Here is a 72,089-nt window from a genome sequence, read left to right on the forward strand (position 1 = left end):
TGTGGAAGACACCACAGAAACTGAGCTGACAATTGCTCAATAGTCCTAGCAGTCTTATTTGAAAGTGTTGGACATTTGTTTTCTTTAATCCACCTAGATCAAATTGAATTTTGGCAAACATATCCCAGCCATAAATCTGGCCATGGAATGCCCTATAATAAGCTGTTCACTACAGCAGCTACATTGGAATGAGTGAGCCAGATATTTTTGAATAAAATACAAGCTCAGTGGCATAAGGGAGTACCTGGAGAAGGCACTGCATCTTGCAGACATTTGGGGGGTGGTGGGGTGGGGGCAAAACACTACACCAGTTGAATCCGGTCTACAAACACCGAATCGATAACCATGTGACCTGACCGAGTTTATTTCATTACTCCGTTAACTTCACTAAAGTGTTGTCCTGTTGCAGATTATTTTGAAGTTTAGAAAACACATGGATACACGATATTGCTTTTAGATTTAGTCTTGAAGCACAAAGCATATCCATCTGGCGGGAGCATCATGATTCATAGGGTTCTGAACTGGCACAAAAATCCCCTTTTCTTGAGCTATTGTTGTTTGTGCCCTTTATCCAGCAGAGTTAATACAATTGAACATTGGTTTACAGCAGAGATGATCTTCCTTGGAGAGGTACAAAAATTGTTTCTTGACAATACATATGGCAAACATCCTCACAGAACTCGAAAGATCATTAGCGTGAGGTGATGCATTGCACAGGAAGTCTGGCACACGCAGATTAACCTCACTGTTTTTAGAGGAACTTTCTCAAAGCGCTCTCTCTCAGCATTGATTTGTCTTTCCCCGAGTGATTCTGTGCCTGTGTGGGTTAGAGTGCTTTTGTCTCTGTGTGAGAAAGAGAGAGTGGAGACAGAGACAGAGAGAAAGATGAGACACAGAGAGGGAAGAAAGTTTTGCATTCAATATTAGCTGCTGACCATAGACATTTTACTATTTTAGTTTATTATGTTAAAATGCACAAACATAACTAGGGGTGTAAGGGTACACGAAAGATGGTTTTAACCACTTCATGTACAGAAGTTATTTTGAAAACCTCATGTTTCAGATTCTGTCCATCAGGATATTCAAACAATAAATGCTGTTTTGATTCACTTAATCAAGTAAACAAATGCATTGCAAACATTTTAATTAAAAAGAATTGGCATGCAAGATTTGCATCGCACACCTCGCCCCGCAGTGGAGATCGTGTGTAGTCGCTCATTCAGTTTTTCACTGAGGAGCCGAGACGGTGTGCCTTGGCCGTACAGCAACTGTGGCGATGGAACATAACGTCTCCATTCCCTCCTTCAGGGAACAAGAGTTACATACATAACGAGACATTCCCTTTCAGTCAGTCACGTTCAATGTTACGTCAAAATTGGGATCCATATGAAAAACGGCACTATTGCTGACCCCCTCCAGTGCTCTGCGAAAGCCGGCAAATCCCCCCACACCAGTTGGGGTGGAAGATAGGACAGGGCTTAGGGAAAGGAACCTTCACTGCTGTTCTGTCCAGTGAGAATTGGATTACACATGTACCCAAGTAGGGGAACGCTATCCACATCCTGTTCATAGGAGGTAACATGTGGAAATTACACATATGTACTGGCCATAGGGCAATGCTACATATGGAAGTCCCACTGAGTAAACTCAGCCCACCTGGGGTAAGACCACCAAACAGCAGAGATGGCACGGAAAGAACAGAGTGCTTGTCAGACTCCCTCATATCTGCCAGGGTAAGCCAAAGGTGGCGTTCCTGGACCACTAAGGTGGACATCGTCTGACCCAGGGACTGTGCTGTGACTTTTGTTGCCCATAGGGCAAGGTCAGTCACAGAGTGCAGTTCCTGCATCACACCTGGGTGAGACCTACTCTTTAACACCTTGGCCTGGTAGACCTGCAGGAGGGCCATGGTGTGTAGGGCAGAGGCGGCCTGTCCAACAGCTCTGTAAGCCTTAGCTGTCAGTGCAGATGAGACTTTACAGGCCCTGGATGGGAGGTGTGGATTACCCCGCCAGGTGGCAACACTTTGAGGGCTTTGTGGGCAATAGTGCGTTCAACTGGAGGGGCTCCCCACATACCCCTTAGCCGTCCCACCACTGAGGGTAGTGAGGACAGAGGAGGCACTAGATCTGTTTCGGGCAGAACAAAAGGTGCCTTCTAGGACCTAGTGACCTCCTCATGCACTTCCGGGAAGAATGGAACCGGAGGTGGCTGCCAACGATGGGTGTGTGGCACCCCCAAGAACAAATCATCCAGCCTTGAATATTCAGGAGATGGAGGCACCTTCCATGGCAACCCAACGCTCTCGACAGCCCGGGCAAGCATAGCAATCACCCAAATCCTCATCTCCATAGCCTAGCTCGTCCCCGGGTTACAGTAATCGATATCAGGTCATCTGCTGGTGGGCCGGATGAAGTGCTGGGTAATCCTCAAATCACCCTGTCCATGAGCCGAAGTAGCCCTCCTCTTGAAGGAGGAACTAGAACAGTACAGAACCTAACATACTCCCCATTATCTGGCCTGAAGTCAATTGTTGGAAATGTGAAGTCATCCCTCCTTTGCTGTTCTGGTCTGCCTGGAAGAGGAGCCATACCTGTATACTTACCATTGTCTGGCCCGGAGCCAATTGTTGAAAACGTGACACTGTCCTCCTTCGCTGTCGTGTCTGTCTGGACTTACTTGCATACTCATTATCTGGCCTGGAGTTGCCTTTTTAATGACTTAAATGTTGAACACGTGGAGTCAACAGACACAGTCTCTATAGTGTGAGATCTAGGTGAAAGAGTCTCTATGTGCTGAGAATTAACTGACCTCTGTGACAGGAGGCAGCTAGCAGACAGTCGATTTAGACAGTCTGTCTGCTTAAGACCTGGGCCCCAGTTAGTCAAGTATAAACTCTAAGATTATTTGCCATATTTCTAGAGAGAAGAGTGGCGCCACCCCAGGAGGGATGAAAACCATCTCTTTTCAACAGGTCAGCGATGGCCGGATCAACATTCTGTCCAACGTTATATAACCAATCCATGGGTTTTTCTGCATTGATCTTTTTTTTGGCAGCTGTCAAAACCTTATTTGATCGGTGAGTGATGTAGAACGACAGGGCGCGTATGAGAGAGAGCCCCGGCTGCGCACGCACACTCACAGTCTTCAAACAACACGAGTGCTTCTTGATCTCTCTCTCCCTTGTGCATATTAATCAAAATCATTAAGATTTTTTTTCTCCATTACAGGCTGCTGGCTCCCACTGTTATTTTTTTATTTTAATTTTTTTGGAAAAACACTCTCTGTATTAGCTTAAAGCCCTCAAGTTTACATTGGTTACTGTATTCTTAAGGAATTCATGTTTTTTTTTTTTCATTCAGATATGTAAATCAAAATGTATAAATTGTTAGTAGTCAATTAATGGGGAGATAATCGAAATCGAATCGGTCTGAAAATTAATCGTTAGATTAATCGATGCATCGAAAAAAATTATCGCTAGATTAATAGTTTAAAAAATAATCGTTTATCCCAGCCCTAGTTAAAGCAGAGCACAAATTACGAAAATGGGTCACCATACTTGACTGTATGTCACGAAAACGAACACAAAAACAGCAAATGTAAAAATGGCTGTCCACTGAACCGAGACATGCAAAAGAACTCAATTAACTTTCTGTGTGTGAGTATCAAAGTGTCACACTGTGACTTTTTGGGGGCGGAACCAAAAGTGGCGAAGGTTGGTTCCGCCCGAAGATGGTTTCCGCCCGGCCCGTATATTACAAACACCGGAACTTCCGGGAAACTCCGGGAGGCAAATTGGGCTGTACGAGGCACAGGTGAGGACAATAAACGCGGCGATCGTGGATTGGACAATGGAGAGAACAGGAAGGGTATAAAAAGAGTCTCAGAAATTCAAACAGGAGTTGGAGTTGAATCGATTCAGGCTGATCTGGCGGGCAGTGTAGAGGTTTGGGCAGAGTCAGCATTGGTGAAGGCAGAGGAACTTCACGGGGTGAAGGAGACAAGGACACTAGTAACTGGGCTGAGTATACAACATTTATTGATGTTTGATGAGACCATCTGTATAAACTACTGATGTGTTGGAGTCACAGTCATAGGAAGTACTCACCGGAAGTAACGTCAAGGGTGATCTCCAGCAACGGAAAACCGATGGTGTGAAGAGGATTGGACAGCTAGAAGGAGAAGGAGACAAAGAGTGTTATCGTTCATTTGTGAGTACTTTTGGACTGTTGCATTGTACATCATTGGGGAGAGTGCATTATCCAGCGTATGTTGTGAGCATCTGGTAAATAGGCTAGCGGCCCCATTACGGAGCAGAGTTTTGGGTGAGCCGGGAAGTACGAGCACAGGAAGCCGCAAGCAGTCGTGACGGCAACGTTATTCCTCCGGCCCTTCATCTATCAACAACGCCCAACGAAATCCCAGGATAAGTCCTAGTAAACCGTGGTTCTGACCCTATTTCACATGGAGTGTGTGGAGTGCAGTGGGTGAGTCCTTGCCTTTGCTGTGAGTGTGTACACTTGAAATCTTGCAGTGGTATGCTGTGGTTGTGTTGTCAGTAGCCACCCTAAACTGGATGAGTCGTGGGGGAGACCAGTGACCGTTGAGGCTGGTGAAGCGCCATTTTCATCTAAATGCCATTTTGCGACCCCTGCATGGAGACCCAAATGTAACGTCCTGTCTAGACCCTTTCAGAATACCCTGGCTTTGTGGAAGCGGTGGCGAAGAATACACGTAAGCAAGACTGGTGTGAGTAGAAGCCAAAATTATACCTATATGCAAGGAGGAAGTTTTACTGTTGCAAATTAGCTGTGTGGATTTACTTTACCTGTTGTGGAGCCTCTTCAAAGGTTCGCCCCGGTCCAGATCCCTTAAACTGCAAATAGAAGAGAGGAGAGGGAAGCGTTCGGCCCGGTGCGACAGTGTTTAACTTTAACCCAACGCACAGGAAATCCCTGTGGAGGCCTGCGCTACGACGATTTACTACTCCAGGTCTGACAGTTCATCTACTTACTGTATCGCAGTATTTCACCGTAAGCCCACCGCCCAGGAGAAGTATTCTAGGAGAATAGAGCCCCAGTAACCTGTGGAATACTTACCTTTGTCCATTGCTGCGAATCACTAAAGTGAGAATAGAGCCCCAGTTGCCTGTGAAGTACCTACCTGTGTTGTCCCCCGCAGTTTGAGTGACCTCTCTCTTGCAGTGCCATTGGAGTTCTGTGTCGCGGGTTGGCGCTCACCTCGGAGTGTGCAGAAGGGGAGGCGCCGCCCGAGCACCCTGTACAAAGAGATCGGAGGAACAAGTCATTTATCAGCCAGTCGTATGGACCCAAGTAACAGGTAGCCACTCTCACCGGATCGATTACTCATTGTGTTTCACTCTGCCTTCAGGAGAAAAGAAGGGCGCCACGAGTCAACAAAAGCCCAAAGGGACATACTAACCCTCGCCGCATAGTCCTCTCCGGCCCCTTTCTCCTCCTGCTGAACAGAGACGATAATTTTAAGATTTACCTCCCCCTCCCTGAATTATTTTAATTTAAAGTTGTTTTAATATTACTTACGCTTGGTCGGTCTGGTCATTGGGGTGGCTTTGGGACCTCCTCGAGGTGGAAACTAGGAAGGGGCGTGACTTGCAACATCTGTGGTCCGCTCCGACCTGTGACAAAAGCATGGTTTAAAGTCGTGAATGTTTCTGGGCCATCAGGCTAGCAAAAGCTAGCCTGGTAATGCCAAACTCTGCTACTTCACTTTGCTTCATAAAAAGAGTCTGGAAGGGCATAATTGACAAGTGTTTACTTTCTTGTGGGGTGGGTTGGGGGCACTTTTCTGAAGTTTAAAATTGGTTACCTGTAAGCAAATGACATAATGCTTGGTTATGATGTGTGTTATGCGCTGGCTCAGTTTCTGGCTTACAATCGGTAACAGTTGATAAATTAAACTTTTCCCAAAACCTGTTGGGACACAACATCAACTGCATTCAAAATGTGAAACAAACACTCTGTGAATTGCATCCCGTGTCTCCATATCTGCTGTCGTTTTCGATTTCCCTAACCTAAACTATGATCTTAAATTCGGCGCTTAGCGTCTATGTCACGGCTCTCAGCCCGCCCTCTGTTCGCTATTGTTATAGCTACCAAGTCAAAAATATTTGATCTTAATGTTTCAGGCTACTATGTTTTGAGTTTAGAAGCAAGGAAGCTTAAACAAGAGATACTCATTAGCTGTACTGATCCAGGTCCTGCACTGCTGTGGATTTACGGTGATCTATACACACAAGATTATACCATAGCGACCCGCGGTTATACATCACAAATAACAAACCACACACACTGTATATGCAGGGATACTTTTGAGTAGGGTTGCATAGATGGACAACTAATCACGAACATTTTGCTAAGAAATGTAATCTTGCTTAATGTTGTGTTTAATTTCTTCCCCATTTCCTCACTCTTACATGAAGCACAAATCAAAAGAACATGAAATCGCATGATTTTCTCACAGATTTGGGTCCGGCAAATGACTGCATGGAAGAAAACAGACTGGCTGTATTATTTGAGTAGAAAATATTATTAGAGATCACTAAACTCCAGCTTGCATGTTTGCCAGTGTTTTCATCTCACCAGGGCTTTTTCTGTAATGTATAGATGGTTGCCAGTTCAGAAAGATTAAGTAAACCTCTGGGTGGAAAATCTGTAGGTTAAAGCCAAAAGGATCTGATTGGGGGATTCAAACTGTTCACATCTGGAAACCAGGAAAGCTTGTTGAGGCTTACTACCAATGCAAGATAATGCAATCAGCAAATGAAGATGAAATGCATTCAGAAGAAATAACCAGTGGGCAAAAAAAGCAGACCATTATGCTTAATAAACTTAGACAAGCTGAAATTATGATCATGTTCAAAATACAAATCATCTTCTGAGTATTGGCTCTTACCGCTCAAACTGTTTCAGAATCTACAGACACAATTCTACAATAAATGTGCATATGAATGAATGAAACATCTATTTATCTGTCTATCTGCAACTGAATTCAAACAGAATGTGGCCAATAAAAGACACCCTGAAATGCAATACATAGAAAGACATGAGGAGTGACGACTGAGAAACAGCAATTGTTGTTTTATAGACACAATTGAGGTCACAGGTGTCAAGAGACACATTTGGACAGCAGGTATTTCATTCTTCATTTCTTTGGCATGATTACTTCACTTTATGCCATCACCCAGGCAACTGTCATTATACAGCTCTAATATATGGTCTGAATGCAGTGAAAGAGGGCGGAAAATACATCTCAAGCAGAAAATGCTCACACTGATTTACACAGTATCAGGGAAAGTAAAGGTAGAAAGAGGAAAGCAGTCGCGACAGAAGTGGACAACGGTGGTTACAGCTGGTTTTTCTGTTGTTCTTTTTGCCCCACATGCTGTGAGCTGTCACTTTGAGTCAGTCTGACACGACTGAATAATGTTAGTGTGTGTCAAGGCATTTTGAGTCAAAGTGTTGGAAAAAACGAAGATGCAACAGTAAAGTCTTGATGCCAACTGACAGCTTGTCTGGTCATTATAATTCATAGGGAGGCATTACCTTTGGCTGCTTCAATCAATCACATTTAATCACAGCATCTTGCATGATTTTGCATTTTGCATGATTCCCCTATATTGGGAATAACGTTGCAAAATTGCAAAAATCTAAGATTCAGGAATCATAATCATAAGTTATCTTGAAAAATAAACAACCATGGACACCAATTAAAGTAAAAAGATAAGAAAGATTGTTACAAAGGGATAGTGCAAAGAAATCAACACCATAGGGACAGGAACACACATAAAACATGGAATAGAATCTGACCTTTAGTATGGCAATGTTTTATAAAACTTGTATATATACTGTATACTAATGCATTTCATATATATATATATATATATATATATATATATATATATATATATATATATATATATATAATGAAAAACTAAATAGAAAAGGGTTAAAAGGTTCAACATTCATTATCCATTTGAACTGTTCCAACGATTGGACACAGGTAGTGTCGATATAAAGCCATCGAATTGAGACAGAAACTGCTCTGTAAACAACCTGGAAAAAAACACAGCACATTAGTCAGCATTGTAATGAGGGGAGAACACATTACATTACATATCCCCACAGAACGGTGTAATGTGCTTGAGTGATTTTTGCCATCTGTTGACAACATTTTGTAAGCAGGTATTTTATCACTGCACACAGCAGGGCCACAAAATTAACACATTTATTTATGATCCTGTGTGAATTTGAACTGTGTAAATACCATTGGTCATATGCAAACAGTGATTCTGCCAAATAACACAACAGAGAGAGACACAAATGTAAGAGTCATTAGGGACAAATAAACCCTGGATGAATCTCTAAAGCCTCTAAATTGATTGGGAAGTGAGGTTTTTTTTTCAGAGAATAAGAGCTACACATTTCAGTTGGGCTGTGGTCAGAAAATGTAAGCACTATTGATGACATCTGTGACATGCTGTCAGTTATAACAACAACAACAACAAAAAGTTTGGCCATAAAAAAAATAAAAATAACTTTTATTCACATGAAAAATGTCCTCATCCTCAGACAATCCAATGTTAGGATGAGTTTGTTTCTTCATCAGGTTTGGAGAAATGCAGCACTGCATCAGTGTCTCATCAATGGATGCTCTGCAGTGAATGGGTGCCGTCAGAATGAGAGTCTGATAAAAACATCACAATAATCCACAGCACTCCAATCCATCAGTGAACATCTGGAGAAGACAAAACCTGAAACACATCCAGCATTAAGATGATTTTAACTACAAACCTGATTCCAAATAAGTTGGGAAACTGAACAAATTGTTCTGCCTGCATATTGCATTCAGATTACTGGAATATTCATGACACATAACATATGAACAGCTAGGTATATAAGTCAAACAGTTATCATAAAATATAAAAATTGCATGATAAAAATTTTCAATACTCTTAATTCTCTTCTTACTTAATTTTCACAAGATTTGTATTAATTTGATCATTCGTTCACTCTTCTCTTAATTCATTCATTCATTCATCCTTTCATTCATTTATTGTGTTTAAGTAACTAACAACATTTAATATTTTGGTAGAAAAGTGGAAAATATAAGTCGATGATGTTGATGAAGCAATTCCCATGCAGTCAATTTTAAAAAACATGTTGAACATCTATAGACAGAAGCAGCTGTTGTGGTTCTCCTTGGTCATATATATATATATATATATATATATATATATATATATATAAATAATAATAATAATAAAATGAAGAGCACCATATACCACAACACTGAATGTCAAAATAAAGGATAAACCCTCTAAAAATCTCCTACGGGAAAGGAGACCGAATTGCCCAGAGACTCAGCAGACACTTGGAATTTCTTCACACTTCCTAAAGTCATTGCCAAGTTACGGAATCTCACCCAAATGTTTTATTCCAGATGGAGTGATTCTCATTTGGTATGGGTAATATTTGCAAAGGTCAGGTGCAGAGCAGACACCACGGCTGAACCCCGCCGTAGATGGAGTAGGTGGAAAGAGAGCGGTCTGTGCCGTGAAGAGCAGGTTTCCACAAGAGCTAAATTAAATGAAAAGGATGGGGATGAGTGTGTTCTCTGTGTAAAGAAAGGGAGCGAGGGAAATTGTTTTTGTGAGAGGGGGTTGAGTGAAAGTATATGGTTATACGAGCACCCTCTTCTTCTCTTATCCTCCGGTTCTCTTCTCATCTCACTGTCTGAATGTGGCTCTAAAAGTCATAGAGAGCTCACATATATTCATTGTTCTGTTTTCAAAAGAAGAAGCCTTTTGCTCTCAGTCACATTAAAAAATATTCTGTTTCTGCACAGACCAATTCTTTACCTTTCATTGCGGCGTCAATGAATATTTCATCCAAAAATTTTACTTTTGTCATTATTTACACTTCATGTCATCCCAGACTGATACAACTTTCTCTATTCTGAGCTCCAGAAGCGTTGTTTAAAATCTGAATGATAATGATATTGATTCTAAAGATCAATATTTAACTTTATTCCTTGTATTTTGTCATTATTAAAATGTATATTTTCCAGACTGTCTTGCAAAGCAATGCCCCCTGTTGTTTAGCGCCACAGTAAAATAAATAATTAAAACTAAATATATAGGTGAATGCAAGTCAATGCACCAGCGTTTCAATTTTCAATCAGGTTATTGTTTTTTATTTGTATTATTACATTACACACTATGTTTCCATATTTAATACTGCAAAGCTGCTATGACACAATCTGATTTGATTATTGCTTATTCATTTACTTTTTCTTATTTTATTTCTAACTGTTTAACTATTTCAATAATGTTAGAAATCTATTCTAGCCTAACTGGTATTTTTGCTAAAAGCATAGGCAGAAGTTTGTAATAAAAGTAAGGATGCTGACTTTTGTCCATGATATTCAGCTGCAACAGAATATTTTGCAAAAAGACAAAGTATAAATATGTTTGACTCCATCTTTTAACACATTATTGAAATTTAAACTGTGAATTGTTAAGGTAAACAGAATTGGAATCATTAAAATTTAAATGATACCTAATCCTAATAACAATTTTCTTTAACAAACAGTTATTTTTAAGCCACGTCCACACAGAGAATTGATTCGTTGAATACGCATAATTCTTTTTCACGGTATAGGCGTTTCATCCTTTATAGGTGTTTTGGGAAAGTGAAACCAATATTTATTTATTTCTTAAACGTGTCCCAGAGTGGACAAATTTGAAAACATCACCCATGTGTTTTCGTCTGGACAGCGAATCCGTATATTTTCTGAAACGATGATGTCATCAGCTCTAGTTCGTCTCGTTACAGTACATAATAACAGAAACAAAAACAAACACTGAACAATTGTCTTTTTATTAACTAAAATGAACACAGATTAATAAATGTATTGTTATATTTCCATTTGTATAACGAGCGCAAGGTTTATATGTGTCACGGGGTGACGAAAGAGAAGCGGAACTAAGTCCCGCCGGAATTTTGTGTTCCCCTCGGGACGGTGTCGCGGTAACACCGGTCCACTTCCGGGTTGCGCCCGATGTCACAATAACAGCGCTAATGACAGATTGACATCTGGTGTGGGGAGTTTGATGTGGCGATCTGTGAGAGGATTATGGAGGCGGAGTAACCACATAAAAAGAGAAGTGCAGAGACCATGCAGGGGTGATTCTTTTTGGTCGTTCGTTCTCCCGGCTATTCTTCCTGGTTGGCTTGCCCCCGTGTGTGGTTCTTCTCTTTAGACGTGTTCCCCTAGGAGAGGTGAATTCCTGGGACGTTTGGGCTGGCGTGTGGAGGTATTTGAGGACTATTGTGGGGTTTCGGCTATCTGGCTGTGCAACAGATATATCAGCGATCGAGTGGAGATATTCAGGACAGAAAGAGTGTGAGTTCTGGAAAGCAAGTGAAGACTAGACCGCGCCATCGCTATCGGAGGGAAGTTAAGAGACCTGATCTGGGATTTCGATCAATTGTATACATCTGGACTGGGAGTGATAACGTTGTGAAGTGGACGGAGTCATCGTTGGGTGAGTGCTGGCTCTATTTGCACTAAGAGTGGGTGTGCCGTGTCTGAAGTGGTGTGTTTGCACAATAAATCGTTTGAAGTGAAGTTACAGAGTGTGGGGAAGATATATAGAGTTAATGCCGGACGCTCACCACCCCGAGAGCCCACCACCGTCACCGTAATCCACACCCAGGCACTCAACTGAAGCATCTCCCAGCCGTAAGCCCCATTGCTTATTCAAGAACACATACATGCTGTTGATTACTTACCCCGCTGTGTAGATCGCAGGATCCTCTGGGCCGAACGCTGCATGTGATGTCCCTATGAAAAGAGGTGGACACAAGAATTATTCCTTTTCCGGTCTTAACCGAAGCATCTCCCAGCCGTAAGCCCCACTACTTATTCAAGAACACATACTTGCTGTTGATTACTTACTCTGCTGTGCAGATCGCAGGATCCTCTGGGCCGAATGCCGCATGTGATGTCCCTATGAAAAGAGGTGGACACAAGAATTATTCCTTTCCCGGTCACAACCGAAGCCTCTCCCAGCCGTAAGCCCCACTACTTATTCAAGAACACATACTTGCTGTTGATTACTTACTCTGCTGTGCAGATCGCAGGATCCTCTGGGCCGAATGCCGCATGTGATGTCCTTATGAAAAGAGGTGGACACAAGAATTATTCCTTTCCCGGTCACAACCGAAGCCTCTCCCAGCCGTAAGCCCCACTACTTATTCAAGAACGCATACTTGCTGTTGATTACCTACTCTGCTGTGCAGATCGCAGGATCCTCTGGGCCGAATGCTGCATGTGATGTCCCTGTAGAAAGAGGTGGACACACGAATTATTCCTTTCCCGGTCTTAACCGAAGCATCTCCCAGCCGTAAGCCCCACTACTTATTCAAGAACGCATACTTGCTGTTGATTACCTACTCTGCTGTGCAGATCGCAGGATCCTCTGGGCCGAATGCTGCATGTGATGTCCCTGTAGAAAGAGGTGGACACACGAATTATTCCTTTCCCGGTCTTAACCGAAGCATCTCCCAGCCGTAAGCCCCATTACATACTCAAGGACACATACTTACTGTTGATTACTTACCCCGCTGTGCAGATCACAGGATTCTCTGGGCCGAATGCTGCATGTGATGTCCCTGTAAAAGGAGGTGGACACGAGAATTATTCCTTTTCCCGGTCTCGACCGAAACATCCACGAGCTCTACTTACCCGGATACCCCCCTCACTCCGGGACGGGTGACAGACTATCCTGGCTCTTGCTGGCCCCGTACAGGCACGAATTGCTGACGACTCCACGCCTTCCCGGCGTCCGAGGTCTGGCTCCGTTCTGGTCGGAAGACACGGAAGGAACACTGAACTTTTAAATTGCTTTTAACCAAATAAAACCTTGTTCATTTTTTTTATACTCTCGTCCGTCTGGTTCTTCTGGTACGCTCCCCGAGGTGATCCTGGGTTTCAGGGGTGGGTGCAGTCTGGCTTGGCCCCCCCGACCTGTGACAGATTTGGCGTAGTCGGCAGGGTTTCACCTCGGGTTGAGCGACCAGGGATTCTCAGATGGCCGACGACGAGGCACTGGGGGCCCCACCCCGAGTCATGCCAGTGTTCATGGGAAACCCCTGGGTCCAGAAATATGGAGGAAATGAGTCAGAGGTGCGCCTCTCCGAATGGCGGGCTCAGATCGAATATCTGGCCGGGCTACAGGGACTGAGCGCGACCCAACAGCTACAGTTTGCCCTCAACTCCCTTGACGGGGAAGCGCGGCGGGAAGTCCAAGCCGCCCCCGAAGCTGTCCGAACCACCGCCCAGTCTGTGTTCAGATTCCTGACGGAAAGGTATGGTGACGCCACTCCAACTGCGGTTCTCCGGGCCCAGTTCTTCAGCAGCAAGCAGGGCCCCCGCCAATCCGTCAGAGCTTTCGCCCTCCAACTACGGGAGCGAGTTACCAGGCTGCAGGGACGCCCAGACCATGGTCTCGGAGATAGTGAGACTCTGTTGAGGGACCAATTCCTGTTGGGGCTAAGGGAAGGCCCGGTACGCCAGGGACTTAGAGTCCAATTCAGAAGGGAGCCGGAACTCACCTTCGAAGACCTAAAGAAGGAAGCGGTGGCATTGGAGAACGATCAGGTTGAGGTGCAAAAACCCCCTGTGTGTGCGGCCGTAAGTAGCTCCGCAGTGGCTGTCCCCGACATGGCAGAGTGGAAACAGACTCTGAAGCTCGAACTCCTAAAGGATGTCCGGGAGCAGATGGCGGAGCTAACCAAGACGCTCGTGGACGAGCTGCGTTCTGAGGCTACCAGGCCAGAGGTGAGGCCCATCTCGCGGGACCGGGTGTACTCGGACGGGAACAGGGACGCAGGGAGGCGACCTAACCGGCCCAACCGGCCCCAGTTTGAATGGGACGAGCAAGGACGACCTATCTGCAACCGCTGTGGCCAACCAGGCCATTACAGCCGACAGTGTGGTCCTCGAAGAGGTTCGGAGGGGGGTTTTTAGGTCGACCGGCCACAGTGGGTCGTGTGGTCGGGACCCCCTTAGATGACCCACCCATCGGAGCAGGCTCCAAGGACAGGCTGGTCGGGCATAGCCCAGTGGTGGAGGTCCAGGTGTGTGGTGTGAAGGTGCCCTGTCTCGTCGACACCGGATCCCAGGTGACCCTATTCGCGGAGAGCCTGTCGCAAGAGCTGTTTGGAGATCAGAGGATGCATGGGACGGAGGCTCCCTGGCTCTCCCTGAAAGGAGCAAATGGTCTGGACATCCCCTACATTGGCTACAGGCTGACGGACTTGGAGATCCACGGAGTGATCGTGCCCCAGAAGGGAGTGATCATCGTAAAGGACCACTGTCTGGGGAGTCACCGGGCCTTGCTAGGTATGAATGTATTATCTGCATGTTGGGAAGAATTGTTTCGGGCAACGCCCGCTCGAGGGATCTCGCTGGCCGAACAACAGGAATGGGAACGTGTCGCCAGTGACTGCCGACGGATCCAGATGTCCCGGGCCCGGCAAGGCCGCGAAGGGACAGGTCGGGTAGCGTGCCGTTATGCCCTGTCCGTGCCAGCGAACAGCGAGGCCCTAGTATGGGTGCGAGTCCTCCAGCGGGACGTGGGAGCGGAGGAATGGGTGTTGGTGGAGCCCCACTGGGATGGCCAGCAGGTAGAAGTCGCCAGAGGTTTGGCCGTGGCACGAAGAGGACGGATCCCGGTGAGAGTTCGGAACGGGACGCCCCATGTTGTGCACCTACATAAACACCAGCGGCTGGTCAAGGTAACGCCGGTAGAATCCCATCAGGTGCGGGAGGACCAGGACGTGAGCTTTCGCCAAGTACACCCCGCGGTGGTGGAAGTGGCCCTTACCCAAGCGAGCTCGTCGCCCCAGAGTCTAGGGGAGGAGGTGCCCGGCCACTTGAAGGGAAGTTCCCTGCAAGGGGAGGAGCTGGGACCGACACAGGCCAGGAAGCTGCGAGACCTGCTGAGCAAGTGGCAACATGTCTTCTCGGCACACGAAGAGGACTACGGCTGCACCAAAGTCGTGCAACATCGGATCCCCACCGGAGATGCAGAGCCCAGTAGAGAAAGGTACCGACCCGTCCCACCTACCCTGTACACGGAGGTCCGTACACTGCTGCAGGGTATGCTCAATCGAGGGGTTGTTAGAGAGAGCAGCAGCCCGTGGGCAGCTCCCATCGTGTTGGTACAGAAGAAGACTGGCGCATGGAGGTTTTGCGTCGACTACCGCAAGCTGAACCTGGTCACTAGGAAGGACGCGTTCCCCCTACCCCGGATCGAGGACTCCCTGGCTGGCTTAACACGCTCGGCATGGTACTCCACGCTGGACTTGGCAAGTGGCTACTGGCAGGTACAAGTGGCCGAGGCCGACCGGGAGAAGACTGCCTTTACCACCCCGTTCGGTCTCTTTGAGTGGGACCGGATGCCCTTCGGCCTCTGCAACGCTCCTGCCACCTTCCAGAGGCTGATGCAGCGGTGCCTGGGAGGTCAGTTGATGGAGTCCGCCTTGGTATACCTGGACGATGTGATTGTCTATTCCCCAGATTTCGACTCCCACTTACAACACCTTGAGCAGGTCTTCGGGGCCATGGAGAAATACGGGCTGAAGCTCCAGCCGGACAAATGCCATCTGTTACGGCGGGAGGTCAAATTCTTGGGACACTGTGTGGGCGCGGCGGGAGTTTCGGTCGACCCGGAGAAGGTGTCGGCGGTGCGAGAGTGGGCTGCCCCGCAGACGGTGAAGCAGGTCCGGTCATTCCTGGGCTTCGTGGGGTACTACCGCCGCTTTATCAAGGACTTCTCCAAGATCGCAAAGCCCCTAAATCAGTTGCTGGCTGGGACAGGACGCCCCCGAGGTCGCGGATCGCCGGCTATCCTATGGAGCCCCGAGTGTGAGGCTGCGTTCCGGCGACTGAAAGACGAGTTGCTGCAGGCGCCGATTCTGGCGTATGCTGACTTCTCCAAGCCCTTTGTCCTATACACGGACGCTAGCAACCTGGGTTTGGGGGCCGTGTTGGCCCAGCAACAGGACGGTGTAGAGCGGGTCGTAGCCTACGCAAGCCGGAGCCTTCATCCAGCAGAGAGGAACGACGCCAATTACAGCTCCTTCAAGTTAGAACTGCTGGAGCTGAAATGGGCACTCAGCGAAAAGTTTAAAGATTACTTGTGGGGTGCCCAGGTGACGGTAGTAACTGACAACAACCCCCTAGTACATCTACAGACGGCGAAGTTGGGGGCAGTGGAACAGCGCTGGGTGGCCCAGTTGGCCAATTACAACTACCAGCTCCGATACCGGCCAGGACGGGAGAACACCAACGCTGACGCCCTGTCCCGACTCCCGGAAGCTCAAGGTCCGAGGGACCCACCGGAACCCACGCCAGACCCCGAAGGAGAGGAGTATATGGTGGGCATTGTGGAGGCGCCGGGGACTCAACATGAGGGGATGCCTGTGAGTTGGGGATGGGACCCCTGCCGCTGGAAAGAGCGACAGCAGGCCGACAGGGAGATCAGTGGCTTGATGCGATGGCTGGAACGGGGCCGAAAACCGACGTTGGCCGAACAACGGGCCCAAGGGGGAACAGGAAGGAAGCTGTTGGGACAATGGGCCAGACTACAGGTGAAGGAGGGAGTACTCTGTAGGTCTGTCCGAGATCCGGGGCTGGACGAGGAACTCCGACAGATCGTTGTCCCCGAAGGCCAGGTACAAGAGCTCTTGATAGCGTACCATGATCAGCTGGGCCACCAAGGGCACGAGAAAACGGTCTCTCTCTTGAGGCGACACTTCTACTGGCCCAACCTAGAAGCAACGGTACGTACCTTCGTTCAGGCCTGTCCTCGTTGCACCTTGTTCAAAGCCAGGAAGGAGGCACGAGCACCGATGGTCCCCATCCAGGCAAAGGCTCCTCTCCACATAGTCGCAATGGACTTCTTGACTTTGGGTCGGCCGGCAGATCGCTATCAGAACATCCTTGTCATTACCGACTTGTTCACCAAGTACTCCTGGGCCATTCCTACTTTGGACCAGACGGCGAACACCACCGCCACTGCTCTTTGGAGAGCTGTCTTCCAGCCGTTCGGTTGCCCCGAGTTCCTACACTCGGACCAAGGGCCAAACTTCGAGTCTCGGGTAATCAGAGAGCTGTGTAAGGTGTACGGCTGCACCAAGACCCATACCACTACTTACCACCCCCAGGGAAATGGCGGATGCGAGCGGTTCAATCAGACCCTATTGAACTTGCTCGGCACGCTAGACCAAGAACATCAGAGCGACTGGGTGAGTGCGCTACCAAATCTGGTTCAGGCCTACAATAATAGTACGCACAGTACCACGGGCTACGCCCCCACTTATTTGATGTTTGGCAGGCATGTGCGGATGCCTACCGACTTATTGCTGGGGACGGCAGCAACCGAGGAGGAGGGGAACGTAACTGAATGGGTAAGGCGCCACCACCAACGCCTCCATTTTGCATACGAGCAAGTCTCGGGACGGATCCGAGCGGCTGGGAAGAAAAACAAGAGGCTGTACGACCGGACGGCTTGGGAAGCCCCCCTTCTCCCAGGAGAAAGGGTCCTGGTAAGGGACAACCGGCGACAAGGGAAGGGGAAGCTCAGTGACCGATGGGAGAATGCACCATACGTGGTCGAGGGCCAGCAGCGGCCTGGACAGCCAGTATATACAATTCGGCCCGAAGGAAAAGCCGGGCCCGCTAGAGTGGTCCATCGGAACATGATCCGCCCCTGTCCGAACTATCCCAGCCCCGTAGAGGAGGCGCCAAAGGAGCCTGAAGCTGTAGCCCCGTGGATAGCAGGATGGGCCATGATCCCAGGAGAGCGGGGAAATGTCCCCGCAGAAATGGCCCCCAGAGATCCGATGGATATGCCTGCGGACATCGACCCTGTCTCGCCACCACGACGGTCCCAGAGGGAGAACCGAGGTCGGCCCCCGGCACGCTATGGAGAATAGGCGACTGAAAGGCGTTCTAGGGACTAGAACGGTTTGGCAGGGGGGTATGTCACGGGGTGACGAAAGAGAAGCGGAACTAAGTCCCGCCGGAATTTTGTGTTCCCCTCGGGACGGTGTCGCGGTAACACCGGTTCACTTCCGGGTTGCGCCCGATGTCACAATAACAGCGCTAATGACAGATTGACATCTGGTGTGGGGAGTTTGATGTGGCGATCTGTGAGAGGATTATGGAGGCGGAGTAACCAAATAAAAAGAGAAGTGCAGAGACCATGCAGGGGTGATTCTTTTTGGTCGTTCGTTCTCCCGGCTATTCTTCCTGGTTGGCTTGCCCCCGTGTGTGGTTCTTCTCTTTAGACGTGTTCCCCTAGGAGAGGTGAATTCCTGGGACGTTTGGGCTGGCGTGTGGAGGTATTTGAGGACTATTGTGGGGTTTCGGCTATCTGGCTGTGCAACAGATATATCAGCGATCGAGTGGAGATATTCAGGACAGAAAGAGTGTGAGTTCTGGAAAGCAAGTGAAGACTAGACCGCGCCATCGCTATCGGAGGGAAGTTAAGAGACCTGATCTGGGATTTCGATCAATTGTATACATCTGGACTGGGAGTGATAACGTTGTGAAGTGGACGGAGTCATCGTTGGGTGAGTGCTGGCTCTATTTGCACTAAGAGTGGGTGTGCCGTGTCTGAAGTGGTGTGTTTGCACAATAAATCGTTTGAAGTGAAGTTACAGAGTGTGGGGAAGATATATAGAGTTAATGCCGGACGCTCACCACCCCGAGAGCCCACCACCGTCACCGTAATCCACACCCAGGCACTCAACTGAAGCATCTCCCAGCCGTAAGCCCCATTGCTTATTCAAGAACACATACATGCTGTTGATTACTTACCCCGCTGTGTAGATCGCAGGATCCTCTGGGCCGAATGCCGCATGTGATGTCCCTATGAAAAGAGGTGGACACAAGAATTATTCCTTTCCCGGTCACAACCGAAGCCTCTCCCAGCCGTAAGCCCCACTACTTATTCAAGAACACATACTTGCTGTTGATTACTTACTCTGCTGTGCAGATCGCAGGATCCTCTGGGCCGAATGCCGCATGTGATGTCCTTATGAAAAGAGGTGGACACAAGAATTATTCCTTTCCCGGTCACAACCGAAGCCTCTCCCAGCCGTAAGCCCCACTACTTATTCAAGAACGCATACTTGCTGTTGATTACCTACTCTGCTGTGCAGATCGCAGGATCCTCTGGGCCGAATGCTGCATGTGATGTCCCTGTAGAAAGAGGTGGACACACGAATTATTCCTTTCCCGGTCTTAACCGAAGCATCTCCCAGCCGTAAGCCCCACTACTTATTCAAGAACGCATACTTGCTGTTGATTACCTACTCTGCTGTGCAGATCGCAGGATCCTCTGGGCCGAATGCTGCATGTGATGTCCCTGTAGAAAGAGGTGGACACACGAATTATTCCTTTCCCGGTCTTAACCGAAGCATCTCCCAGCCGTAAGCCCCATTACTTACTCAAGGACACATACTTACTGTTGATTACTTACCCCGCTGTGCAGATCACAGGATTCTCTGGGCCGAATGCTGCATGTGATGTCCCTGTAAAAGGAGGTGGACACGAGAATTATTCCTTTTCCCGGTCTCGACCGAAACATCCACGAGCTCTACTTACCCGGATACCCCCCTCACTCCGGGACGGGTGACAGACTATCCTGGCTCTTGCTGGCCCCGTACAGGCACGAATTGCTGACGACTCCACGCCTTCCCGGCGTCCGAGGTCTGGCTCCGTTCTGGTCGGGAGACACGGAAGGAACACTGAACTTTTAAATTGCTTTTTTTTTTATACTCTCGTCCGTCTGGTTCTTCTGGTACGCTCCCCGAGGTGATCCTGGGTTTCAGGGGTGGGTGCAGTCTGGCTTGGCCCCCCCGACCTGTGACAGATTCATAGTCCAAGTTTTCTTCTCAATTTTTATTGTATCTCTGTGGCAGAATTACAGCACCACGTACTGGTCTGGCATGTATACTACATCGTTTTGTGTCATTTTTGTGGTTTCATGTAGATGCAGATATTTCTTGAGACGAGGGGGGAAAGATCAAATAGGGAAAGCTCTGGCTTCGTGTGGACGTAGCCTTAGTTAATTGAATAAATGTGTACTGATTCCCAAAACTTAGACCCTAATAGAACATTTCTTGAAACTAACAACTCAAAATAAAGAGAAACTGCTTTGAATGAGTCTGAAACCCTCCCCTGTATAACTAACAGAATCAGCAGCAACCCGATTGACAATAAAATGGAAATATACCCATAGAAATCGTATCTAAACAAATTAATTCAAATTCTAAAAAAAAAAAAAAAAAAAAAAAAACATCTATCTGTGTCATACAGGTTTGGAACAACATGAGGTGAAAAATGATAACAAAACTGTCATTTTTTTCAACTATCACTGTAAAGACTTTGGTCAAATGATAAAGTAATTATTTCAGCAATGAGTCTATGTTTAAGCAGATACCCTGCAGTTTGCTGCATATGACAGATATGACAGATCCAACGTATACTTTTGGGAAGCCATGCAAATTCGTTCTCTGTTGGCAGACTTGTGCAAATATTTGAAGCAAACACAAAAGGGTTTACTAGATGTATGATGTCCAGCCGTTGGAGATTATGAAGGAAAATGTTCAGAAATTTGCTGAGGGGGGCAGTCTGAACATCTTTTGAGTGCTACATGCATTTCCCCATAGCACTTAAAAGACATTTATGAAACACAAACATACTCTGACTAATGCAAAAGTTTGACTATCGGCCCGTCATTTGGAGCTTGGCGTTGATCAGGGTGGATTTAGCTCTGCTGGAGTTACAGTTGTAAATGTATTTCCGTCACACTGTCGATGTCTGGCGACAGATAAACCCAAGCAAATAGAGGCAGACTTGATGAAAGGCATTGCATATCTAGTAGCGAGGTTAAGCCTTTCATAAATTGAAATCTAACTGAAAAGATAAGTAGCCACTTTTTTTCTTCTTTCTTCTTTTTGTACAGTGGATAATCTGCAAAGTGGGCCTTTCATCAACTCCCCCATCCAGAAAGAGACACACACACACACACACACACACACACACACGGCAGACCTAGTTTTACATAACATATAGCTCTGTAATTATGTAAAAGACTGCATACTCGTTTCACAGAAAAATAAGTAAAACTGCATGTGATTTCATCTTAAAGTTGAAACTCAACATTTTCCTTGGAGCTGGAATATTCAATTAAAAGATGTCCTTGATAATTTCTCAGTGCTGTGACAGAATGAGGCCCAATTTGGTTTATTTTCTCATTCTGTGTAACACTTGAATGCCACTTGAGTTCAGTTTACAAGGACACATATAAAAAGTGTTTACATGGCCGCCCTGTCAAAAGATGGCTAACCTTGGAACTGGATAAGAAGTGAAGAAAATCAAGACACTCCACGGATACAGTGCTATCATATATATGTGTTGGTGCCTGATTACACGTGACTCAGACATCCATGCATCTATTTCCTTTACCTTTTTTCCCTGTATGTGATCTTAGCTCACTCAATGTAAGCTTTTTTTAAAATACACAAAATAAGCTTTCATAAATGTCTTCAATATATATATATATATATATATATATATATATATATATATATATATATATATATATATATATATATATATATATATATATCAGAGGTTGCATTAGACTCTAACTTTTACTGTCATTTTGATTGACAGCGTAAAAATTCTGTCCTAATCTATTATTAACGGTCATCTTAATTTTCATATTTTAATTAAAAAACACATTTATTTGCTTTTATTTTTGTCCACATTTTTATTTGTAATAATGAACCTACAGGACGAACATATGGGCTTATGAATTTATTTATGATGAGAAAAGATACTGTGCATCACTTTAATATTCAACACCACACACCCGCACGTGACAATGGAGGCCACTAAAAACAACAAAAAATGCTATGCCAAGTAAAAAAAAAAAAACAACATTTCTCTATTTTAATAGATCCAAATTTTTTATTTACTAATTGTCACGATCAGGACACAGGAAAACACAGAAAGAGATCCAAGTGCAGGTATGTCTTTTATTGGGGTAATCCAAATCATTATCCAGTCCAGGCAGGGGTCAAAACCAGAGTAGCAATCCAAACATAAACAAACACAAAACAATCAGGCAAGGACAGGAATAGAAGGACAGGACTCCGTGACACATACTAAAACAGACAGGGTATAAATACACAGGGAAATGACAATGCTAATGGGGAATTGGCTGAGTGTAATGATTAATGACCAGTGACAGCTGAGTGCAATGATTAGACAGAGATCGTGGGAAAAGAGGACATCTAGTGGTTACCCAGGGAACACAAACCAGACACTGTGACAATACCCCACCTCTACGGAGCGGCTACCAGATGCTCCAAGACGAGACTGACAAAACAAGAGACCAGGAGGGAGGTGGACAGGTGGAGGCTCAGGGGGAGGGACGGACGGTCAGGTAAAATGGGGAAAAAGAAACAAGAGGAACATGTGAATTGGGAAACAGGGACCAGAAGTGCAAACAGAAAACAGGGAGACTAGGAGGGGAGGTGGACCGGTGGAGGAACAGGGGGAGGGACGGAGGGCCAGGCTCAAAGAGGGGAACAGGGACAGGAAGTGAAAAAAACAAACAAAACAACAACAACAGGAGACCAGGGTGGGTCAGGGTGTTCAGGGACCCAAGACAGTGCCGACTGGGAAGGATTCCAGGGTGGAGCAGAAGACTACCATATCCGTGTGGTTGAGACCAAAGCCCCCCAGGGCGGAGCAGAAGACCACCACAGTGGGATCGAATTGACGGGAGAGCAAGTCTGGTTGGGCAAGTCTGAAACAGAGAACATGAACAAGTTAAGGGTAGCCTCCGTTGCCACGACAGGATCAGTCGAGCACTCAGAGAGTTCGGCTGAAATGTGACGAGGCTCTGGAAGTTCTGCGGAGGTGAGGAGAGACTCTGGTAGTTCGTGACTTTGCCCATGAAGATCATTGGTGACTTGCCTTTGTCCATGAATTTCACCAGTGACTTGGCTTGACTCCGGAGAGTCAACCATGACTAGCCCTGACTCTGGAGGGTCATCGGTGACTAGCCCTGACTCTCGAGGGTCCACGGGGACCTGACTCGACTCTGGAGGGTCCATGGGGACCTGACTCGACTCTGGAAAGCCCACTGTAGCTGCCATCCTCTGCAGTGGTTCTGGGCTGGCGGCCACCTTGTGCAGTGGCGCTGGTTTGGTGGCCATCTTGTACTGTGGCGCTGGCTCAGCAGACGTGACGTGAACAGTCTCTGGATCAGCAGACATGACGTGAACACTCCTGGGAATCTCTAGGATTTTGGACAGCATGGAGAAATAATCCCAAAATGTTTCAGCGGCCATCTTGGGCAGTGGCGCTGGACCTGCGGCCATCATGTGCAGACTCGGCAGACGTGCGCATCCTCTCCCTTCTCCGTCCGCCATGGTGAGACGGCGGCTCTGATCCGTCCCACAAGAGCCCCGGGTCGAAGGGGGGCCATGGTGGTGAGCGATGTTGAACCTCCTCTCGACCACTCACTCCACGGTGACCTCCCCTGGTCCCGCGAAACATGACCAGGCAGTTCCTTCAAACCGTCTCCTTCTCTCCCGCTCGGTGGTTGGGGAAGAAACATCAATAGACATACCGCTGGATCTGTGTGTGACGGTGTCCTTCTGTCACGATCGGGACACAGGAAAACACAGAGAGAGATCCAAGTGTAGGTATGTCTTTTATTGGGGTAATCCAAATCATTATCCAGTCCAGGCAGGGGTCAACACCAGAGTACCAATCCAAACATAAACAAACACAAAACCACCAGGCAAGGACAGGAATAGAAGTAGCTTGAAAACTACAAGGACTCTGTGACACATACTAAAGCCCCGTCCACACGTAGATGCGTTTCTGTGTGAATACGCACACATTTTTTCATTTCGTCCACACGGATCCGGCGTTTTCGCAAGGTGAAACCTTGCTATTTTTTTAAAACCGGGTCCCAGAGTGGATACATTTGAAAACGCCGTCTTTGCGTTTTCGTCTGGACGGCTAATCCGTAAATTTTCTGAAACAATGACGTCATCAGCCCACGTCTCCCCCCTAGTCAGACACCTCTACGTCCCGTAACAGTAACAAAAACATGAACAAACACTGAACGATTGTCTTTTTATTAACTAAAATGAACACTGATTAATACATTTATTTATTCATTTATTACGTTTGTGTACCACGCGCAAGGTTTATGAGCATAGTCCAAGTCTTCTTCTCTGTTTTTAGTGTATCTCTGTGGCAGAATTACAGCACCACATACTGGTCTGGCATGTATACTACATCAATTTGCGGTTTCGTGTGGACGCGGATATTTCTTGAGACGAGGAAAAAAAGATCGGATTGGGGTAAGCTCCGTCTCCGTGTGGACGGGGCCTAAAACAGACAGTGTATAAATACACAGGAAAATGACAATGCTAATGGGAAATTGGCTGAGTGCAATGATTAGACAGAGATCGTGGGGAAAGAGGACATCTAGTGGTTACCCAGGGAACACAAACCAGACACTGTGACACTAATAATGATTCTTAACTCCCAATAATTTAATTCTCATTTAAAATTATGACCATTTTATTAGGAAATTCAAGCAATAACGTTTATGTTATGGACAGCCTTCAGATTTTTCTTTCATTCGATGATGGAAAATTTTCAGTTAATGTGACCTCTGATATATAGATATTAATATATATAATATATAACTTATATACTGTATATACAGAACTCAAACTGATAAAAGCAGACTGTTTTTTGTTTGTTTGTTTTTTCTCGATCAGGTAGGGTACACGTTTGTTTTTATTGTTTTTATATATCGTGGATATATTATTAACCTGATATAAGATGCATTTGATGATGATGCATGATACCTTATTGCAGTGAGACACCAAAACTTAGTGTTTTGAACAACACATAGTGAATGGCAGTAAAAAGTTTTCAAATTAAACATATTTTATACTTTATGTAATCGTTTACAAATATTACTATGGATAAATTTTGAGTGAAACAATAAGTATTTTTCTTTGCTTGTTGCCATTTCAAATCGCTCAGCATTTCTGGCTGCTGTGGTGTCTTCATCTTAATCCGGTGACATCTTTGTTTGGAAGCTTTCACTTCTGCACCTGTGAAGAGCAAATGATATACAAGTATACAATATGTCTTCACTCGCACATTCTCCCAAATTTAAGCATTACAGCCAAACTAATTCCCCTATTATAAAGACAACGCCTTTCAAGGTAACCAAATAAATTTAAATAAAAAAATTGCCGGTAATTAGTTTTTATTTTAATAACAAAGATAAAAGAATGATGAAAAATACACATTACAACATAATATACAAATAAAACAAACAGTGCTTTACTTTCAGGTACAACAGGTGTATTTAGCAAAGCATTCAAGAAACTGAATGAACAAATATAAAAATAAACACTAAATGAACTGATTCCGAAAGCAACTGTGTTAAATGTCTTCAGTCAAGAGCAGTGAGTGATTCTTCTCTTTGCATTTTGTTGTTTTATTAACGTTAAATGAATAATTCACCCAAAAATAAAAAATAATGTCTTTTAATTCTGTCATAGTGTTTTATTTATATACCACCTTTTACTCACTTAAAGGTGGTTTTAAACCCGAATTAGTTTCTTTCTTCTTCTGAACATAAATGCTGTTTTGAGGAACAGTTGCTTGTCCACAGTGAATTCCAGGGTATTTTTTGCTACCATCAAATCGAATGTGGATCACCAACTGTTTGGTTACCCACATTCTTCAAAAAATCTTATTTTGTGTGCAGCACAAGAAAGAAATTAATACAGGTTTGGGACAACAGGACAGTGAGTGAATAATGAGACAAATTAAATTTCAGGATGATCTATCCCTTGACAGTAATGACAGTTGGCTGCATGTTTAATAGACCTGCATGCATCTAATATACAGACACGTAACTTATACGTTTTTCTCTCAACTGTTTACTTTCATTTTAGACATAACCAACTGAGACTACATGTAGACCTTGTGTGTTTTGACAGTATTAGCACAACAGATAACTTAGGTCAATAATCAGTGCTGTTTGACAGGCTTTAGCACATGCTTCGGTTGTATGCAGTGCTCAGAAAAAGCACAGGTCAGACCAGCGCATGAATGAAACATTTAAAAGCACATGCAAACAGTGAGAGAGTAACTCTACCGTTGAGTTAACACTGCTGTGAATGCATGTGGTGTTGTACAGTATATGACGGAAGCTCCAGAACTCCAGCCGATTGAATGTACGATACTAAAATATTTCTTCCAGAGCAGATTGTGGAGCTATTTTTATCATCCATGATCAAAAATCAGCTTATCGCACACCCCTCTCCTCTTCCTATGTTTGTTGGCGGACTGTAGTGTTGCTTGTCAGTTTTCTGTAGCGTAAACACTCTAGAGTCTAGACCCACACAACAATACTTAGATCAATGATGAAAAAGATATTGTTTATTTATTTTTTAAGCGTATGTTTCGCACAATGCCGTGTTCGCTGCAGTCTCACACGTGAGGTGATCTTCTATGAGTTCATGAGATTTGTGGACACGAAGGTGAGTAATTAATGACAGAATTCACATTTTTGAGTGAACTATCCCTTTAATGAACAGAGCGCAGGAGTGTAAGCTGACGGCTCTCCCTCAGGGCAGGATAAACGCCCTCAGGCTGGAAGATCATCATTTGTCTCGTGGGTAACGCCGGCCACTTAACGGAGATGAGTGGTTCTTGTGCGTTTCATTTTGAGCTCATCTGGGACAAAAAAAATAAATAATTTAAATATCTTATTAGTGTCATGTGTGTCAGTGCCTGTTTCTCCTTATGTAATTTTTATTTTTTGTAAGTTGTAAGAATAAAGTTTTGATGTTTATTGCTGGGGGAAATGCATAGAGCTGCACTAAAACCTTGTAACTCCTGACACCCACAACACACCAACATCATTTAATAAACACAAGCACCACACACATTTTTTCTTGAGAAAATGTGAAAATCTAGTCATATTTATGAGTGTTTCTCCTTTAATTTCACAGCAGAGTAGAGATTGCTCACGTAAGCATAGTCATGTACCGTGTCCGAGCACACATCAGCCGCTGTGCCATGTTTCTGACAGCAGCTTTGTGTGTATCATGAGCATGAGAACTAACAGAAACTCAGCCGCAATAGAAACTACTAACAAAACATGTTTATATATTTGATACCTTAAACAATTCAATGTAATACACTACCACTGACGTTGTTATTATTATTATTTTTATTTTTAAAACTTGTAAATGCTGCATTTATTAAATAAAAATATATATTGTAAAAAAAAAAAAAAAAAAAAAAACTTTTAAAGTGTCATTTATTTCTGTATTTTCAGCATCATTCCTCCAGTCTTCAGTGTCACATGATCTTCAGAAAATATGATGATTTACTGCTCAAGAAACATTTCTGATTTTTTTTATCAATGTTGAACACAGTTGTGCTGCAAAATTTATTTATAGAATTTACAGATTAATAGAAAATCTAAATGAACAGCATTTAATATTAATATGCATGAATGCTTGCTGTATAAAAGTACTATTTCATAAAAAAACAACTTACTGAACCCAAACATAATAAATATTATATTCTATTCACACTATTCAACTATTCTATATTTACTTAATTCTATTCTATTCTATTAACTTGTTATCAGCCATATTAAATATATGTTGATGTAACATCACTCACTTTTTAATTCAGTACCAAGCTTGGGAAAACCAGCAATACTCATGATAAATAATGATGAAATCCTGTTGCTTTTAATCGCAGCAAACACAATATCTAATTAAGCAAAGCTCCATCCCCTCCAATACATTTGCTGCAAGTCTATCAAGCCTGTTATTACACCGGACTCATATAAAGTTCATTTATTGGCTGCTTTATGCTCCCCTCCCACAGGATCACATGAGCGCAATTGAGGATCAAGCCTCGTGTCTTTCAATAAATGTTATGTGATTGCGTTTAAGATGTTCAGAGCTGCGTTCAACATGAAAGGAACACTGAATGTGTCAAATCCCAGAGAGGATCATTAATTTTGAGGAGTTCTGACATCATATTGAGGCGGGCTGCTCATGCGGCCTGAAATCAATATGACTTGTAAATCAAAAATAAATTGGTTTTCCTTTTGTTCTCTGTGAACAATCGCCTCTAATTAATTGCTGTTCCAACTGAATGTTTTAAAGAAATTAATTGCCTGTGATTGGGTGTGTTTTACACAATGCGTGCAGCAAACGCAAGGTTTGGGAGCATTTATAGCCATTTTTCATGCTGGTAATTCCATATTCATTGTTATCAGACACAGTTGGCTTTCTTCTGGAGACGAGGAGCTGCTCATTGTTTCTTCGAAGGCATGGATCAATTCGGCTCAGCATCGCTCGGCCATCAGACGTGGACGTGGATTTTCAAAACGCTCTTTATGTTGCATTTTACTGCAGGAGTATACTGTACAGTGTTCACTGGCTCTTTCAGATTCTCTCCTCTTTTCATCACGTCTGTATTTCATTTGTTCTGATTCTGTTTTTACTTTGCAGGGATCGACTCTTCTTGCGCTTTTCATTTATTTGATCATAGTTTGATAAATAACTTCAGCTGAGATCAAAAGAAAATATTGTACACAAACACAAAAAAAGAAAAATTATATGAATAAAATGTGACATTTCCAGAAAAACACTGGCAGCTGTGATAACGTCTCGGTTACGTACGTAACCCTCGTTCCCTGATGGAGGGAACGGAGACGTTATGTCGACCGACAAATGGGGTCTCACTTGGGAGGCCAATCATCTCTGATTTTAAGAGAAAACGCCAATGAAATTGGCAAGTGGATTAACACACCTGAGCCACTCCCCGTGCCAGCGGGTATAAATAGGGCGACAGGTGCATCCACTCATTAGGTTTTACGCTGAGGAGCCGAGAACGTGTCCCGGCAACAGCGAATGGTTCAAGGTTGTGGCATGGGGACATAACGTCTCCGTTCCCTCCATCAGGGAACGAGGGTTACGTACGTAACCGAGACGTTCCCTATCTGTCGGTCACTACGAGTTATGTCGACCGACAAATGGGGTCCTATGGAAAACGCCATAACCTGAACCCCGTCACAACCCTGAGGCGCTGCAATTGTTGACAAGCCTTGGCGTGCCACAAAAGCTACGCTTAAGGTCGTAACCTTCCCAAAGCCCCAGCGCAAATTCACTGACCTTGGTACCGAAGGGGCCAAAGGGTGAGTACATCGCTGCTGGAGAAGGCCATGCTGCTGTTCCGCCCACATAAAGTAAATGGAAGGGATTTCAACCTTCGGTGAAAGACAGCTTCAAATCTTCCCTATTTGTTCTTTCAGCTGGCAAGACAATGGGGAAGCGAGCCTTTAGGTAAGGCCGCTACGGAGACCACATCCTACCTGTAGGGAGGTGACATGTGGATATACCGATATGGACTGACCCAGGGGGCAGTACTACATATGGAAGGGGTCTCTGAGGCAGGTCCTACCTTGGAGTAGGGATGGAACGGCTGCCAGAAGAGACTGACAGAACGGTCTGTCAAGGGAAGACACGGGTTTGCCAAGAGGGAAACCTTACCGTGGAAGAATACACATATGGGATTACCCGTAGGGAACCCAGCCATATGGACACCTAGCCCAGTACAGGGGCTGACCGAACTCCGGGCATGCTAACGCCAGTACTGGGCCTGGCGACAGACTGCTCCGCCAAGTCTGACGCCGAGGGTGCTGGAGGATGCTCGACCAGGGTACGCCAACCGGGGAACTCTACTGGGAGAAGAAGGCGCTCACATCCCCGTGTTAGGGGGAATGGCGCAGCAAGCGAGACACCCAGCCAGCCCTTCCCGCCAATTACCTGTTACCCAACACACGGGAAGAAACTGGCTCTACACGGAGGTTGTAAAACCTCGCAAAAGTGTTAGGTGTCGCCCAGCCCGCAGCTCGACAGATGTCTGCCAGAGAGGCGCCGTGCGCCAATGCATAGGAGGAGGCCACACTCCGTGTGGAGTGGGCCCTCACCCCCAGGGGGCACGGCTCGCCTTGGGAATGGTAAGCCAAGGCGATGGCGTCCACTATCCAGTGGGCCAACCTCTGCTTAGAGACAGCCTTCCCTTTCTGCTGACCTCCAAAGCAGACCAGGAGCTGCTCAGAGCTTCTGAAGCTCTGGGTGCGGTCCACGTATATGCGAAGCGCTCTTACGGGACACAGCAACGACAAGGCTGGATCTGCCTCCTCCAGGGGCAGCGCTTGCAGGTTCACCACCTGGTCTCGGAAGGGAGTGGTGGGAACCTTGGGCACGTATCCAGGCCGGGGTCTCAGGACAACGTGAGAGTAGGCCGGCCCGAACACAAGGCACTCTTCACTTACCGAAAATGCTTGGAGGTCCCCGACCCTCTTGATGGAAGTGAGCGCGATCAGGAGCGCTGTCTTGAGAGACAGGAACTTCAGCTCAACCGAATCCAGCGGCTCAAAGGGACCCCTCTGAAGTCCCGCCAGGACAATAGAGAGGTCCCAGGAGGGAATCAGGGGTGTCCTAGGAGGATGTAACCTTCTGGCACCCCTCAGGAACCTAACGATCAGGTCATGCCTCCCCAGGGACCGGCCGTCCACTGCATCGTGATGTGCTGCAATGGCAGCCACATACACCTTCAGGGTGGAGGGTGACAGCCCACGCTCCAGCCTACCTTGCAGGAAAGAAAGCACGACTCTGACCGGGCATCTCCGGGGGTCTTCTCGGTGAGAAGAACACCAATTCGTGAACAGACTCCACTTCAGAGCATAGGCCTGCCTCGTAGAAGGGGCTCTAGCCTGAGTGATAGTGTCTACCACCGCTGGGGGCAGATCACTTAGGTCTGCCGCGTCCCGTCTAGAAGCCACACGTGGAGGTTCCAGAGATCTGGACGCGGGTGCCAAATGGTGCCAAGCCCCTGAGAGAGAAGGTCTCTCCTCAGGGGGATGCGCCAGGGAGGGGCTGTCACGAGGAGCATGAGTTCCGAAAACCAGGTCCGGGTGGGCCAGTAAGGCGCAACCAACAGGACCTGTTCCTCGTCCTCCCTGACCTTGCACAGTGTCTGTGCGAGCAGGCTCACTGGGGGAAACGCATACTTGCGTAAAGCCCGAGGCCAGCTGTGTGCCAGTGCATCTGTGCCCAGGGGGGCCTGGGACAGGGAATAGTACAGCTGGCAGTGGGAGGACTCGTGGGAAGCAAACAGGTCTACCTGGGCTTCCCCGAATCGACTCCAGATCAGCTGGACCGTCTGGGGATGGAGTCGCCATTCCCCGGGGAAAGTGAGCTGTCGTGAGAGCGCGTCATTGTTCTTTTGAGGTCCTCCCCTTAGGCCGGAGATTCAGAGTACCTCGTTTTAAATCCAATAGGACAAAGAACTCTTTTATACCAAGTGCAATTCGGTTGCTAAACTTGCATAATTCTTGATCTAGATGAGTAGTGTAACAGTGTTTTTAATTAATAGTTTGTATTGTTGTTGTATGTGTATGTGGTGTTTACCTGTTGTGCTACCTGTGTGTTTACCTGGCTGTAAGACAAGTTTCCCTTAGGGGACAATAAACTGAAACTGAACTGAAACTGAACGGTTGATGTACGAAACAGCCGCAGTGTTGTCCGTGCGGACCAACACGTGCTTGTCCAGCACTAGCGGACGAAACCGTCGCAAAGCTAGATGCACTGCCAGCAACTCCAGGCAGTTGATGTGCCAAAGCAGTCGAGGTCCTGTCCAGGACCCTGAGGCTGCCTGCCCGTTGCATGTCGCGCCCCAGCCCGAGTTGGAGGCATCTGTTGTGACAACAACGTGCCGGGACACTTGTTCTAAGGGCACGCCGGCCCGGTGAGGGCGCTGCTCTTGTAGCGACCAGCAGCAGGTGTGTTGTTGTCTGCGTTTGTTTGTCAAAAAGTGCTAAATAAGTTTTTTGTTTTGACTCGTTGTTTGAATGGAAATGGACTAGATACGATTGTTCATTAAGCAGTCACCATGGAGATATACTACGTTGTCATTTTATGGACTTTATGGATTTATTATGTCCAAGGCGAACACAGCCAGCAACGTGAGCCGGTAAGGACATACTCTCGGGAATGTTTGATGAGATGGGACAATCCGCTTATGGGAAATATATACTGGGACCCGCTTGTATCTGAAGATATTCTAGCCGAGATCTCTAGGCCCAGGTCTCCTGGAAATGGTTGCAAAAACTCTCGTAAAGAGAGGAAGCGAGGAAAGAGAGGTGGCGTACGACTCCGGTTAAAACAACAAAAATTACAACGTATTCCGCTCCCTTCAATAATATTTGCAAATGCTCAGTCACTTAGAAATAAGATCGATGAGCTACAAGCAAATTCGAACTATCTACAGGAATACAGGAACGCCTGTATTATGGCTTTCAGTGAGACGTGGCTGTCGTCTAAAGACAGCGACACGGACTTATCGATCAGCGGTTTTGGGGCGCCTGTTAGGATGGATAGAGACTCTGAAGTCACAGGGAAATCTCAGGGTGGTGGAGTGTGTGTATATATAAACCAGCGGTGGTGTAGCAACATCACCGTCAGGGAAAAGATATGCACTCCTGACATCGAACTGCTTTCCATCTCCGTTCGTCCGTTCTATCTCCCGAGAGAATTTCCCCAGATATTTGTGACTGTAATATATATTCACCCCAAAGCAAACACACAAACTGCTGCCGATATAATTCGTAAAGTGACTCAAAGACTTCAATCTCTTTCCCCGGATGCCCCATGTCTGCTTATGGGGGATTTTAATAACTGCAAACTGAGTAAATCCCTCAATTTTTATCAATATGTCACATGTCCAACTAGAAAAAATAAAACTTTGGACAAATGCTATGGTTCAATTAAGGAGGCATATAAGGCCTCTCCTCTGGCTCCCATAGGATCTTCAGATCACTGTACTATTAATCTCATCCCGGTGTACAGACCTATACTCAAAAGGGGGGAAGTTAAAACTAGAGAGATTGAGATCTGGGACGAAGAGTCTGTTCTGAAATTACAAGGTTGTTTTGACTGCACCGATTGGTCTGTTTTCATTGACTCTGCTTCGGATATCAATGAGGTTGTTGATGCTGTATGTTGCTATATTTCTTTTTGTGTGGATTCTATTATTCCCAAAAAACATGTCAAAGTGTATGCAAATAATAAGCCATGGGTCACTAGCTCATTGAAACAAGTATTAATGAAAAAGCATTGTGCTTTTCATAACGGGAATGAGCATGAAATTAGGGAGGCAACGAAGGAGGTCCAAGCAGAAATCAAGAAGGCTAAATTGCAATATAAAAATAAGATAGAGGAAAGACTGGGCAGTAACAACCTGAAGGTAGCATGGGATGGGGTGAAAAGAATGATAGGGTTGCAAAAAACACAAAAAAAATCAGTCCAATTGCCAATGTATACAAATGATAGTGAGTTATCTGAAGCATTGGTCACCTTTTTTTCACGTTTTGATAATCATGACTTTTCAGACAAACTAAAGAAATTAATGGAGGAACAAGCTCAGGTAAAATCTATTCCTTTCTCAATTACAAAAGAGGAGGTTAGGTCTGTATTTAAGAGAATTAAGGTAAATAAGAGTCCAGGACCGGATGGAATTACTGGGAGATTGTTGAAGTGCTGTTCAGAGCAGCTCTGTGGGGTGTTTGCAAACATCTTTGAGATGTCCTGGGAACAGGGAAGGGTCCCAATGGCTTGGAAGGAGTCTATCATAGTTCCAGTGGCGAAGGGCAACACTGTGAGCACACTAAATGACTTCAGACCAGTGGCATTGACCTCACTGGTCATGAAGTCATTTGAAAGGATTGTTAAGCGGCTTCTGCTGTTCAGGGTGGGTGGGGCCCTGGACCCTTTGCAATTTGCATATAGGGCTAGCAGAGGGGTAGAGGATGCCCAGATTACACTCTTAGATCTCCTCTATAGACATTTAGAGGGTCCTGGTACACATGCCAGGCTCTTGTTTTTGGATTTTTCTTCTGCTTTTAATACTATCCAGCCACACGTTTTAGTCAGTAAATTATTATCAGAATTTAACATTGAGAGTAATCTTGTGTGCTGGATTATGGACTTTTTAACTAACAGAACACAGCGAGTTAAGGTGAATGGTTGTCTCTCTCGAAGGCGTGTCTCTTCCACTGGCTCCCCGCAGGGTTGTGTACTTTCACCTTTACTATACATCCTCTACACTAACGATTGTAGGAGTCAGTATAGTAATAGACACATTCTGAAATATGCGGATGATACAGTTATTGTCAGTTTACTGCAGAAACATGAATCTCAGCATGGGCCAGTGGTCGATGAGTTTGTAAGTTGGTGTGACAGGTCTTTTCTCCATCTTAACACCTCTAAAACCAAGGATATGCTCATAGATTTTAGGAGAAAACAATCAGGTAGTCCTCCACCCACCTGTATAAAAGGAATTGGCATAGAGGTAGTGGAGCAGTACAAATATCTGGGCACTGTGATAGACAATAAACTCAAATTTAACATAAATGCAGAGATGATCTGTAAAAAGGGACAACAACGATTGTACTTCCTAAGGAAGCTTAACTCTTTTAATGTTGATAAGGTTATCCTGTCTTTATTTTATAAATCTTTTATTGAATCTGTTCTTACTTTCGCTTTTATTGCCTGGTATGGGGGCATCAGCCTGAGGGAGAAAAATAACCTCAGCTATATTGTCAAGGTGGCTGGTAAGTCTATAGGATGCCCACAGGTTTCCTTGACAAATATCTATGAGAGGCAGGTTATGAGGAAAGCAGATGCCATATTGGACTGTGTAAATCACCCCCTTCATTGTTCTTTTGAGGTCCTCCCCTTAGGCCGGAGATTCAGAGTACCTCGTTTTAAATCCAATAGGACAAAGAACTCTTTTATACCAAGTGCAATTCGGTTGCTAAACTTGCATAATTCTTGATCTAGATGAGTAGTGTAACAGTGTTTTTAATTAATAGTTTGTATTGTTGTTGTATGTGTATGTGGTGTTTACCTGTTGTGCTACCTGTGTGTTTACCTGGCTGTAAGACAAGTTTCCCTTAGGGGACAATAAACTGAAACTGAACTGAAACTGAACGGTTGATGTACGAAACAGCCGCAGTGTTGTCCGTGCGGACCAACACGTGCTTGTCCAGCACTAGCGGACGAAACCGTCGCAAAGCTAGATGCACTGCCAGCAACTCCAGGCAGTTGATGTGCCAAAGCAGTCGAGGTCCTGTCCAGGACCCTGAGGCTGCCTGCCCGTTGCATGTCGCGCCCCAGCCCGAGTTGGAGGCATCTGTTGTGACAACAACGTGCCGGGACACTTGTTCTAAGGGCACGCCGGCCCGTAGAAAGGCAAGGTCCGACCAAGGGCTGAATAGGCGGCGACACATCAGTGTGATGGTGACACGATGTGTACCGCGGCGCCATGCCCATCTCGGGACTCGGGAGTGTAACCAGTGCTGAAGTGGTCTCATATGAAGCAATCCGAGCGGCGTGACTGCGGCTGCGGATGCCATATGCCCCAGGAGCCTCTGAAAGTGTTTCAGCGGTACCACTGTCCTGCCTCTGAAGGAACTCAGGCAGTTCAGCACTGAGTGGGCACGCTCGCTGGTGAGACGTGCCGTCATACTCACCGAGTCTAACTCCATACCGAGATAAGAGATTCTCTGCACAGGGGAGAGCTTGCTCTTCTCTCGGTTGACCTGAAGCCCCAACTGACTGAGGTGCCGAAGCACGAAGTCCCTGTGATCGCACAACTCTTCTCGGGACCGGGCCATAATGAGCCAGTCGTCGAGATAGTTGAGGATCCTGATGCCCACTTCCCAAAGTGGGGCAAGGGCGCCCTCCGCGACCTTCGTGAAGACACGGGGGGACAGGGAGAGCCCGAAGGGGAGGACCTTGTACTGCCATGCCTGACCCTCGAAAGCAAAGCGCAGGAACGGTCTGTGACGAGGGAGGATAGAGACATGAAAGTACGCGTCTTTCAGGTCGATCGCTGCAAACCAGTCCTGGGGCTGGACGCATTTGATAATGCGTTTCTGCGTCAACATCCTGAACGGGAGCTTGTGTAGGGCCCGATTCAAGACTCGCAGATCCAGGATAGGCCGAAGGCCACCGCTCTTCTTGGGCACGATGAAGTAAGGGCTGTAAAACCCCATCCTCATCTCGGCTGGAGGGACCGGCTCGATTGCATCCTTCGCCAGGAGGACAGCAATCTCCTCGCGCAAGACAGGGGCGTCCTGGACTGCCACCGAAGTCTCGAGCACGCCATTGAACTTGGGGGGTCGCCGGGCGAATTGAATCGCATAGCCGAGTCGAACCGTCCGGATGAGCCAGCGTGACGGGTTGGGCAGCGCAAGCCACGCTCCCAGATACCGTACAAGTGGCACCAAAGGGACAGTCGACATACCCGCAGTGGTGCAGCGATGGGGAGTCGTGCCGGAAGGCCCAGAAGGCACTGCGTCCTGGGTCATCGCAACCACACTCCTCGTGTTCCCGGAGGAACTGGCCAGAGACGCGTGGAGAGGCGTTGCGTCTCCGAACCGCGACCTCTTGGCCGCTGGCGAAAGGGGGCGTCGTGGGTGAGGGTGAGGAAGCTGTGCGTCGCTCATTGTCAAGCCACGAGCCTTGCAACTCGGAGGAAGGAGAATTTGCTCTTTTATTGAAAATGTGGGTAGTTCCGGCCAGTGGCGGAACAGAACAAAACAGAAACTGAAGATTCTCCGCCCGGCCCTCCTCCGGGGGAAGGAGTGGCGCTGTCTTCGCCATCTCCTGAAGAGCAGTTCTCCGCATCTCCGAGTTGCCCGTGTCAGGGCCGCTTGGTCGACTTCCTCGAGGACTTCGCGGCCGGGAGTGACACGGGGGGCGCCGCTCTCCTGCGCGGGGCTCGACGCGCCGGCCTCGAAGAACTCTCGGCACGGGGCGGAGCTGGTGTGGAGGACGCAGGGGGGCGCCCACGGCGACGAGCAGGCTGAGGCGCTACCCGCGACGGAACGGTGGCAACCGGAGAGACACGTCGGGGCAAGATGTGCTGGATGGCCTCAGTCTGCTTCTGTACCGCCGAGAACTGCTGGGCAAAGTCCTCGACAGTGTCGCCGAACAGGCCTGCCTGGGAGATGGGAGCATCGAGAAAGCGAGCCTTGTCCATGTCTCTCATCTCAGCCAGGTTCAGCCAGAGATGCCGCTCCTGGACCACCAGCGTGGACATCGCCTTCCCGAGGGACCGCGCCGTGACCTTCGTCGCCCGTAAGGCGAAGTCAGTCGCCGTGCGCAGCTCCTGCATCAACCCCGGGTCGGTACCACCCTCGTGCATAGCTTTGAGTGCCTTGGCTTGGTGTACCTGCAGGATAGCCATGGCATGCAGGGCAGAGGCAGCTTGGCCCGCAGCACTGTAAGCCTTGGCAGCGAGCGCGGCCGACAGCTTACAGGCCTTGGACGGGAGACGCGGACGATTCCTCCAAGTGGCGGCGTTTTGCGGGCACAAGTGCACCGCAACCGCCCTCTCCACCTGGGGAACCTCCACGTACCCCCTGGCTGCCCCGCCGTCGAGGGTGGTGAGGATGGAAGAGGGAGACGAGCGGCTTCTGGCCATGAAAGGGGCCGTCCACGACTTCGTCCCCTCTTCATGCACCTCCGGGAAGAAAGGCACCGGAGCAGAACGAGGTTGTGAGCCGCGTCCCGCGCCGAGAAACCAATCATCCAGCCGCGAGGGCTCGGGACTGGGCGGTGTGGTCACCTCCAGCCCGATACTCACGGCTGCCCGGGCAAGCATGGCCGACAGCTCCAAGTCAGATTCGGCAGTGGCGACAACACCCGAGGGGGGCAGCCCCGCCGAACCCTCATCCTCAGAGGTCGATAACCCATCCCCCGATGCCGCGATCGACATCTGATCTTCGGGCGGCGCACCGAAAGACACGCTGGGACCGCCGTGAGACGGCCCAGCAGAATCAATCGGCAGCTGCACGGGACAGGCGCTGCGGGAGGAGTGAGAGGTCCGTGGGGCGTGGCCCGGCGGAGAAGCTCTCACTGTAATCCTCAGATCTCCCAGAGCGCCAGCCGGCGGCCCTCTGCTCGAGCCAGAGAGACCGGGACGGGTGGCGACAGAGGGGTCTGCTGCACTCCCCTTGAGGAGTGAGAGACGCGATCGCAGCGCTGCCATGTTCATACGCCCACAATAGACGCATGAATCATCCACGAGCGCAGCCTCAGCGTGTTGGACGCCCAGACACTGCAGACAACGCTCGTGACCGTCAACCGAAGACAGGAAACGACCGCATCCAGAAGGACACGGACGAAACGGCATCTTGAAAAAGACGCGAATCTTCCGTGATTTGCTCTTTTAGAGAACTGTCTCTTTTAGCCGAAGCGCCCAGGGGAATCGCCGCTCGCAGGGACACCACTGTAACGCGCCGTCACACCGACCAGGAACAGCTCTACCGAAAACAAAGATGAATGGCTTTGTAGTGATCTTCTTCATCGACTACTCGGCTCCGAAGCAAAAATCTAATGAGTGGATGCACCTGTCGCCCTATTTATACCCGCTGGCACGGGGAGTGGCTCAGGTGTGTTAATCCACTTGCCAATTTCATTGGCGTTTTCTCTTAAAATCAGAGATGATTGGCCTCCCAAGTGAGACCCCATTTGTCGGTCGACATAACTCGTAGTGACCGACAGATAGGGAACTTAGGTTATAGAAGCATGTAAGGTTTGATAGACTGAACTTAAGTTTACAGTAAATGCATATTCCATTAACTAATATACCAATCTACTGAAGTACTAACTCTGTTCTGAACCTTTATAATAAATCAAAAAGCCGCACGATGAATCAAAGCTCATAAGTAGTAGGTCAGAAGTTGAGGTGAATACTCATTCACACACAAAACTCCATCATGATAACACAATTAACACTTATATACTGCAATAAATATTAATTTAACAACATAAGATGTAACATAGATGCACATAACAGAAAAATAAAAAAAAATCTTTCAAAAACTACATTTTAGAAAACTACAGTGTTTCACTGTAAAATTATGCTGTAAAAAATAAAAAAAATAAAAAAAAAACACCGTGTCAGCTGTGTTTGCCATAACTTTACTGTAAAACATATGGCAGCAACATTGTAGGTTTTACATATTTACAGCAAATGTTAAAATACTAAGCTGGTGCTAAAAAGTCATTAAAACTTTTGACTTTTGACACTCTTAAAAATAAAGGTACTTAAAAAGGTTCTTCACAGCGATGCCATGGAATAACCCTTTCTGGTTCTTAAGTTTTTATTTATTTGTTTATTTATTTATTTAAAGAGCCATCTCTTTCTTACATTTTTATAATCCGAAGAACCTTCTTTTCCAACAAGGAAGCTTTTGTGGAACTGAAAGGTTCTTCAGATGTTAAAGGTTCTTCATGGAACCATTCAGACACAAAGGTTCTTCAGTGGCATCATTGTGAAGCACCTTACAACATGTAGCATTTTTACAGTCATTTACCACTAAAACAATGATTTATTTGTTGATTAAGTGCTTCTCTTTTCATCGAAAGTATTGTTGCAGTGTGACACTGATTGTGGGATGAGAGTAGTGCTCAGTGCTGTGAATAATGTACTGTGGCGAGTGGGGCGGGGCCGAGAGGCGTGGGAACGAGGAGTGAGGCCAGGTGTAGTGATTGGAGATGAGCTGCACCTGCGCCCCACCGCCAGTATCGAGTCCCACGTAGGAGATGGAAGGATATAAAACTGGAGCGACGACCGTGAAGGATGAGAGAGGACCAGGCCTGGACAATATTTTATGTGTTTGCTTTTTATTTATGCGCACCAGTCGTCCGTGAGGGGCTGGTGCGCCGTTTTGTATTTATTTATGAATTATTAAAGTGATTTTTGATTGTGCGCCGGTTCCCGCCTCCTTCTTCCCGATGTATAGGAAGTTTTTATCGTTACATGTACAAAGGCCCGTTTCTGTCTCAGAGTAATTGTGGGACATTTAAAAATGGTCACAATTACAAGAAACATCTGGAAAGTATGAAATGCAAAGTCATATTTTTTGGTTTTTACTGTGAGATAGAAACAGGCTTTTATAACAATGAGCCTGACTTAAAAAAAAAAAAAAAAAAAAACTCTTACTAATTAGCCTTTTAGTGTAAATCCATACATGATGTTCAGAGAATAAGACTGTATTACATAAGTTTACTGTGAATCATCATTATCATTTCTTCTTTTGCCGTCTTGTTTGTCCTCAGTGTGATGCAGGTGGCCGTTGTGATGTAGAAGATGATGTGCTTTATCCCAGAGCTCTACTAAAATATTTCTACCCCTGCTGTACTCTTCAGACGTTCTGTCTGATCGCGCTGCGCTACAGTTTTGCAAACAAATATCTCCGTGCGACCGCAGAGCCATGACTTTCTGCTCCATTCTGCTGTTGAGTCTACAACAGGAAATTGAAAGCCAGAGTCTCACTCCAAACACATCAAAACTACAGACTGTGGTGTGTGTTGTGCCATTATCGTTGCGCTGCAGTCAGTTTACAACTTTTTTTGCCTTCACCACACACACACTGTGTTTTTCCACGCTTCTGATCTTATGAAAACACACATAACAGTATAATACACTTAGCCTTGTCCCATTTCCCACAGAAATCTCTCCTCGCTTTAGAAGTCATTTACTCCACTGGCTTTGAAGTGCGGTTTGCAGATACATTTCTCACCAGTGAATCCACCAATCAAATAAACAGCCAAATGTTGACTGATGGTGCATAGTTGTACCATTAAAATGCAAGCACAAAAGCATTGGTGAATCTTTCATGAACTCTCAAGAATTGAGCTGGAAATGAGCTCAATGCTCAACATTTGCTGCTTTTGTTTTGTCTAAACTCGGAACAAGTGCATCAACATTCAAGGCTCATATGTGAGTGGATAGAAAAAAATGTATATTTACATTAACCCAGCACATGCATAAAAGTATACTTTGAGCTTAATTTACAGGCCTATTATGCAACCACAAAGAAAAGCACAAAAGCAATTACATCCAGTACTTGGCCCCTTCCTCTAGCTAATCAATCTCCATGCACCTGTTTCTGATTCATGCTAAATTCACGGCCTTTGTGTTCCTCGCTCTCTCTAATCTGCTTCAACCCCAGAGCTGAAGGGTTTAGCTAGTGCATGTGAAATGTGAATTCTCACTCACTGTGTTTCAGATGCAGATGTGAAAACTTTCAGCTTTAAGAGTAGATCTACCTGTTGGCATCGTTCAGAAGCATGAAGCAAGTCACAGACAATGCCGTTGTCCTCGCCTAAACTTTCACCTTGCGTCACTTCATCATGACTTGTTTTCCCTGCAAGGCTTAGAATTATTTTGGGTAAACAAATGCATTTATGTGTCTCTGTTTCCAGTGAAGCAACGAGAGGCTCTCTTTAGTGTTGCTTTCATCTGCCTTGTGTTAAATAAGATGCTGATCTCCATTTGGCCCAGTGTAGCCTCTGGTTTTGATATTCTCTTAACATTTTTACGTGCAAGGTTTTACTCAAGGATAAGGTCATGTTGAGCTCCATGTGTGCCAAAACTATTCTCCCTGCTTCAATTAATTCTTAAATGTCATTTGAGCGTGAGAGATGGAGAACTATGCTTCATGAAGGGGACTTTGAACTTTAAATGCCACCTCACACATGTATGTGTCTATTGTATCTCTGCCAAAGTTGTGGCCGGTTTAAAGGGGTCGTCATTGTTTGACCTCCGTATGTCAAACACCATCACAGACGATGCTTCTGTACGTCCAGAATATCTGTTCAGAAATTGTGTGCAGAAATCGGGCTCATGGCTGCTGTCACTGAAGCAATCAATGTACCTTAGATAGCTAGTATTGTAATATATATGTATTTATTTTTACTAATTTTTATTCACCACTGACAATTTAATATATGGTTAATTATAACTGTATTACCTCTACCAACAATTAGGTCAAAACTAAATATAATTTTGACCTTATTTCCAGTTCATCATCATTGAGATCATATTTCTATTTTTATTTATTTATTTATTTACTGTGAATTTAGCTACACGGTGTGTAGATAATTTTACTTATTTAAAACATACAACTTAATCATATTTTAAAGGGTAAGTTCACCCAAATATTAAAATGATGTCATTAATGATTCACCCTCATGTCGTTCCAAACACGTGAGACCTCCGTTTATCTTCTAAACACAGTTTAAGATATTTTAGATTTAGTCCGAGAGCTCTCAGTCCCTCCATTGAAGCTTTGTGTACGGTCCACTGTCCATGTCCAGAACGGTAAGAAAAACATCATCGAAGTAGTCCATGTGACATCAGAGGGTCAGTTAGAATTTTTTGAAGCATCAAAAATACATTTTGGTCCAAAAATAGCAAAAAATACGACTTTATGCAGCATTGTCTTCTCTTCCGTGTCTGTTGTGAGAGAGTTCAAAACAAAGCAGTTTGTCATATCCGGTTCGCGAACGAATCATTCGATGATACCGGATCTTTTTGAACCAGTTCACCAAATCAAACTGAATCTTTTCCGCAAACCGGTTCTTTCGGACAGTACGATTCAATAAACCGGTTGAAGAAAATGGTTCACCGGTTCTTTTGCGCTCGAAGTAATGGTGTCATTGGTGATGATTGACCTTGATTCAAGCCTTCGGTTCATAACATTAGCACAGAATCAGTTCAGAATCAATCATCAAAAGAATCAGTTCGGTTCAGACGCTCTGTGTGTCGGTCTGCTTCACGCTGAATCACACATGCGCAGTATCATCAGCTCCTCGGTTCACGAATCAAACATGTCCGACAGAAACGGTTCTTGACTAGAGAACCTATTGCTATTTTTGGACCAAAATGTATTTTCGATTCTTCAAAAAAATCTAACTGACCCTCTGATGTCACATGGACTACTTTGATGATGTTTTTCTTACCTTTCTGGACATGGACAGTAGACCGTACACACAGCTTCAATTGAGGGACTGAGAGCTCTCGGACTAAACCTTAAAATTCCTTAACTCTGTTCTGAAGATGAACGGAGGTCTTATGGGGTTGTGATTTCCATTACAGTATCTTTCCTTCATGTGATACAGTCCATCTAAGGGCCCGAAGATCACGGGCATCCAGTATGGTTTTCCGACTTTGCCCCCTACGCACAGAGATTGTTCCAGATTATCTGAATTGGGTTCTTCGAACACACCTGTTGTGTATGATTAGTATCGCTGGATTGAGTTATCTGAGATAATTGCGCGTTCATGTGTTGTCTTAAAAGGAGATATGTATCGATACTCGAAACCATGATCAGCAGTGCAGCGATTGGCTGGTGGCAAGACGGCAATGTAATGACGTCATATAATTTAAAACGACACCTGACGAAAAACTTGACAAATTTCTGGACTTTTTATAAGGAAACAGCCAAGCAAACAAAACGACATAAATGTTATAATAGATACATGAAAGAGATAATAGATACATGTTGTTTTTTTTTTTTTTTCATGATTCCCAATCATTTAGATTCGCAATTTATAATAGTTGTGCAGTCTTTACATTTTAATTTCAATGTAGAAATTATCTATTCATTTCATTTTATATTTGGACAGATTTGTTACGTGACAGCATTAATGAAAGTTTGTTAAGGGTCAATATCATGTTATCTGCATCTCCTTCGCTCCATCAAGTCACTCTTATAATAGCAGTCATCACTCAAAATAATGCACGACTCTATTATCTGTATAGCATGTGTGTAAGATTCTAATACAATTATGAAGTAATAATTTTATGACAAATTAATATTTCAGTGAGTGTCTATAGTAGGCTGTTAGCGACTACACAGCATTTTTATATTCTTTTTAATTAATTTTTTAATGATTATTATTTTAAAATATTGTCCCTGGATCAGTACGATATACTTTTGTAATAAAGTAGCGGTGGTAGCAGACATATTTTGAGTATCAGTTCTGGTTGAAAAGAAGCGATCTAATCCTGTTTACATGAAATAAGCTGCTCCCGAGCAGGTTTAAGCTTACGGACCTGTTGCTATGACAGCAGCTCCGGGATGAGCTTCGAAGAACCAAATGATCCAAGATCACGCCAAATCGTCAACATTCAAATCCAGCTAACTGAGTTAGCAACGTACGAAGAACGGGCCCCAGTTCTGAATGAATCAGTGTTTTGAACAAATTGTAAACCATTGATCAAAGGCTCATTCGTAAAGAGAGCCATTTACATAATTTGTAAATGAACCAGCCATTTGAATGAATTGAATGAAGGATTCATAAACACATTTACTGGCTTCTTGCTGGCACATTTAATTTCTCATTTAAAAAATTATTTCATGAATAAATAAATTAAAAATCTTATTTTATCCTCCATAGTTTATGTTGTAGCCTAAACGTAATGTCTGCTTGATAAGATTTTTTTTTTTTTTTTTTCATTTAACACAAAAAATAGCTTTAAGTAGTCTTTTTTTTTTTTTTTTTAGGTATTTTAAGAATCAAATTTATTTTGTAATTATTATTATTATTATTTTACTAATCATATATCAATGTATAAAATATTTAATTTTTATGTTTAGTAATTTTATATAAACTATTTATTAATAAACTGTTATATTTCAACTTAGAGTTCACAGAGTATTGTACAATGGCTCAGCCAATCATCATCAAGGACTGTAATTTAAAAGTATTGGATATTAGAAGGTTTTCAAACTCTGTAGTGTTGCTAATACAAGACTTCATGTTCTTTAGACATAAATTTTTAGAGTGTAAAAGCCAAAAGCAAGCATGTGTTTATTGAGAGAAACTTGACAGTATTTATTGACCTGAAAACAAAGACACAGCCAGTCAAACATATATCTTCATTGTTCAGTGTATATTTGAGAATCTCATTGAGGTTGATAACTAAAACTTTTTTGTGTCAGGAAGCATTGATCAGAAAGAGCAACAGAATTGGGTTGGGCTGTGAGATGAGTCTGGCTAGTGAGCTCACCTTTATCCCGTGGTGCCATCTGTTGATTATTCCCCTCATACAATTCCATTAATTAGCCGCACACTTGCTATTAGTGACACAATGTTATGGGATTGAGGAATGAGGGGCAGGACTGATTGTGCTGCAGATGGTTGTGACGTTCAGACAGATGGCATGTCAGGCTGATTATACAGCAGTGATGAGAATGAGACGAGAGCTGATTTGACCCACACAGCTAAATGATTGAGATGTGACAATGCAGGACAAAATCACAAAGACTGCAAACCATGATGATACTAATCTGTAAGAATCCGTTTACAGCAATTAACAGAAATTTGATCAGAAGTCTGAAATTACTATCAGTGGTGAAGTGTCAAATATAAAACTAATAATAATAATAATAATGTACTTGCATAATGTCCCAATTAATTAATGGCAAATTAATTACAAATCAGTATGGTCTGAAAGAATACACTCCCAAAAGATAAAGCTATTGTTGTTTTAAATAAGAAAGGCGCTGTATAGACATCACAAAAGTGGATTGAGAAATGCTACAGAAGTGGTAAAGAATGAGGTAAAACACACGGAGGAGGAATAGCTACCCTAGTCAAACAATCCTGGAGCACTGACAACAGTAATATCAGAGTTATGCTCTAAAGACGTGGAGTATGTCACCCTGAGGTGCAGATCTTTTTATTTACCTGGAGAATTGCAGTGCGTTGTATTAAGCACAGTGTGTATTCCCCCCTCGGCTAACGAAGATAATGCACTTAAAGAACTGCATGATATGATTAGCAGACATGAGAACTCATACCCAGATGCTGCCATTATCATTACAGGAGACTTTAACCATTGTGATCTCCAGTTTCACAACAAGGGGAAATAGAATATTGAACAAACGTTACAGTAACATTGCAAGTGCTTATATTGCTGCCTCCAAGCCAGATTTTGGGAAATGCGACTACCTTGCTATTCTGCTACAGCTCACTTACACCAGAAAGCTCAAGACTGGTGTACTTCTATCTGTATCCCCTCAAGAATTATTCGAGTGTTTCCCAATCAGAAGCTGCGGTTCAATGCAGATCTGTGCATTCGAAACAGGATCCAGTGCATTGCTTTCAAGTCAAGTTATCGAGTATAAGCATATGAGCTCCAAAAATCCATCAAGGCCACAGAGAGGGCATACACCCAGAGACCTGAGAGCTGCTACAGGGAAAATAACACAAGAAGGATGTTGGCAGGGAACCCAGTCAACAACTATCTACATCATTTTTTTTGTTTGTTAAATATATTTTTTTGTTTTTTAAAGTAACGACTAAGCACCCAGCGGCAGATAGTGAGCTTATCATGGCCTATGTTTGATCAATTTAGCCTTCTAAAATCATCACGACCTAAAATAAAATCTATAGCTATAAAACATTTCAAGCATTTAAACCTAGAACAAGTGTGCTGTTAAACCTAGAAAAAGTGCACTGTATCCAATAGTTTGTGAAGAGAGTGGAAGCTAAAGTGCACTTTGCATTTCAGGAAATATCTGTTTTAGCCTTAAAATCAGGGTTAGCTGCTTCTACAGCCTTGTTAATCAACTATTATTTCCCTCTGATTTTAGGAATAAATTATGGGTAGGGATTGGCAAATTCCTGTAAAAAAAGAACTGTAAATTCTGGGAAATGTAGGAGACAAAAACAAAGTTTCCTTACTTTAGCAAAGGAAAACCAGTCTCCTCTTGTTTTATTTCGAAATCCTCAGACGTTTTTGCTTTACAAATCCTCTTTTTGTGCTTCTAATTTGTTTCCAGCGTTTTGTTTTGTTCTCTCTCCGAGCTCGTCACTAACCAGGTATCGCTGACAGACTACAACATCCGCCTGCACGTCTTCCGATTCCCTACACTCAGCAGAAATGAGAAAAAAAGTGTTTATTGTGTTTGAAATCTGGATATTTATCTTACAAGAACGCATGGATTCACTACAGGGGGCCTTTATTCACCCCCCCCCCAGAGCCGCGTGAGGGACGTTTTATTACAGATGCGCACTTTATTTCATGTCTTCTGAACAGCTGACAACAAACTCCCGCTTACCCCATTGAAAAGCTTGGAAGAGCAATGGCAATTTTTAATATAACTTTGATTGGATTATTCTGAAAGAGGAAAGTCACATATATCTAGGATGCTTCGAGGGTGAGTAGAAGATGGGCTTTTTTTTTTTTTTTTTTTTTCTCGGGTGAACTAACCCTTTCATGAAATAAATTGAAAGCAGAAACCTTAATTATAATCATAATCCATAAAGATGAACTTCTCTCTAAAGGCATGTCCAATGAGGAGATGGCAGGATCAGCAACTTCATCCTCACAACACGGACTCAGAAAACATACATTTTACCTAGTTTTGCCATGCACGAAAACTCGATTCAACATTGCATAAAACTTTCTTCCCTCAAAAAGAAATGCTAAGTTAATGCATTTTCACTTGCACACTTTAGGGTTAATTTATGAATGAACACAGCTAAAGCAGACTGTGAGTGCTCCGCTCCCAAACAAACAACACGACGACTGCATGCATTCACACTTGTAAAGTTTAGCGTGGGCAGAGGTGACTGAGCACTGTCAGTACAAACAACAGTAAATAAGACTGACACGTTTCACACAGAGTGCTTGCCGAAAACACAGAAGCTAACGCTGCTTGTTTCGGATGCGTTTTTAAGCTTTCTGGTCTCTACGACACCCCGTCTGTGACGTTTCGCCATTGCGTTGGACTGATTTCACATGTGATTCAGAGCGTGGGCACACAGGGTCGTTCCCAAAGCATTTTGATGCAGCATGAGTTCCCAAAGGGGATCTGCAGCAGTGTAAGATGATGGACAGCTCTGAATAGAACAATGCATTAAACGTATTAATGCCTTAACACATTATTCTTTCCATAATTATTGCATAAAATTAACATGTCATATTGATAGCCCTTATATGCATATAATAATATTGGATAATATTGGATTTTCATTCATGCAATGATACATTGTGATTGTGAAAGAGGTGCATTTTTTTAAGTTATTTATTTTTATTATTATTATTCTGGCCTACCGACATATTTCCTCACAAGGTAAAGAATAGGCTTTTTCTCTTTGTCATTCATTTGACTCTTAGAAACTGCATTGCAGTCCCCATCAGAAACACTCCTGGATGAGACTCAGATATTGTCTGTGAAGGGAAGGCGCAGCAGGTCAATGATATGGGCTTTCTTGCCTTGTATTGTTTCTCGTGCAGCCATTGTGTTTGTGTGCTTTAATCGGGATCTTTCTCACAGTGACTCAAGGACACCTGAATATCAGTGCTGTCACCAGCAAACGGCAGATGCAATAATGACACTGACCGTTATGATGAATGGAGCTGTTTATATATTTTCTGTGATTCAGGTGAGCCAAGGAGACTTTACTTTTCTGATTTTTCCTCTCGCATCTGTAATACATGTTTTCACTTATTTGTTCAAACAGTGAATAATCAGTTGGTTTTTAAAAAGAATGAAACTCAAGGGTTTTTGAAAACATTCTCTACAAATTGCATTTAAATCTCAACTTCAATCAAGACTTTAATCTTGTTCTTTGTGTCTGTTAATTGATTCACAAACTGAAATCATCACCTTCATGTTTTACTGACTATATAATAGAGGGTGAATAATCATTTACAAGAACATCTTCACAGTTAAACTCATAAAAAAAATCTTGAATTTAAGTATAGCTTGTAGGTAAAGATATAGTTATGGTCAGATAACTGACTTAAAACCATTTTTAGATGCTGAGAATACAAGTGTTCTGCTAATTTTGGCCACCAATGTATATAGATTAGGAAAAACTGCATCTGTCGACTGCAGATCGCAAAATTAACGAGACACAAGTCGTCCTGGGAGTCTATTTACTTTCCTCTAAATCATGCAAATTGCGTCTTTTTTCAGCTTTTATGCTGCATAAGCTGCTTTAGACTTTTCTTTGCTTTTGAATTATAGTTGTGTGTTTTGCTGACTTGGATGTATATGTTTATATTTGCTCAGCCCGGTATGGTATTAGTTATTTGTCAAGCTGAAAACACACTAAAGTCTCCATCAGAGATCTTCTGACTATATATACCATCTGCTGTCTGGTCTTCATAATGTCACAGACACTCGTCGCTCGTGTACACACAGCACAGGAGTCATTCATTATCAAGATTGTGAACCGTGAAGTGTTCCTCCACGAGCGACACGGTAAAACGAGGGTTTGAGGAAGATTGCCAAGACACAGCAGGGTGATTAGCATTCGCTAATACACAGATTTCAGGCGGCCTGTTATGTTTGCATTTCAAATCCCGCTGAGATGCTGGTCTCCGACGTTTGAGAGTTTATGGATCAAAAACATCTGCCATCTTTTGAAGCTCAGTAGCTTCATCTGATATGCTGATCTCTCTCTCTCTCTTACAGTGTATTGACTCACCCGTCATTGACAAATCAAGTTAGAGGACCACGTTTGTTTCCCAGAAACCAGGGCTGGATTGGATTTGGCCAGCAGAATGCTAGTGATTGACATCGAGTGTCATTACGCTGGTCGGCACAAATCAATTGTTCTCGGTGGAGACGAGGGTTAGCAGTCAGACGGCTGGACTTTCAGCAGCAGCTGCTTCTGTTGCTGCTTTAATTGCTTTGCTTGCCTGTTTAAGTGCTTCAAATCGTGTGTGCTGTGATTGCGGAAATGACTTTGTTATCCGTCTCACAACAGTATGTTTGACGTCTCATAACTAGAATATTTGATGGACATCTCCCAAGGGTTTCTGTTATATGTTATATGAAGGTAAATGTAAGACTTTAGTGCCTTTGAAATACTTAGTAATGAGAAATATAAGGAAAAATATATAGACATATATAAGAGAACAATATGTCAGTATATTTTATTTAAATGAAAATGTATAGGGGGTACATGATTAGCACTTGTTTTTCCTGAACATTTTCTTTGGTTTTCCAGGAAGTTGTGTATTTGAACCCTTTTTAACAATGACTGCATGATTTTGAGATCAATAATTTAACTATTACAAAAAGTCCAAATGCTCACTAATGGTCAATAAACGAAAACTTTTCAACAGGATGAAGATATGTACATTGTTCTTATTTTGACTAAATTTACAATATATTGTGGATTATATATAATATGTCTCTGAGACACTGATCTTCTGGATTGAGTCTGTCTCAGTTTGTTCTGTTTCCTTCGTGTTATAAAGAAGTTTCTCTTTCAGATGCAAAATGATTTAAATAAACCATGCGAGGTGATTTACTAATATCTGCGGTGGGCAGTTTACTGATATTTGTGACATTATCTAACACCTCAAAATGTATTTAACGTCTGATTATCATTGGCTCTGCTTATTTGGGTCCCTATGTTTCTGCTCCATTCCCGGACTTTTGTTATTTTCCCAGAATGATAGCTTATAAACTCTTATTGTGAGACATAGACTTGCAATTCTGACTTTCTTTCTCACAATTCCAAGTTTACGTCTCCAAAATCTGAGTTGTGGAACAAAAAGTTGGGCTCGCAAGATATAAATTCAGAATTGTGAGACAAATCATTTTATAAATTTATACAATATATTTTTTTATTTTTTTATTTTTGTCAAATTCTAGTCTTGAATAGAAATGATCATTGACTGATTCACTCTCACATGAGATCTTAACAGAGCCATGTCAGGCTTATCATTTAGACTGAATGCATGCATTTTTTTTATATATCTTAAAGGTAGGGTTAGTTCAAAGTGATTAAAATAAACTCTATTTCTTTTATTGTATTTTATTTATATATATTTTTTTATTCCCTGAAACACCTTGGTCCATAAGTGCTTACAGCATTGCCACAGAGGTGTTTGTAAATAATAGAGGGACGGAGAAAAAAAAGAGCTTTTGTTAATGGCTGTTTTTTCATTGAGCAGGACAATGAAGGACTGACAGGAACGTGGAGGGAGTGACAATTCGATCTCTGCGAGCACACAAGCTTTAAACCTGCAGTGCACGTGTGAAGCAGCGCTTTATGAGTAAATGAATAGGTGAAATGTGAATGAAAAATCTGCCCTTGTTTATTTCTTCTGTGAAACACAAAAGGTGAAGTTTTGCAAAAAAAAAAAAAATATATATATATATATTTTTCACAATATAATGAAAGTGAGGGACTAAAATCACAGCTGAAGTCTTCTTGACTGTATGCTGTATTCCAAGTCATCTGAAGACGAATTAAATCTCTGTGTGAGGAACAGACACAATTTAAGGTGTTGAATCTTGGTATTGGCCCTTCATCACGTTCATGAGAGAAATGATGAAATCTGATGGGGGTCTTTTCAATGAATCACTTAAGCCAGTTCACAAAACCGCACTCATGCAGTTGTTGAGTTCAACTCGCTGACTTCATGATCCGGTCTCGTGGCTAATATCACACTGGAGGACAAGATTAGCTTTAACTTACTTAATCGGTCTGCTCGACACACAAAGCTCTATAGCAAACAACTCTAGAAGAAGTGAAATAAGTCAAATGGACTACGTTTATGATAGTTTTATGAGTCATTTTGAAAGCTTGAAAGTTTTATTTTTTAGTTTACTTTGCAACTGTATGGAAAAGAAGCAAGCAGTGTACTGTTTCATGTCTCCTTTTGTGCTCCAAAAGAAGAAAGTTGAATGGATTTGAGGATTTGAGGAGCCTGAAATGCATTGGTGTCGTTAGTTTATAGTGAGTTTATGCTCAGGATAGAATGGGAAAAATTGATCCAGGAATATTTCCCGTTTACCGTTACTCTCTTACAAGAAATGACATCTTTCCAGAAAATATGCACTAAATCTTTGTTAGAGACATACAGGAACAAGAGAATTATTAGATAAAGAAGATAAATATTGTCAGGAAAGGAGACTCAAACTTGCATGTTTGCACCGTCATGACCATACACCACGAGATATACTGAGGTCCAAAAATATATACCCGAAGTATTAATTCCCCTGATCCTCATGGGTGCATTTAAAGATGTTTGTAAAGCAACTTGGGATTGAAATTATTACATTTTAATAGGTGAATGATAGGATAATTTTTATTATTTTTTTATGTATGTATTTATTTAATTTTAGGTAAACTACTCCTTTAAACGGTTAGCACAGTGCAGTCATGACCATATCAAAATATAAAACTGAAAAAACTTGGGGTTTTGTAATATTAAAAGAATTAAAGAGACAAAAAAATATATATATTATTGTGTTTTATATAACTAGGTTGTAGCAAATCAATCAAATAAAGTGAATTGACTATACTTTATTGTAATAACAGTGTTCATAGAAACTGCACAAAGATTAGTGAGAATAGAGTAATTAATATATTAATAAATTAATATATAATGCATTTTACAGGTATGGGGTAACTATTCTAACATTATGTATATCACCTACATGTGAAGTAACAATCTTATGTTTGTGAACAATATAACGAGAAAACCAACAAGAAACACAAACCTGTTTGTAATGTTAGTGTAACTATACACATGTAGATGAACATAAACCAGAAAAATGCCTTTAATAATAATCCACACAAATACATTATTCAAGTTTATTTGTATAGCGCTTCTTACGATACAAATCATTGCAAAGCAACTTTACAGAAAATTAAGTTTCTACATAATTTAGTAGTAGCTTATCAGAGATGACTGTCAGTGTATGTGCATATTACAGACCTTTTCATAAAAATTAATGCAAGACATAGTCAGCCAGACGATGAACACTATTAACAGCAATTATTATAATTATAATATAAATACATGAACGATAATGACTCCGGGGACCATAAACACATGTGATTCTGCAGCCATAGTTGGCTAAAGATGCTTTTGGGAAACGCACCTCTGGAATCCACACACAGCTTCTGTAAACCGTTTTTTGGACTAGATCTACCTCACTTTGAGAGGCGCTGTTAGACCGCTGATGAGCTCAGATGAGAAAGTCAGTTATCTTATGCTAACTACAGCTGTTATTATGCAGTATATCAAGGCTTTTATTATACAAAACACATAATAATTCAAGGACCCCATTGTGGTTCTGCGTGAGCCATGACTCCGGTGGAAGAGCTGTTAATGTAATGCTTTAATACAATGAGATTCCCGTCACCAGTGTGAGCTAATAAGTTCATGGATTTAAGCACAGCACAGTCACTCCAACTGAGCAATTCTGACAACTTACAAAGAGCAAAATATAATCCAAATGATTTTTCAGAGAGTTTTAAAAAAGTCAAACATATGAATCCAATAAATACATGAATACAGTTTTTCTCAGCCAGTCTAACACATTTCTGCAAACTAAGATCAGTGCTTTCAGCACAGTTAACACTGCCGTCTCACCACTTCATACAAAACTAACTGATATCTTTGATCTGGAAATTCTGACTGTTTTCATGTGTCCTTTTGATCGATCAATCGATTGATTGATTGATAATCTGTGGCACAGTCAAGCTTCCATAGAAATCTGCAGGGTTAAATACAACATTCTCAATCTATAATAAGTGCTATGCCTACATCTGGCGGTTTATGAAAGCCAAGAGCAAAGGAATAATGAGGAGCCTTAATAGCTATAGGGAAGAAAGAAAAAAGCGCAGGTGTGAACTGAGCAGAGCTGAGAGTGGTGTGATGAATCATACTCTCTCTGTCAGTTCATCTTAATGTGAGCAGATCTACTGTGGCTTCAGAGTCAATGACAAGATCAGCTCATTGGGCGGATGACAGGTGAACATGAGCCCAGGATCAGGTCTTCTGATCCTCAAACCTCCTTCCAGAAGAAGAGGAGGAACAACTGGAGCAACATTGAACTACAATGAATCCTCTTGGAGACAGAAGGTGATGGAAACTCTGTGACAAAGTGACTCTACTGCATGTTTTCTGCTGAATATTATATCATTAGTGATATATTAGTATGTGCTTTTATTATACACTACTTTTCATTTTTTATTATTATTATTTTTATAAACAATACTTTAATAAACTGATCAAAATTGGCAGTAAAGATATTCATGATGTTACAAAGGATTTATTTTTCAAATTAATGCTTTTATTTTGAAAAGTTTAAAATGCATGATGGTTTGCACAGAAATATTGTTCAGCACAACTGTGTTCAACATTGATGATAATCAGAAATGTTTCTTGAGCAGTAAATCATCATATTATTCTGATTTCTGAAGATCATGTGACACTGAAGACTGGAGGAATGATGCTGAAAATACAGCGGAGCATCACAGAAATACATTACTCTTTAACACAGATTCACACAGAAAACAGTTCTTTTTAAATTAATCACAGTCTAACATATTTTTTTCTTTGAAAAACTGTATTTTTGGTTAAATAAATACAGCACTGACCTCGAAAAGAGAGTGGAATTGAACTAAAGACCACGTGACTCCCCAGCACAACATAATTACTTCTATAGATTTGATACACAAGCTACCCGTAAAGATCTCCATATCCCTTACTCAGTTTAATGCCCACGGGAATATCAAGTCTGCAATTTTTATTTATTTATCATCTTTAAGAAGCTAAAAAGAGAGAAAAATAAACTTGTTTGATGATATTCTGCTCCACAGAAAACCCTTTCAAGCAGAAAAAGAGCAATAAGTCATGGCACCAACAGAAAGAAAGGACAGAAGAAAAAGCTTGAGTGGTGGAAAAAATACTTTTTTGTAATATTTCACTGAATTGCAAAAAAAAACAACAAAAAAAAATGCATGTTTTGACGCAGTGAATCCACGTGTACATCACCCACCAAACACCTCTTTGTTATATTTCAACCCCTTACATTTGAAATGTGCGTTTTCATGTACATGAACAAATAAGAAAAGCATTTCTTTTAATTTTTATTCATTTATTTATTTTTTATCATTGTTTGTATAAACACTTTCCAGTATGAAAGTCCTAACAGGTTGTGAATTATTATTATTCATTATTTCGGAATATAACATGACGTAATTTTCTCATGATCTCAACATAACAAGATTTCTCATGTTCACAACTTAAATTTGACACAATCTCAACATAACAAAAGTTGTCCAACATGTAGCAGCTCTAACTGTAGCATTCACCAAATGAAATAATCAAATACACTAATATCATTATGTTACTTCTGTTTCTGAATAAATAACACAGTACTGATGTCATTGAATCACAAGTCTGTGTCAGTCAGAAGCTGTGCTACTCAAGCATTAAAATTCATAAAATTCAAATAATTTCATATTTTATTTGACAGATGAGGAGGAAAAAAGGTGGGTTGAATCCAAGAGGCTCTAAAAAGTTTGTTAAATAGTAATCTGTATCAGTCTGAAAGAAGTTTAGACCATGCTAATTACACAAAATGTTCAATTGAAAAGTAAATAGTCATATAGGTCGATCAATCAATCAATCAATCAATCAATCAATCAATTGGTCAGTTGTTCAATCAATATTGCATGGCACGTTAATTTTTCTTAGACCAGAACTGAACTTCAAGTTAATTATGATGTTGAAAATATAACAACATGGCCATTAAAACATAATTATGTTTTGATCTTTGGGTAAGTAATGTAAAATAATGTTTTTTGTAATTTCTCAGGCAATTCAATGGAAATTAACACGTTACGTTTTTTCTAATTAACAAAACAATACATCAAAACAAGCACATTTTCACAACATATTTTATTTGAGATTCTTTGTAATTGCTTTAAAAAGTTTGTTCCATTCATGCAATAATCAGAATGTGAAGTGCTTCAAAGTAAAGCTTATATGAAGAGCAAAAATAAAGCAAGAGAATTTTGAAAAGCAAAGAAAGAAAAAAACTCCAGGTATTTTCCAACCCATCAAGCTAGAAAACTTTGGAGTAAATGAGGTAAGAGCTGCTCTTTCTAATGAATTATCTCTTGACACGAACATTTCTCTTGCTCACGTTATGAAAGGAGTTTGATAGATGGCAGAAATTGTCAGGCAGCATTATTATTAGTCGAAAGACGACGTGTATTTTTAGTTACGAGATTCAGAAAGTTTTACAATCCATGCAAGAAAGAGTTTCACTCATTCGAAAGGCTATCTTGCAAATAAAACAGCACAACTGGGTGCCTTTGTAGGTTGCTTTTAAGATGTTTCTTAGGTTGTAAGTTGATTCTCCTTTTTTAAGATTTTAAGTTGTTTTTGTTTTCTTTTTCCTTTAGGTTCTAAGTTGATTTTTTAGTTGCTTTTAGGTTGTAGTTATATTTTAAGTTGTTTTTAGGTTATAGGCTGATTTTAAATATTTTTTTAAGTTGTCTGTTGATTTTGATTGTTTGTTTGTTTTTGTAAATAGTTTTTATCTTGCCCTAGCAATGCTCTGTAATTTATGGTGGTCTCTTGCAATATTCCCCCAAGTGTTTTGACGCCGCATTCATAATTCATATTCTAAGTGTCATTGTGAAAGATTGGGAGGGGACAGCTTATTATTTTGACACGTCTGGTTAAGAGAGCACAAAGGCTCCTGAGCTCAGACGCTGAGATGAATAAGAGCTGTTAGCAGCATAATGAATCCTTCGGCTGATTTGCCATCGTTTGTGATGTCTCATCGTTTCATTGAGCAAAGGGGCCCTAAGGAAAGTGCTTCATTACTGAGTCTCTGTTGTCCCTGTACCTGCGCTGATTGTATGTGATTAATCGCGTTTATTATGCAAATTAGCATAATGTGGAACAACATGGGCATTTCATGATAGTGAATAGATAGCAGAATACTAAATGGCCAGTTTTCACTTTGTCGTTATATGTATGTGTCATACACCTGGACTCATTTAGCTTGTTTTTGCCCAGTGACCCAGTTTCTGTCTTCCGTGATTAGTTCCCAGGTGTGTCAATTCTATTCCTCATGTGTTCCATGTCCCTGTTAATTTAATGATTCCATCCACCTGTGTTTCCCCAATTATCTGTTGTACTTAAGCCGTGTCCCTTCAGTTCTGTTTTGTCGGGTCTTCTCACTTGCAGCTCATTTGCTACTTACGTGTGTCTACCTCTGTGCTCCATGTTGGATATCCCCTGTGTTGGATATATTAAAAGCCTTATTCTGTTTATCCTCGACTCCGTATTCCTTCAGGCAGCGTAAATCCGTGACAGTATGAGGATGGTGTGAAAACTAGACTGCTTCGGAGCATCCTTCCCTAACCATTCACAAACTTGAGACAAAGGTTGATTAGTTTTGTTGCAATATATATATAATGTTTTCTTTTTTAAGTTATTCATTTATTTATTTGCAGGAAGAATTGAAAATAAAATTCTAAAAATTCTTTCTAAAATTTTAAACATAAATTGAAGATTTGAAATGGGTCTGTAATTTGCCAGTTCACTATGATCTAGTTGTGGTTTCTTAAAGGGGGGGGGGGGGGTGAAATGCTATTTCATGCATACTGAGTTTTTTACACTGTTAAAGAGTTGGATTCCCATGCTAAACATGGACAAAGTTTCAAAAATGAAGTTGTACGTTTGAAGGAGTATTTCTGTTCCAAAAATACTCCTTCCGGTTTGTCACAAGTTTGGGAAAGTTTTTTTCGAGTATGGCTCTGTGTGATGTTAGATGAAGCGGAATTTCCTTATATGGGTCCTGAGGCACTTCTGCCGGAAGAGCGCGCTCCTGTATAGCAGAGCACTGAGAGCACAACAGACTTCACTGATCAGAGCGAGAGCGTCGCCAAATGTCACAAAAGAAGTGTGTTTTTGGTTGCCAGGGCAAGACAACCCTGCACAGATTACCAAAAAAAAAAAAAAAAACAGCATTAAGGGACCAGTGGATGGAGTTTATTTTTACAGAGCATCAACGGAGTTGTGCAAGTGTTTTTGTTTGTTCCCTGCATTTCGAAGATGCTTGTTTTACAAACAAGGCCCAGTTTGACGCCGGCTGTGCGTATCATTTATTTCTTAAGGATAATGCAGTCCCAACGAAAAAGTGTCACGATCGTGTGTTGGAATCGCAGGCGGTGAGTAAAACTGCTTCAAATATCTCTGTGTTGTTAACTTAGCTATCAGCGCGGAAGCACATCAAGTAAACAACATGCGATGTTGTCATCAAACTGCACTTTCCACATGTACAGCTGTTACGTCTCCTGATGGCATAGAGGTATGAGGAAGACGTACATAATAAAATATAAACACAACCCTATAATTTTGGTCTCTGGGGAGTACTGGGGGAGAATTACACAAGGCCAACTGACATAACAATAAGTGGTTCGCTTTATTTACCAAGGGAAATAAAGTTTACACAAATGAGAACACACCAACCAAAACCTTAGCTATATACAAAGAAAGAGAAAAATAATACTAATTTGAAAAGCCCCAGAGAATAAGAAAATGAGCCGTGCCAAACAAAAGAAAATAACAAAAACAAAGCATTCAATAACTAATTCTCCGTCCTCTAAACTAACTAGAAACAAACCCCCCCCCCAAAAAAAAAGTATTCGGCATTTAACACGCCATACCTAAAGCTTCGCTAACTAACAAAACAAAACTTACACAAGGTTGCACACGCTCCTACCCTAGTGTGTCTAACAGAGTAATTCGACGTGTTTGCTCAATGTAAGTCACGTACGTGACATACTTCCCTTTCCTTTATCTCCAGGCTGGTGAAGTTAATGTCAGGCAATACATTCTCTGCATCAACCACCACCACCACCACCACCACCACCACCACCACCACTAAACAGCAGCTTCAAACAAACTGGTACAGCCAACAAACACTCCAAGCTCCTCCTCCTCTGTTCTCCACGGCGTCTTTTATCTTGCACCCATTAATTATTGGATGTTTCACCAGATGAGGGTAATCATGATGGACACATTACCCGACCAATCACAGCACCTAAAAACAGAGAAACAGCGGAGAGCGGGAAAACAGGAAGAAACCAATAACAAGGGGAGGAATACAGCAACCCATATCAAAAGGGGAGGGAACAGTCAAAGCATGTAACAACACCTTAAAAAAAAAAAAAAGACGACATAAAGTGGAACTTAGTCATTTTCCAAAACCGCTAAGCAAATATATAGAGTTTCAATACATACCACATAGAGACGTCCTGCTGTAGTCGTTGCTGCTGCTGCTCTTGTTCAATTTCAGCCTCTGGATCTGATTCTGGATCATAAATATACGCTGAATCTGACTGTTAGCCATGGTTTGTTTTGGATGATGGTTTTGTCCTCACGGTAAAGTCACAGCTTCCAAACGCTCTCAACGCAAAAGCCTACTCGCGCTCGTGATTCTTTAGCTCCGCCCACACGTCACACCTCCAGGCACTCGTGTTTTTCTGAAAAAAAAAAAAAAAAAAAAAGTTACAGATTATCTTTCTCTTATGAATATAATAAAAATAAAGACTTGTTGGAGTTATGGAGGATGCAGTACTACTCTATAGGTACTCAAGATTAACAGGAGATTGAGTGAAAACGAGCATTTCACCCCCCCCCCCCCCCCCCCCCCCTTTAAATAAGAGGCTTAAAGGTGCCACAAAATGCAAAAATCACTTTCATAAGGTGTTTGAACACAGTTGTGTGGTTGCAGTCTATAAAGATAAAAATCCATTCACTCATTGTTTTATAATTCACAAAAAAAATCAGAAATACTGAAATAGGGATACCAGCACCCCATACGCAAACTTCCAGACAAAGTAAGCGTCACGCAAAATATTTTGTTTTACAAAAGAGCTTTGGCTCTTTGTAAGGCTAATGTTGCTAAAGCTACCATTGTCTCTGCCAACAGAATGATTGTGGATAGGAATGTGGTTTGGAAGCAATGTGTGAGGTCAGTAACACAGTAACACTGGTGGTTTGCCTGCGAGCATGAGCTCTTGAAGCTCCGCACTCTTCTGAGAAGGGAACAGGGTCGCCAGGTTTTCACAACAATACCCTCCAGCGGACATGAAAAGTAACCCATGTAAACAGTGTTGGAAGTACCACTTCCACGGAAAAAAAAATGCAGACTTGTCAACACTGGAAGGGAGGCAGGAGCACCAGCTAAATTTCATTCAAAGGGGACATACACTTAAACCGAGCGTTTTGGCTCATATTCTAAAAGTGGCAATTTCAACAAGCTATAAAATATTATCTATGGGGTATTCTGAAATAAAACTTCACATTCACAATTTAAAATATCGTATCAATGCATTCTATGGCACCTCTAATAACCGCTAGCTGAATGGTTTAGGGACGTGACCTAAAGACAATGATGAGTTAATAATATTGAGAAGCGGTTCTTCGCCAACAGGTTACACCTCTTTCAGTAATTTAGTGGGTACAGGATCTAATAAACATGTTGTTGGTTTAGATACAGTGATAAGTTTATTTAGCTCTTCCTCTCCTATAGTTGTAAACCACTGCAGTTTTCCTTGGAATCTATTGTGCAGTCTACATTCGTATTGTATTTCTGATGTTACCTATTTTATTGGTGAAGAAATTCATAAAGTCATTTCTATTGATTTGTGAGGCAATATTGAGGAATTTGGATTGTTTTGGTCATTTTCTATGAGTTTGTGGATATGGCAGTTTTTATTGCCTGTCTATAGCTGGACATACTGTTTTTCATTCGATTCTAAAAACGTCCACTTTTAGTTTTTCTCCATTTGCGCTCAAGACTACGAGTTTCTTTCTTGATAGAATGGGCATTGCTAGTTTTTCTATAACCTTTTTTTTTTTTTTCAATTACGAGAAAATAACCTCCTCAAGCTCAGTTCCTCCCAAAACGGTTCTAGCAAACGCCTTTGGACAGGAAAACAGATAAACTTTGGGATTGTCAAACGTTTGGGAACTAAGGTACTGGGTTTGAATCTGGATGCTGGCTTGCAAGAGTTCGTCTCACTTCTTAAAGCTGCTGTGATCAGGTTCCATCTCCACCGCAGCACAATCACGCTGTTATTATACCATCACAACACACATACTGCTGCGATACCACAGAGGTAAACAAGATTACCATACAGTTACCATGGTGATAATGTGTTCTGATAATGTATTTGACAGAGATGCTGCAGGCTCTCCAGCACGCAATCATAGACTTACCATAGATGTAGGCTGATGGCTTGAAGTTTCTGTTTGTCCATTTGGATATAGTCATATATGCCATGAAAGCAAATCCAGCTCCATTTGATCCTGGCAGGGTTTCCATTTGGTCATTACTGTCCATACAGGCTTTGATCATACCTCCTAATGTGTTGTATATCATGTTAGGGTTTACTTGTCCGTACAATGTAAATCAGTGGGGTCCAATGTTGCCTTCGGTTTAAAAGCATCACATGTGTGATTGTAAAGGTGTTGAGGCCATAAACACAAGTATTGAAGATTTTCCATTATTGCGGCCAGATTTAGATAGATTTGGTTTCTTGGATCTTGTGAAAACACTGAACAAATGATTGGGTTAACTGGACGTGTAGTTATTAATATATGTTTATAATATGTTTAAAGCTACAGTTAAATGTTGTCAGTTTACGGATTCATTCACATTTCTCAGTGTTCAGAGGAATGTAATGTAAAATCCACAAGATTGAAGGAACTTTTTATAATTAGGGGTGCTCCGATCACGATCGGCCGATCGTAATGCGCATCTCGTCAGTAAAGCCGGTTCTCTAATCACATCGAGCAGCTGTTACTACACAGAGCCGTTGAACTGAGAAGATGCGCCAATAAACGCTGAAAATGAAGTGGATTTGCGCATCTTCTCTATTAACAACGGCTCTGTGTAGTAACAGCTGCTCGATGTGAAATCATGCACCTGATGGAATTAACCGCTGATTAGAAAACCGGCTTTACTGACAAGATGCGCATAACGATCGGCCGATCGTGATCGGAGCACCCCTATTTATAATCATATTACTCACAATAAGATGGCAAATCATATGTGAAATTGTATGACTTGGACTGCATGAAAACTTAAAACTTCATCTTGTTATCCAGTATAAATAGTTTTTGTTAGGTGTAGAAATTGTACTAGATGAATCAACCTGTGCATATTCATATGATTTTGCCATCATGTACAAATTATTAGGTTGATCAGATGTTTAATTATTCCATTAACTAGCAATGAACATGCTTATTGTTTAAAGATGAGTTCAGTTTTACCAGTTTTTCAGCGTTTCAGTATAAATCCACATACAGTACAGACCAAAAGTTTGGAAACATTACTATTTTTAAAGTTTTTGAAAGAAGTTTCTTCTGCTCATCAAGCCTGTATTTATTTTTTTTTTATATTTTTTTATATTGTGATATATTATTACAATTAAAAATAATTGTTTTTAAATGTATTATACTTTAAATTATCATTTGTTTCTGTGATGCAAAGCTGATTTTTTAGGATCATTATCACATGATCCTTTAGAAATCATACTAATATAATTATCAAAGTTGGAAACAGTTCTGCTGCTTAATATTTTTTTCAGAACATGTGATACTTTTTTTAGGATACTTTGATGAATAAAAAGTAAAAAAAAAAAAAAAAAAAAAAAAAAAAAAAAAAAAAACTATGTTTTTTAAAATATAAATTTTTTTTGTAATAACAATATACACTACTGGTCAGTAATTTGGGATCAGTATTTTTTTCTTTCTTTTTTAAATAAAATCAATACTTTTATTCAGCAAGGATGTGTTAAATTGATAAAAAAGTGATAGTAAAGAAAATATATTATTAGATTTTTTTTTTTTTTGAATAAATGCAGTTTTTTTAACCTTTTATTGATCAAATATATGAGACAGCAGAACTGTTTCCAACACTCATAATTAATCAGAATATTAGAATGATTTCTAAATGATCATGTGATCGACTGATGTTACATGTGACACTGAAGGCTGGAGGAATGATGCTGAAAATTCAGCTTTGCATCACAGAAATACATTATTATTATTATTTTTTTTTAAGTATATTCAAATAGAAACTATCATTTTAAGCTGTAATAATATTTCACAATATTACAGTTTTTTCTGTATTTTTGATCAAATAAATGCAGGCTTGATGAGCAGAAGAAACTTCTTTCAAAAACATTAAAAATAGTAATGTTTCCAAACTTTTGGTCTGTACTGTATTTACTTTTACTGATCCATGTAGGGAAACTTTCTCTCCATTTAACCCACCCTAATCTAGCCTGCTGTTGAAATTGTTGATCAGCTTGTCGTTGAGAGCCTGTGTGTGGCATAATATGCAAAGTATATGCATATGACTGTGTTAGCTGTTCCAGAGATGTGTAAGATAGATGTGTAATGGTATGTAGTTTACAGTGGGTTACTGAAGGCCCTGACTGAAACCCCACAGTACGCTACTGGTGAGGGGTGTAACATTTCTGTCTGAGGTATTCAGCCAATCACAATTCACTTGATAGCTGGCCAATCAGAGCACACCTCGCTTTTCAGAAAGATGAGTTTTGTAAAAATCAGTGTGTTTCAGAAGACAGTGCATAGAGGAGAAACAATAATGTACAGTATATTGAAAATAATTTGTTTTTTGAACCTTAAACAGCATAAGCACATTCCATTACACCAAATACAAAACCAATATTGTTTTTAGCAACATCGAATGACCCTTTAATGAGTGAGTCTTTGATTAACTAATTCAACTGATTCATTCAATCTGATTGATTTACTCCGGGATGAAGCACGTGCTTCATGCTTATTTTCAGATCTGCTAGTACAGTACAGATAACACACTACTGTGGTGCACACAAGCTACTTCAATATTATTCCTCTGAAAGAAATGAAGCTCAAGCAAAATCCCTTCATTTTTATTTCTGTATTTTCCACATACTGTTTGTTGGTCCTTTTCTCTCAGTATGAATCATTTATCCTCCTCATGAGACGACCAGCGAGTCATCAGTCCCATGGTGTCAGACACCCACCGTCAATTTTCTGCAGCGCTGAATCTCAATTAAAAAGCAAAAGGCAGAGATTCAGCCGGTGTGGACACAGAAACTTCACTTACGCAGCTGAGCCTCTGTCTAAAGAATGAACAGAAATATGCCTTCATTACTCCTCAGCGTAATGCTCCTCTCTGGGAAAGTGTGGGCCTCATCTTTTTTGTGACCTATTTTACAACAAATATCAAGTAAGTAATGGATTGTCTGGAGGCTCGGGGCAAAGCGGGCCGGCCGGCACTCAGTGTATTAATCCTGGTGGTAATAATAAGTAATGAACTGTCACAATCTATTATGACCTTCCCAGTCTCCCCGCTGTGAGGTTGACGATTACTGAATTGTTTGCTGTTGCAGTGGCACATCATTATCCTTAATCTAAGCATATCGTGCAAGTAAACAAGGAGATACTGCAGACTCACAGTCGCATACTAATTTTAGGGACGCTACAATTATGATTATGGTTACTAAATCTAAATCTACACAGCTTGCTGGTACACATATTTTTTCATCACAAGTTGTGTTGTTTTGAAGTTAAAAGTTAAAGGTGACCCTCTCAGAATATTATTGCATTGTGCGTGTTTATAATAAACTGATCCAACATTAAGACATTTGTTATTAAAATACAAGCCCGTAATCCATAATAAGACTTCCTCCAGGGAAGAAGTGTTCTGGTCTGAATCAGGAGAGAAATCTGCACAGATCAAGCAGCGTTTAAACAGATCTAAACTAATCTGTGAGAGACAACAGCAGATGCACGTCTTCACTGGAGGAAGTGTTATTATGGATTATAGACTCTATGTGTTTGAGTTAAAATCATCTTAATGCTGGATGTGTTTCAGCTTTTGTCTTCTCCAGATGTTCACTGATGGACTGGAGTGCTGTGGATTATTGTGATGTTTTTATCAGACTCTCATTCTGACGGCACCCATTCACTGCAGAGCATCCATTGATGAGACACTGATGCAGTGCTACATTTCTCCAAACCTGATGAAGAAACAAACTCATCCTGATCTGGGATTGACTGACGATGAACACATTTTCAGCTAATTTGTTTTATTTTATATTTTATTTTAGGTTGAACAATTCCTTAATTTGACCCGGTCGTTTAATTTATTTTACAGTTGCACTGAATGTAGAATATATGAGAAATATTTTTATTCTTGAATCTGAACTGATCCTGAACTCTAATACTTTTGTCCAGTGGTGGATTTGTACTGTAGCATAACTAGGAAGCAGCTCTTGACTGTTGTGCGATGGGCTCTGGTCCTATCGAGTTTTGTGAATCGATGTGCTATTGATCCGACTCGGCTGTCCTCGTGGAGCAAATTACTGTCAGACACTGAATGTCAAAATTGCTCCTTATCAAATGTAATCCAAAGTTGAAGGCAAGTAAAAGACCATTGAATAAGTCAAAAGTGATGATTGATTAAAATTTTCTCTTTCATGCGTTTATGCAATTGTTTCCCTGTCATATATTTTTAGTATGCAGAACATAGAGAGTGTAATTCAATCCCATGCAAAGATCAGACTTATAATTATCCAGTTTTCTATGCCTCACGAGAAATAGATAGTTCTTCAATTGCAAGTTAAAATTACATTTGTACGGAGGGTAGGTGAGGGTTTTAATGCAGGAATGCTGAAAGGGTAACGGGGCACTTCATTAGCAAATCTACATTTGTTCCATTCCCCTTTTTAATCATTACGCTAATGATTTTTCTTGCACATTTACTTTTTCCCCCTCCTTCCCATTCATTTTCTTCTGTGCAATCTGCATTTTGCAGTCACAAATTGATGTGTAATTTAGAACTTCTCAAATGTCCCTGTGTTAAATGTGTTTGATTCATTCTCTGCAGGGCTTGTAATGACCAGAATGACCCAGATGCTTATGGGGACCAATTACAGGCTCTTCTCTTTTCTCAATTGTATTTGGCTCATTCTATGAATACGGTGCACTCTGGTGTCCCATTACTTTTTTTTTTTAATGCATCAGTCACAAAACCCAGTGCTTTCTGTTATACGAAATGTTATACATGCCAGATAAACTATAATCTCAGTTAGACAGTAGATTCTAGTGTTGCTCCGTCAAAATGTTTTATTTATTTATTTATTGTGTGTGTGTGTGATGGTTTTGTCTTGTGCCACATCCGATTTCTTTTAATTACCATTAATGTAATATTTACAGTAGCTGTGTCTGACATTATATGCTATTACTGCATTCATCATTATACAGTATATCATTTCCTTAAACTTGTGATGCTAGATAACGTGCAACTCTTTATGCAGTATAATGGGGGAGGGGCAATTTATTTTTAAACAATTAATATTAATTTTTTACGTTCTTGGTTTTACATTAAATGTTCCATTGACTGTATTTATTCTTAACTTTTTAATCACTTTATCCAAATGATTATAAAAAGAAATAAACATATACATTAGAAACATTTAGAAAAAGTAACTTTTTTTTTTTTTTTTACTTTTTTTTTTTATATAAAGTACATAAAACAAATTAAAAACATTTGGTCCAAACCTATAACAGTGGCTGCTTAATTCTGGCATTTAGTATTTTCTCTAAAAGTTACAAAATGACAGGATTCGGGGTTTAAAATTATATAGTTGAGACCTGAATTTTTGTAACCGGGTTGGGAAAACTCATAATTGAATCTTAAATTCTAAGTCGATGATCATTTTTTTTTTTTTTTTTTTTTGCCTTTCACAAAAAAAAAAAAAAAAAAAAAACTTTGATTATTGCCGTTTATTAGGAGTTCTTGTAACAAATGTAACACATTTGTAACCATGTGAAAATGTCACTTTTTTTTAGAGGCATGGAAATAATGATGTACTTTATTTATTTGTTTTATGCCTTCAAGGTTTGATTAAATCAATTTAATTTTCAGTGAAATCTTAGACATTTGGACTTGTATGTATATGAAAATGAAACACATCATTAGACATAGATTGTATATTAGAAGTGACGAAGTGACGTGACATTCAGCCAAATATAGTGACCCCATACTCACAATTCATGCTCTCCATATTAATGTGGATGCAGACTTGTTTCTGATGTTACCATCATATGTTTTTCCTCTCATATCAGTTAACATAGTTACCATTCATTGTGTATTTATCTTATTCTTTTAGTTCAAGCCATACTGAATAAGTCTTGTTTCCGGGTGGCACACTTGCATCATTTGCATTCAGACAGAGGAGTTGTTTGCAAGCATCTCTTCAGCCGAGCGTCCTGTGTTTCTGAATCCCGGAACAGCGCTTACATCAGTGTCTACTCTTTCTGCTGTATTCCTAGTTGACAAAGACGAGTTTTGAGCGCTCTGTGCTCATGTTGAGCATTCAGGATCCGCGCTGTGACTCATGCTGGAAATGACTGAGAAGTTTGTTCACTGTCAGAGAAGTTTCTCAGCCGTAATCAGTGAAGATAATGAGCGGCGGCTGACAGTAAGACTGTTATGTATTAGTTGTGCTGCACTTGGCTCTGTGAATGACTGAAAATACTGTCTAAAAGGTCAAATTTATCGATCTGCTCTACCTCCTACTTTGAAATGAATTGTTAGAGGCTCTGGCAATTAACTAAAATCAGCAGACATGCTGTGCAATTCATTTGTGCCTGTTTTCTCCCCATTAAATCATGGATTTATTCTGTATGGAGATTTCCAGAAAGTTCCCGGTACTAAGCAGTTATTTAACATTATTTATTACAGAGGACACATCATTTACAAATTATTTATGTTAATAAGATCCTGTGACAAATATGTTTAATTTTACAGACAAATTGTCTCACACTGAGAGTAGATCTGTGTATTTTCTGAAGCCGACATCATTCAAAAGTCCTTTAGCAAATTTTGGAGCAAATGAAAATGTGTTTGTAATCACATAAATCATTGAAACAAATTAAATTTACAAAAGATTATGGATTACTTATTTATCACTCATGCAAAGCTTAAAAACATTTAGTATAAGATCAAATGATAGAAGCAGCTTTAGTATTTATGATCTCTTTTCAAAAAACTCCTTATATTAGTGTTAAATCATTCTTACTAAAAATATAAAAAAATTTGTGTTCCACATTTAGGTATAAAAAATACTGTTATATATATATATATATATATATATATATATATATATATATATATACATATATATATATATATATATATATATCGTTAGGGTTGGCTTGTAGAATAAAAACAGAAGTCACATGATCTTCAGAAATCATGAAAATATGATGATTTACTGCTCAAGAAACATTTCTGATTATTATCAATGTTGAACACAGTTGTGCTGCACAATCATTTATTTTTCAGGATTCACAGATGAATAGAAAGTTCAAAATATTGGTATTTATTTAAAATAAAATAAAATAAAATAAAATACTTAAATATCTTAACTGTCACTTTTGATCAATTTAATGCATCCTTGATTAATATTAATAATTTATTAATATATATATATCTCTTATTTACCCCAAGGTTTTCAACCGTTTGAACAGTGAACTTAGCTAAACATGTTACAATTTTAAAATGATGCCAGTACTTATCAGCACATTTAATGAGACAATTTTATTTAAATAAATGAATTAAATTACATGAATTCAGTTAAAATCTCAAAAGATTAATATTCATAAACACTTGCATGCCTGCTGTATTTAAATCAGTGAGAATATATATGTGCTAAAACCTAAAAACTTTTCATTCAAACACCGACAGATACTAATAAGATGACATTTGTTGATCTAATAAGTCATTAGGGCAAAATGAGCGCACTGTCCTCCAAAACCTCACAGTCTTCCAGTCATGTCCTGTCTTGACCACAGAATCAATCTTTCTGAGAAACACCTGATGCAAACGACCGACCGCTACACATCCAGAAACCAGAAATATTCTGCTTAATTGACTCACATATCTAATGTGGTGACAGCCATGCAGAACACAGCACCTTAAATGAAAAGACTAGTTATTCTGACATGAAACACCTGAAGGGCTCAGACGGATCAGTGTTTGGTCTCTTGCAGCTGTAATGATCCCTCGTTAGTGTGCTACATGCAGGACTGTCCCTGTGCTCAGATGTCAGGCGGATGATGGCAAGTCTCTCGCTGCTCTCATAATTTACTGACTATTGTAAAGCAACAGCTTGTTCTTTCTGAACACGTTTAACATGCATCATGACTGTTCCTCTGTCTTGATCTGGAGAGACGCACACAACTAGACATAGAATAAGTGACTGTAACGGTGTAACGGTTGGCGTTTGGTCATTTCACTCAGGTGTGATAGTCACTTACTCTTGCCTGCCTGATACACAGTAATTGACAATCTGGCGCAAGAGTGAATATTATACAAAAAGGACAAGTCTGGGTTTGGTACGATTTTAAAATATATTTTTAACAAAGTCTCTAAGGCTGCTTTTATTTAATCACTGTAAATTTTAGAAATATTATTACAATGTTCAATAATGGATCCAGCACAGGAGGTGGTTTTTGTGTGTGTGTGTGTGTGTGTGTGTGTGTGTGTGTGTGTGTTTCTTCTTTTGACAACCACAATGCATTTTATTTTTTAGGATTCACAGATGAATAGAAAGTTCTAAAGAACAGCATTTATTAGAAATATAAATCTTTTGAAACATTATAAATGTCTACATTTTTTTTTTATTAATTTAATGCATTCTTGATGCATAAAAGTATTAATATGTTTTTTTTTTTTTTTCAGGGTCCACAGATGAATAGAAAGTTCTAAAGAACAGCATTTATTATAAATACAAATCTTACATTATAAATGTGTCTACATTTTTTTTTTTTAATCAATGTAATGCATTCTTGATGCATAAAAGTATTCATATGTCTGCATTTTAGATATGAATCAATTTCTTTTAATTTGCATTTCATATTCAGCAATAAGAAAGAGTATACTGTTTGTTTACGGCAGTTTACAGTGTAAAAATATAATAATATCTTCTTCTTCTTCTTGTATATGCCTGAATTTAAATAAATAAATACGGCTTCCAGTTTGGTTAGTGTTTACAAATGAACAGTTAGTCTGTATATATGATCAAACAGTGAATCAGAAACTTTAATGTGTGTCTTTCGTAGTAATGAGATGGGCTTTCTCGATGTTATTATAGAGATCTTTGGACTGTGTGGTGCTGTGTCTCCAGGGCTCCAGCTGCCGTTGAGACGGATGGGGATGTAGAGACAGATTTCTCCAGGTTTCTCAGACAGACTTCAGGACGGTTGAATCTTCACAGTAAGAGACTGAACTATTATAGCTGGATCTGGTGAAGCGCAGGAGCCAATATCAGACTGAAGAATGGCCTTTCTCTCAGACTGAGCTCAAACACACATGCACGAAACATGCAGCAATCTGTGAACAAACACTGAATAGTTTAAAATGTCTGCTATTTCACCATGGAATAAATGACTTCAATCCCATTTTGCCATCTTCCCAGCATGCACTTGGTCATGAAAAAATAACAAGGTTCTCTTGTGATATCAGAATGAGTTTGTTCCTCTATTATTTTAAAATAATAATCCCATAGAAAACACATTACTGAATATACACCAATCAAACATATTTAAGCATATATATATATATATATAAATATAAATATATATATATATATATATATATATATATATATATATATATATATATATATATATATATATATATATATATATATATATATGCTTAAAAATCTTAAAATCTTAAGTAGGCTAATATATTAATTTAAATGGGTAATTATTGCAATGAACAGGATTTAAGTTGTACAATTCATTTGCATTTAGATGAGTTTATTATTATTATTAATAATATTATTATTATTTAAAATGTATAAAAATGTATATATAATTATTTATGAATAATAAATAATAATAGATAATTATTTAATTATTATAAATAATTGATAAAATTGTTATTATACAATGATTTTAGTAAATATTTAGACTGTTTTTTAAAACTGCAACTTTTTAGTAGTAGCAGTAGTTTAGATTTGAATTTTAAAATAATCATAATTTAATTGAATATCTACACTGAATTCCAAAATATAAACGTATATTATTATTATTATTGTTTTTGTGAGTATGTATTTGCATAAAAAAAAAAAAATAATAATAATAATATCTAGACTGAACTGAAAATGTTAATTCACTCATTCATTCACTAGTTGTGCAAACTCCTCCATTCAGTAATAAAACCTTCAGTGAAGCACACTGTCACACTAAACTGGCTCTATAAGATCTTCCCAGCCGGGGTATTCGTATGCAACACCACAGACAGGGACAGGAATCTGATTCATCGCGCTGTCGGAGATGAAAACAGGTGCTGCAGGAATCTGCTTTGAATGCAGACGTCCTCAGTGTCACGAGTCTGTCAGAGGTCAGAGGTCAGGGGTCAGATGTTCTATCAGTCGTGCATTACTCCGTCCAGCATCAACACGCTCCTGTCTGTGTCCTTTGCTTCCTCTCAGTGTGAACGGCTGCATTAACTGCTGACTCACGGCGCGAGTCTAAATTATTTCTTTTAATTTACTAAAGCTGCGGTGGCAACAGACTGGAATCACTAATTCTGGCTCATTATAAATCAGGAGTCAGAGATGCCCTCAGCTCCTCATTCTTCTCCTTTCTTTCACCGCACTCACTAAAAACAAGTCTTATCATCAAAACAAACAAACAAAACTTTGGTCCTCAAGTAAATGTATCTTATGTTAAGAGTGTTAGATAACGGTATTATTAGATAATTTAGATAATTGTACCTAAATTAAAATTGCACCCATTGTTATTATTATTGCATATTTAGATTTTTGATTTCTTTTTGTAAATACACCATTCTCAAAGCCTTGTAATGAAATATATTTTTCTACAGCTTTCGTTTTGATGTAAAAACCTTAACTTCAGAAGTGGAAAATAAGTGACAGCTGTAATGTTTTTAAAGGAAATAAGGGACGCTCAGAATATGTGTACTGTAATGTATGTCTGTCTGCAGTTAAAACGTTCTGGGAAATAATCACATGTGTTTCGTAATAATCACATCTCCAGTGCTCTCTATCATCCAATCCAGGCCAATACTGCTACTGACAGTAGTACTGTAA

The 72,089-nt window shown here is 41.7% G+C and overlaps 1 protein-coding gene and 1 long non-coding RNA gene across 7 annotated transcripts; both read left to right on the top strand.

The window, feature by feature from the left end:
- The first annotated feature begins 11,000 nt into the window (after nucleotides 1-11,000).
- Nucleotides 11,001-14,539, top strand: LOC128013329 (uncharacterized). 6 transcript variants are annotated; one of them, XM_052596243.1, is made up of 3 exons: nucleotides 11,001-11,898; nucleotides 12,231-12,448; nucleotides 12,677-14,539. In XM_052596243.1, exon 3 carries the CDS (start codon nucleotides 13,135-13,137, stop codon nucleotides 14,071-14,073), a length of 939 nt encoding a protein of 312 aa, XP_052452203.1. In that variant the 5' UTR covers nucleotides 11,001-11,898; nucleotides 12,231-12,448; nucleotides 12,677-13,134; the 3' UTR covers nucleotides 14,074-14,539. The 6 variants fall into 6 exon arrangements, with proteins under 6 accessions (XP_052452203.1, XP_052452204.1, XP_052452205.1 ...); XM_052596244.1 differs by having other exon boundaries at nucleotides 12,231-12,396; XM_052596245.1 differs by having other exon boundaries at nucleotides 12,231-12,396; nucleotides 12,729-14,539.
- A 3,517-nt stretch (nucleotides 14,540-18,056) lies between these two features.
- Nucleotides 18,057-19,427, top strand: LOC128013331 (uncharacterized). The gene is made up of 3 exons (XR_008183296.1): nucleotides 18,057-18,686; nucleotides 18,946-18,997; nucleotides 19,164-19,427. It is a non-coding gene; the product is annotated as an uncharacterized LOC128013331 (long non-coding RNA).
- The last annotated feature ends 52,662 nt before the right edge of the window (nucleotides 19,428-72,089 follow it).

This window comes from Carassius gibelio, chromosome B24 (genome assembly GCF_023724105.1).
Source record: "Carassius gibelio isolate Cgi1373 ecotype wild population from Czech Republic chromosome B24, carGib1.2-hapl.c, whole genome shotgun sequence".
Classification (NCBI taxonomy): Eukaryota; Metazoa; Chordata; class Actinopteri; order Cypriniformes; family Cyprinidae; genus Carassius; species Carassius gibelio.

Excerpts from the sequence above, each read along its gene's own strand:
- LOC128013329 (XM_052596243.1), top strand. The coding sequence starts at position 13,135 with ATGGCCGACGACGAGGCACTGGGGGCCCCACCCCGAGTCATGCCAGTG.